Source organism: Gadus morhua, chromosome 14, assembly GCF_902167405.1.
Source record: "Gadus morhua chromosome 14, gadMor3.0, whole genome shotgun sequence".
NCBI classification, from domain to species: Eukaryota; Metazoa; Chordata; class Actinopteri; order Gadiformes; family Gadidae; genus Gadus; species Gadus morhua.
In genome coordinates, this window is record NC_044061.1 from 27,360,145 (window position 1) to 27,430,444 (window position 70,300).

General features: G+C 46.7%; 5 protein-coding genes across 6 annotated transcripts; 3 read left to right on the forward strand and 2 right to left on the reverse strand.

Annotated features, from left to right (window-relative positions):
* The first annotated feature begins 16,253 nt into the window (after positions 1 to 16,253).
* LOC115558616 (low choriolytic enzyme) lies at positions 16,254 to 19,072 on the forward strand. Of its 2 annotated transcripts, none has more exons than XM_030376880.1 (10): positions 16,254 to 16,423; positions 16,518 to 16,548; positions 16,638 to 16,703; positions 16,923 to 17,075; positions 17,326 to 17,443; positions 17,585 to 17,763; positions 18,058 to 18,139; positions 18,314 to 18,438; positions 18,771 to 18,808; positions 18,993 to 19,072. In XM_030376880.1, exons 1-9 carry the CDS (start codon positions 16,355 to 16,357, stop codon positions 18,788 to 18,790), a joined length of 843 nt encoding a protein of 280 aa, XP_030232740.1. In that variant the 5' UTR covers positions 16,254 to 16,354; the 3' UTR covers positions 18,791 to 18,808; positions 18,993 to 19,072. The 2 variants fall into 2 exon arrangements, with proteins under 2 accessions (XP_030232740.1, XP_030232741.1); XM_030376881.1 differs by having other exon boundaries at positions 18,997 to 19,072.
* Positions 19,073 to 27,529: 8,457 nt separating this feature from the next.
* LOC115558965 (zinc metalloproteinase nas-9) lies at positions 27,530 to 37,748 on the forward strand. The gene is made up of 18 exons (XM_030377531.1): positions 27,530 to 27,682; positions 27,919 to 28,000; positions 28,316 to 28,387; positions 28,673 to 28,828; positions 29,460 to 29,580; positions 29,961 to 30,139; positions 30,566 to 30,647; positions 31,134 to 31,258; positions 32,885 to 32,937; positions 33,244 to 33,330; positions 33,362 to 33,365; positions 34,115 to 34,192; positions 34,651 to 34,806; positions 35,241 to 35,361; positions 36,596 to 36,774; positions 36,975 to 37,056; positions 37,169 to 37,293; positions 37,659 to 37,748. Coding segments are annotated over exons 2-18 (1,686 nt in total). The 5' UTR covers positions 27,530 to 27,682; positions 27,919 to 27,936; the 3' UTR covers positions 37,661 to 37,748.
* Positions 37,749 to 38,341: 593 nt separating this feature from the next.
* Positions 38,342 to 39,394, reverse strand: fadd (Fas (tnfrsf6)-associated via death domain). Its single transcript, XM_030376882.1, has 2 exons — positions 39,052 to 39,394; positions 38,342 to 38,763 (listed from the first exon to the last, which is right to left on the reverse strand). Exons 1-2 carry the CDS (start codon positions 39,347 to 39,349, stop codon positions 38,480 to 38,482), a joined length of 582 nt encoding a protein of 193 aa, XP_030232742.1. The 5' UTR covers positions 39,350 to 39,394; the 3' UTR covers positions 38,342 to 38,479.
* Positions 39,395 to 50,553: 11,159 nt separating this feature from the next.
* On the reverse strand, positions 50,554 to 54,516 carry tex9 (testis expressed 9). The gene is made up of 12 exons (XM_030377758.1): positions 54,266 to 54,516; positions 53,994 to 54,096; positions 53,820 to 53,883; positions 53,548 to 53,618; positions 53,343 to 53,388; positions 53,172 to 53,248; positions 52,935 to 53,083; positions 52,479 to 52,561; positions 51,766 to 51,939; positions 51,533 to 51,667; positions 50,900 to 51,034; positions 50,554 to 50,816 (listed from the first exon to the last, which is right to left on the reverse strand). Exons 2-12 carry the CDS (start codon positions 54,092 to 54,094, stop codon positions 50,739 to 50,741), a joined length of 1,113 nt encoding a protein of 370 aa, XP_030233618.1. The 5' UTR covers positions 54,095 to 54,096; positions 54,266 to 54,516; the 3' UTR covers positions 50,554 to 50,738.
* A 625-nt stretch (positions 54,517 to 55,141) lies between these two features.
* LOC115559091 (DNA-binding protein RFX7) lies at positions 55,142 to 69,908 on the forward strand. The gene is made up of 9 exons (XM_030377757.1): positions 55,142 to 55,693; positions 58,063 to 58,096; positions 60,422 to 60,507; positions 60,843 to 60,965; positions 62,259 to 62,375; positions 62,927 to 63,011; positions 63,149 to 63,356; positions 63,847 to 64,148; positions 64,450 to 69,908. The coding sequence occupies exons 1-9, from the start codon at positions 55,461 to 55,463 to the stop codon at positions 67,627 to 67,629; spliced, it is 4,368 nt and encodes a 1,455-aa protein (XP_030233617.1). The 5' UTR covers positions 55,142 to 55,460; the 3' UTR covers positions 67,630 to 69,908.
* Positions 69,909 to 70,300: the final 392 nt, after the last annotated feature.

Below are 70,300 nucleotides of genomic sequence, written 5' to 3' on the forward strand. Positions count from 1 at the left end.
TAGTGGGAGTGATGTCAGTGCAGCAGATTAAATCCAGAATGTGACCTTTGTTATGGGTTGGGAGGTTGACATGTTGTGTGATGCCAAGACAGTCCAGAAGTGATGTGAAGTCATTAGCAAAAGTACAGGATGGGTTGTCAATGTGGATGTTGAAATCACCAAGGAGGATAACAGTGGGGGACATTGCACATACAGATGTAAGTAGTGATGAGAATTCATTGAGGAAAACGACGGAGGGTTTTGGTGGTCTGTCAATGGTGACAATGATAGTGGGTTTGGGGCCTGAGAGTTTTACAGCTAGACATTCAAAGGAGGAATGAAGGGGGACTGTGACAGTGGTGACTTTGATGTTATCACGATGGAGGAGAGCAAGGCCACCCCCCCTCCCATTAACCCGGGGTTTACTAATAAACGAAAAACCTGGTATATATGGTAAATATATATATATATATATATATATATATATATATATATATATATATATATATATATATATATATATATATATATATATATATATATACCAGAGACGGATAATAACTAAATTATAGGTCATCATGACTAGGCTACACCATACGGTTCTGCCATTGCACACTTCCTAGTGGCGAATTGAAATATTGGCGGTGCCTCTCAGGATCTGCATGGAGCTCCTGGACCAGATACCCCCTGTTCTTGTCTCCGTTCATTGATGGGGTGCACCCAAACCCTTCGTCTTCTCCTTGCCCGCCTACGGTGCAGCAGAAGAAGGGCAGCCACCCTCTGTCAAAGAAAACTCAACTTGGTCCCAATGGGGACTAACAAAGCCATCCAGTAGCTCAATACAATAAATACACAAAAATAACAATTGGCCTTAAAAGTTGACTGCACTATATACTAGAAAGCCTTAATAGAAGTTCCTGCACTTATGGAGATTGTTGATGTAGTAGATGAATAATTGCACAATATAAAATAAATAAGAAATGACAGTAAATAAAACGATAAAGCGCCCTACAAACTAAGTTGGTAGATCTGCTGCTTGAAAACATAGGTTACTTTCACTGCTCAGATTATATATTTTTCACATTATTCAGCCAAAGAAGATGGAAAATAAATAAACTAGGCTACAATAGGCTACTCGCCCATGGCGTTTCCCCTCTTTGTTGCGGTTGATCGACAGGTGACTTCCTGATGTTACACTGCAGCGCGACCGTCGTGCCGCTTCCTGTTGGTGCTAGGGGCGGCTTTTGACGCGCGTGAAATGCGCGTCGGCGGCGGCTTGTGAATGCCTTTATTGTTCCTTTATTGTTTCCCGAGTCTTCATTTGCAGGGTCCTGACGCTACGGCTGATGCTGATAGCTAGCCTTTAAATGCATAATGGTCGCTCAGGCAGCCTCAGATCCGCCCCGCAATCGAGCCTATTGTTGTCACCTTGTGACTGAAACTAGCATCAACGACCTCTTACTAACGGCAGGGTTAAAGTTAGTGCAACCAATTGCAATGCTAAACACTAGAGTTCTTAGTTTCAAGACACACCTACAGCAAGATATGTAGTGTTGGGAAGGTTACTTTTAAAATGTATCAAGTTACAGAATAAAGAATACATGCCCAAAAATGTAATATGTAACGTATTCCGTTTCATCACTCAATCTGAGTATTGTATTCTGAATACTTGGATTACTTCCACATTGAATTATATTTTGTAAGTGTAAGGAATGTAGCATCAAATCCTGCTTATTAAACAGGCCTATTCTGGTGTGTTCTTCTTCTGTGTTAGGCCCAAGTCTCCCTGAAAAACTATTTTATATAATTTGCTGTAGTGGAACAAAGACTATAAGGGTATGTTCATGAGAAAGATATTTGCTATTACATTTAACATTTTTTTCATGGAGCTAAATGCATAGTTGTAAAATCGCCTTAAAGGGACACTGTAAAAATGTGTCCCATCTAGTGGTACAATTGTATATTGCATTCAAACTAATAGTGCTTGCTTGTTCAAAAACAACGGTGGGCAGTATGTGCCAAGAAGCTGTGTCATGACATCCAATACTACCTCATCGAGTCAGTCGAGTGATGATGAGGTGCGTTATTTCAAACAAATTTTGAACTGCATTGAATCATTAGTGTAAGCTAATGATGTGTGAGTAGTAATTACTCCTCGAGCCAGATAGTGAATTATTTCAGTCATCATTCATGCTGGCTCAGAGTGAAAACGCGTTTGCATTTCCTGTACCACGTACACCTTTTTGTCCCTCTCAGCAGTTCATAGACCAGAAGAACATGGAAGCCTCCATGAAGCTTACCCGTCCTATGTAACTACATATTAATTATTCTTCGCTCAAGAGGATAAGTGCGATTTTTGGCAGAGATAATTTTACACCAATGAGGACTTATTTATGAATGAATACGTTGATTTGAGGTAATGATGAAATAGAGAGAGAGAGAGAGAGAGAGAGAGAGAGAGAGAGAGAGAGAGAGAGAGAGAGAGAGAGAGAGAAAGAGAGAGAGAGAGAGAGAGAGAGAGAGAGAGAGAGAGAGAGAGAGAGAGAGAAAAGATTGTTCAATCATCTGAGATCGCGGGTACAAGCGGCCGAGATGAGTTTTCTCAGAAGGGTGGCTGGCGTCTCCCTTAGGGATAGGGTGAGAAGCTCAGCCATCCGTGAGGAACTCGGATTAGAGCCGCTGCTCCTTTACTTAGAAAGGAGTCAGCTGAGGTGGTTCGGGCATCTGGTAAGGATGCCCACTGGGCGCCTTCCTTGGGAGGTGTTTCAGGCACGTCCAGTGGGGAGGAGACCTCGGGGAAGACCCAGGACTAGGTGGAGAGATTATATCTCAACACTGGCCTGGGAACGCCTCGGGATCCCCCCGTCAGAGTTGGTCAATGTGGCCCGGGAAAGGGAAGTCTGGGGCCCCCTGCTTGAGCTGCTCCCCCCGCGACCCGACCCTGGATAAGCGGACGAAAATGAGATGAGATGAGATCTTCATTTTTATGTGTGTTTTATGACGGTCCAACAATTTGCTGCTAGTCTTGGAGTTACCGCTAATCAAACAATAATTCCAAAAATGCGCGCAGCTGAGCGGGTGCCTATTACGTCCAAAGAGGCATATGCTTTTTAGAACTGGATCGGACCGAGGTACGTTCACTTACACATATCAAGCGAACCGTGCCAGGGTTCGTTTGGAAGCGAACCGAGACCAGCTGCTCAGGGAGGTCTTGGTCGGCTGATTTGGTTCACATCGAACTGAGGTGGTTGCATTCACACCAACGCAAAAGTACCAAACCAAGGGGACCAAACTCGTTTACTGTGCACTAAATGCTGTTGGTGTGAAAGCACGAAAAAACTGCTGAAACAGAAGTATCGTCATGTAATCCATTGATTTCAACAATGTAACTGTATTCTAAATACCAACTATTTAAATTGTAACTGTAACAGAATAGTTAGCTATAATATGTATTCTGAATACGTAATGCCGTTACATGTATTCCGTTACACACACACACACACACACACACACACACACACACACACACACACACACACACACACACACACACACACACACACACACACACACACACACACACACACACACACACACACACACACACACACACACACACACACACACACACACGGCCCCCACAACTCACGGTTCTAGACCGGAAAGGGAAGTCCTCTCAACTCCTCCAAATGGGGTATAGTTATCTACTACTTTCTATATAATATGAACACTAACCAGCCCCTCCAGAAAAATGTGGCGTTTTTTTGTTATTTATGCGATGAAATTGTGGGAACTTGTGAAAAAATTCGGGAACTTGCGAAAAATTTGGGAACTTGCGAAACATGCGGGAACTTGCGAAAATTGCGGTTTGATGAAAAAGAGGGGAAAAAAGTGATTCCCCCAACACCCTGTTCTCACTAGGCTACTCCCTTAATGTAAAGAGTCATTTATTATTACTTTCTATGAGAAACAAGCATACTACATCACATAAAGTGCTGGGAATATTTAAGTTCTCATCTTGTTTTATTTGAGACCTTAAAACATGGCTCAAACTTACAAAACATTGAGTACAACTTCTGGAGCTTTACAAAAAGAATCTGCTCCAACTTCTGTAAAAATGAATAAATAAAATATGCAAAAAAATATTTTCCTGTTTTACAGAGGTAGCTTTTCAAAAGAGAAACAAAAAAGTGCAATCTTACAACTGTAAAGTTGCATCAACTCATTGAATGAAACTACAACAGTCCACTGTGAAAATGAAAACTAACTGCGTAGCCTCTAACGTTAGCCAATCATTCCTCATCCTCCATCCCCTCTCCCTCATGGTCCATCTCCTCCATCTCCTCCTCCATCTCCTCCCCCTCCACCATCTCCTCCCTCTCAAATGCTCCACTGCGGACTCGTTGCTTGTGGTAAAGGAAGACCAAGGCTTTGAGGTTTTGGTTGGTAGTTGATCTTCTTTGGTTAGACAACACCAGTTTGTAGATGCTGTTACTGCGTTCAGCATCAGCTGAGTTTGAGACAGCATCTTTGTACCGTTTTGCCAAGGAACTCAGCCCAGGAAGTCTCTCCTGCACGCCATCCCAAAACACATCCAAATCCACCACGCCGGATGGTGCCGCTCTGAGTACTGCTGGACCATGAGTTTTGAAGCTGGAATCAAATTCATCACTCTGCACTCTGCACTTGAAACCTGGAAAGGCCGAGGCGAGGGTCAAACACCCTGAACTCCTGGAGAAACTCAATGGCCGGTTGCCCATGTGACATCTACTTGGTGACCTTTTCTTCAGCGTTTTCATATGCCTGACCAACTGTGCTGAGGATCTGTGTCTTCGTGGTGTGTGGTAAGTCAAACCCTTGAAAGTATTTGGCCCACGCCTCATACTGCACACACACACACACACGCACGCACACAGTCCAGTGTAACCTACAGAAAACTGCAGTTTAAAACGGAATCATTTACAGTAAACCTTTCACAGAAAATAAGTGTTTCTGAAAATAAAACATAATTATTTCATGGCAAAATCAATCATCTTTCATTCTGTTTTCAATTTAACTATTAACTATTCACCTTTTCAAGCTTTAATCTTGTAGGCTACTGACCTTGATTCTTTAAGCCCTAGTAACTGTTTTGGAAGTTGACGCCTCGGTGTAGGTGAGCTGCTTCTTGGCTGCATCCGCTGCTGCTTTAACCATCCTTGCATGTTTGGCGGCGGCAAAGTGGTTTTCCAGCGTCGACCTCCGCCTGTGGTCCAACATGCAGTTGCACGGAGTGCAAAATAATTTGCCCCCACTGTCGTGTAACAATCCGGGAAACTGCTCTGCACGGTCTTTTGCACTTATCTTTGTTGGCAAATTAGACTTCATCTTGCCTTCGTCGCGGGGTTTGTGATGACGTTCACGTCGCATAATTACTGTTTAAGATGTTTTCAATAATAGTCCTTTGTATCTTTCAGGATGTTTGTTTAACATTCACAGGGTTCATCAACTTAACAGGCATGTGTTGGATGGCCACAAACTATATTTCCGCCACGTCCGTACCAGCACGCATGCAAACATACCTTCTCGCTTGGTACGGTGGCTCACCTGTGACAATGCGTATGAGCATTGCATATCGTTCTACATCCTCGCTCTTTAGTTTCTATGCCCATAGAACAACTTAAATAATAAAACACAGAGGTAGTGTCCTGGACTCTTGGCAAGGCACAATTGGTGGGGACAACAAACCCTGCCTGTTAATGAGTCAACAATATACATATGCAGGTAGATACAGCATGCAGTGCAATACCTGCACTGCATGCTGTACAAGTGTGTCCTTCCTTTCCTTTTTTCCTTTCCAGAAACAAAAAAAAACGAGAACATCTTAAGAACGATAAAAAGCAGTCCAACAGCTGGCCCTATGCAAAATAAAAAAGAAAAACACTTTAACAGTCAATAGGAAAATAGTAATCCGGTGGAAAGCCACTTTAACAGTCCATAGAAAATAAAAAACAGCCCATAGGCCTTGCAGTGCTTATTGCAGGTACTTGCGGTTGGGCTTGCGTACGCGTCCCGCTCGTGTGACGTATAGATTTCCGGCATGCTGCTGGAGGGGTGGCGCCGCCCTTGCACCATCTCGCCATCGCTGATGACGTCTCGGGCTCTGACAGGAGATGTGACGCCTCACCGGTCAGCCGCGTGACTGCAGCCTGGTCGCCGTTGTCCACCCGATGTGCTGGCGGCGGCGGTGTCTCCAGGACAGGCAGGAGGTGCCTCCGGTTCCTCCTGTAGTCGCCTGATTCCAAAATGTAGGACCTCGGTTCCTTGCAGATCCGATTCACTGTCACCAGACAGTCTTGTCCACGCTGAGTCTGCATCCGTACGACTTGACCTTCAGATAGTGGGCGTATAGGGTTGTCTTGTCGTACCGCACCTTCCTATACTGCCGCTTTTTGGTGAGTTGTGCTTTGACAGCATCACCGCTTTTGACAGCGGGAGCGAGGAGTGTCCTGCTGAGTGGAAGCGTGGTCCGCGTTTTCCTTTACATCAGTCTATCGGCTGGCTAGCCAAGTGTCGCGCCACGCGGAATGTTCCGGATGTTGAGCAGGTTCTGAAAAGCGTCCGTTCCATCACTTCTGGACTTTTCTAGTAGCTTCTTTGTGCTGCTGACAGCCTTCTCTGCCAGGCCATTAGACTGCTGGAATTCTGGGCTGCTGGTGCGGTGGACAAAGTCCCATGTGGAAGCAATGTTCTTAAACCGCTGGCTCATGTACTGAGCACCGTTGTCCGAAAGAAGCAGGTGGGGGTATCCGTGAACTGAGAAATGCCACTTTAACTTTGTTATGACAGTGGTGGAAGTCATGTCCATCCTGAATAAACTTCCAGTGGTGGAAGTCATGTTCACTGAGAAATGCCACTTTAACTTTGTTATGACAGTGGTGGAAGTCATGTCCATCCTGAATATGAATCTACCAGCACTAAGTAGTGCTGGCCATTCCATTCGAAAATGTCTGTGGCCACTGTCGACCATGGCAGATCCGGGATGGGGTGAAGTTTGAGTGGTTCCTTCCGTTGATGTGGTTTTGTGCTGTTGCAGACGGAGCACGATAGAGTCTCTCTCTCAATGTTCTGGCCCATGGAGGGCCAGAACACAATGTCTCTAGCCCTGCGTTTTGTTGCTTCTGTGCTGGGGTGGCCTCTGTGCAGAATTGCAATGTACTCACGCTGTAGGGTTTGTGGTATGACCGCCTTGGGTCCCTTCATGATGACACCATCTTCAATCGTGAAAAAAAAAAGTACTCACATATCACGTATGCAAAGTACTGGCGTACGCTTGTTGGCAGGTTGGCTTGTGCCTGCAGGTCTTTGTCCTCTGCTGTGTGTTCTCTGAGCTCCTCGAGACGTGAGGAGGAGATGTGTTGGATAGTCATCACCTCAAAATTTGCCTCCTCATTGCTGTGCTGTTCCGTTGTTTTCATTGGAGCACGAGACAACGTGTCTGCCAGGTACATATGCTTTCCCTTCTTGTAGATCAGCTGAAAGGTGTATCTTTATAGTCCCAGCATCATGCGCTCTAGCCTTGCCGGGGCCGTGTGTAGGGGTTTCGACAAAATAGTGACCAACGGTTGGTGGTCAGTCTCAATCTGGATGTGCTTGCCATAGATGTAGTCGTTGGAACATGCAAACAGAACAGCGAGAAGTTCCTTTTCAATTTGAGTGTAGCGCATCTCGGTCGGGGTCAAGGAGCGGGAAGCATAGGCGATGGGGCTTCCATCCTGTAGACATGCCGCCTCAAGGCCATACTGGGAAGCATCACAGGTGAGCGTCTCTGGCTTTTTCACGTCGTCGTATCTCAGCATTGGTGAGCTGATAAAAGACCTCTTTAGCGTGCCGAAAGCATTCTGGTGTTGTTCATACCAGCACCAATCGCAGTCCTTGTGCGTCAGCTGATTCAAGGGAGCAGAGCCCACACTGATGTTCGGGATGAAACGGGCCATGTAATTGATGATGCCGAGCAAGCGCCGTCAACGCTGCGACATTGTTTGGTGCTGGCATTTCCGCAATTGCTCTTGTTTTGGACGGGTCAGGCTTGAGCCCGTCGCTTGTGAATATGTGGCGGATGTAGCTGATCTCCCTCTGCCTGAATTTGCCCTTAAGCAGATTAAGTCTCAGGTTAACTTCCCGTGCTCGATCGAGGATCTTCTTCAGGTTCTCATCATGTTCTTCTCCGCCATTTCCCCCGACAATGATGTCATTAACTATTACTGCACACGGGTAGTGTTACGTATTTTAAGAATCTAAGCTACCCACACATAGACCAAAATGAAGCAGGACCAAACATATAAGCCGTAAATACTATACATAGCCACAAGGGGAGCAAGACCTTATTAGAGGCTGCTCCAGCCACAGATGGCAGCGCCTTTTAAATATATGAAGAAGCCGAAGCCATTACGGCACCCCGGCCACGCCCACTAGGCCACGCCCACTTGGCGGTCTCTACCTGAGGACACGAGGTGGGGATCGCCAGAGAGAGAGAGATTTTCAGCTACACCCGCGAAGGGTCACGGGCCTCTGCCCGTGGCCCATAGAATCCCAGAGATCAATAGGTAGACGGCGCAGCAAGCCACCCGGGCCTTAGCCCGGGGGGCTTGAAGTAGATCACGGTATTTTCCTCTCACTCGAGTTAGAAACAATTCCCTCCGTATAGCTTCAGTTACCATACCGAAACATGCCGACGACTTTATAATAAATGAAGTGAGTTAAAGCAACCCGGGATTGGACAACTTTCTTCGAGAATATGCAACAGTAGCCAGCAAAGATCTGCTCCATCGTGTGTTGAAACACTTCGCTGGTGGAGCTGATGCCAAATGGCATTCTCAGGAACGTGAACCTCCCAAATGGTGTACTGAATGTCGTCAGCTTGGAGGAGTCCTTGTGCAGGGGAATCTGCCAGGATGAGCTCTTAGCGTCTAATGTAGAAAACACTGTGGAGTGGGGCATTTGCGCAGCTATGTCCTCCACAGTGCGCATGGGGTAATGAGGGCGTTTGAGCACTTTGTTTAAGTCTCGTGGGTCGATGCAGAGTCTTATGTCATCAGAGTTCTTCTTGTGGGTCGCCACCATGACTGAGACCCATTCACTTGGTTCCGAAACTTAAGTTATGACGCTTAAGCTTATCATCCTGTCCATTTCTGCCTTGACCTTTTCACGCATTGCGAATGGTAAGCGACGTGCCGGCCTGACCACCGGTTGTGCCTCAGGGTCAAGTGTCATTTTGTAGGTAATAGGGAGCGTGCCCACATCATCTATGAAGAGGTCAGCATAGTCCTTGAACACCTTGTGTGAAAAACGAGGCTCTTCCTTCAAACGAAGTTGGTGTACTTCCCTACTTAAATTGACTAGGCCCATGCGAACGCTGTCTCGCATGCCAAGCAGTGGCTGCACATCTCGCTCCACTACCTGGAAGCCTAAGTCATATGGCTGACATGCTGACAGGCAGGATAGATATACTGAGCCGGCTGAAGGGATATCATCTCCTCCATATGCGACAAGCCTCGTCCTCCTTGAGGTGTCCTATCTCTCTTTGTGTCTCACATAGTATGACTCGTCACTGCTGCTTGAGCCTTGGGCAGTATCAACCACATTGACTGCTCTCCCTTGCCTGTACTTGTGGGAGCTCTGTGTTGATCTGCAACATTGTTTGAAATGGTTCCACTTGTTGCACTTGTGGCACTGCTGGCCAAATGCAGGGCACTTTCTCTTGTCTGGGTCATATTTATTTCCACAGTTGCGGCAGGTGACGTTTGGCTGTGAGCTTTCACTTTCAATGTATGTCTTTTGTTTAGATGGGCGTTGCTGTGACTGCTTTGTCTTGAAACGTACGGTGTCCACATTCGTCGTGTTTTGTTTTGGTGCAGCAAGAGTCTTGGTGCGCTGTTCTGTTATTTCTTGAATTTGACAAATTTCAATTGCTTTTATTAGAGTTAGCTCGCTGTTGCAGAGTAAGATCTTCCTTACACTGTCATTGTGTACGCCTGTGACAAGTCTGTCCTTAACCAGCTCGTCTTGTAGATTTCCAAATCTGCATGTCTATTCCTTAAATCACTCACATAGGATTCCACAGTCTCACCTTGTCTTTGGTTCCTGGTGAAGAACATGTGTCTTTCCATAGTGACGTTGGTTTGCGGGTTGCAAAGCTCGCAGAATTTTTTATTCAGGCACTCGGGGTCCTCTCTCGATTCGGCAGGAGTAGTCTCCACTCCGTCATCATCCACAACAGCGGGAGCATATACAAAATAATGTTCGCATTCTATGGCTTCTGAGCCCGCCAGGTTCAGCAGGATAAAGGCTTGTGTACGTGGAGGCTTGTCTGTACATGCTGCCGCAACAAATATGTCGTATTCCTGTTCAAATATCCTCCAGTTTTCTGCGACGTTGCCGTCAAACCCCAGTGGGTCTAGTTTGCGGAATCCCTCTGCCATTCTGCTGCAAACGTTAGCACTCACTCAGTCACCGTAGCTGAAACACAAGGTCCACTTGTATTAAAGCTCCTCCGTCTTTGGATGCGGTAGGTCCGATACGTCTGACACCATGTTTTAAGATGTGTTCAATAATATTCCTTTGTATCTTTCAGGATGTTTATTTAACATTCACAGGGTTCATCAACTTAACAGGCATCTGTTGGATGGCCACAAACTATATTTACCCCATGTCCTTACCAGCACGCATGCGCACATACCTTCTCGCTTGGTACGGTGGCTCACCTGTGACAATGCGTATGAGTGTTGCATATCGTTCTACAATTACGTCACTCCATAACGTTCCCATGGCAACAGGGGGAAATGGCTGCTTTTTTCGCGGAAATCTGCAATTTATACGGTGAAAGTGCGGCATATTTGAAAAAATGCGCCCCCCGCATGAATATGCGGACTGATTATGCGTTGAATTAAGCGATTGCATAATCGCGTTTTTCTGGAGGGACTGTATATTGTGCCCATCGAAAAATCTAAATTTTGAGGGGATGTTAGCCCTCCCCTTACACCTTACCCTACCTTAAAGATGAGCTGAACTGAAATTTGAAGTTTAGTTGATATGACAGATGTATTGTCTGCCTTCTCATTGGTACAATAACAAAAAGTGGCTGAACTTGCTAAAAGGGATTAATTTGTACGGTGAAAGTGTTACTGGGCGCTGCCATGTTGGAGTTCAACAATCAGCTACGTCACTGGCATGGTAACCTACTCCTACTCTGTGGCTCAAGCAGCCATAGCTGGTAATGAGTCAGACTCTGAGGCTCGCTGAAATGGCTACGGAAAAACAAACAACCAGGTCTACAGGAGGATCATCTTATTGCATTGCCCCTAGCTGCACTAATGAATTATATAGGGCCAAGGCAGCTGGGGTAATCATACATTTCCACAGGCTATCCTTGAATAGGAAACCGGCAGCCTTAAAACGGACTAACCCTCCGATAGCCCCGGTCATGTCAATCTCCACAAGCTAGCACTCAGACCATAAAGTGTAGGCCTATAAACTATTACTCTGACGATATCACAGAACTATGTTTCCAAGCTGCTAATTAAACCATGGCGGGTCTGTAAACAGAAGTTCAACAAATATCCCTTTCTACTCACCCTGATGTTCGCCGACTAGCCAATTGCTGATGCAGAGGAAGTTAAACTCGAAGAAGTAGTTTCATAGTAAGATGTATCTGTGCAATATCCATCAACATCCTGCAGAAAGTAAACCTCCAACATCCATCTCATCTCATCTCATCTAATTTTCGTCCGCTTATCCAGGGTCGGGTCGCGGGGGGAGCAGCTCAAGCAGGGGGCCCCAGACTTCCCTTTCCCAGGCCACATTAACCAACTCTGACGGGGGGATCCCGAGGCGTTCCCAGGCCAGTGTTGAGATATAATCTCTCCACCTAGTCCTGGGTCTTCCCCGAGGCCTCCTCCCCACTGGACGTGCCTGAAACACCTCCCAAGGAAGGCGCCCAGTGGGCATCCTTACCAGATGCCCGAACCACCTCAGCTGACTCCTTTCTAAGTAAAGGAGCAGCGGCTCTAATCCGAGTTCCTCACGGATGGCTGAGCTTCTCACCCTATCCCTAAGGGAGACGCCAGCCACCCTTCTGAGAAAACTCATCTCGGCCGCTTGTACCCGCGATCTCGTCCTTTCGGTCATCACCCAACCCTCATGACCATAGGTGAGGATAGGAACGAAGATCGACCGGTAGATCGAGAGCTTTGCCTTGCGGCTCAGCTCTCTTTTCGTTACAACGGTGCGGTAAAGCGAACGCAATACCGCCCCCGCTGCTCCGATTCTCCGGCCAATCTCACGCTCCATAGTACCCTCACTCGCGAACAAGACCCCGAGGTACTTAAACTCCTTCACTTGGGCTAAGGACTCGTTTCCTACCCGGAGTAAGCAATCCATCGGTTTCCTGCTAAGAGTCATGGCCTCAGATTTAGCTGTGCTGATCCTCATCCCAGCCGCTTCACACTCGGCCGCCAGCCGATCCAGTGAGTGCTGAAGGTCACAGGCCGATGATCCCATGAGGACCACATCATCTGCAAAAAGCAGTGACGAGATCCTCAGACCACCGAACTGCAACCCCTCCCCACCACGACTACGCCTCGATATCCTGTCCATGTATATCACAAACAGGATTGGTGACAAGGCGCAGCCCTGGCGGAGACCAGCACCCACTGAGAACGAAACTGACTGGCTGCCGAGGACACGAACACCGCTCTCACTTTGGAAGTACAGGGATTGGATGGCCCTGAGGATAGACCCCCTTACCCCATACTCCCGCAGCACCTCCCACAGTTTCTCCCGGGGGACCCGGTCATACGCCTTCTCCAGATCCACAAAACACATGTAGACCGGATGGGCATACTCCCAGGCCCCCTCCAGGATCCTTGCGAGAGTGAAGAGCTGGTCCGTAGTTCCACGTCCGGGGCGAAAGCCGCATTGTTCCTCTTCAATCTGAGGTTCGACGATCGGCCGAACCCTCCTTTCCAGCACCTTGGAGTAGACTTTACCAGGGAGGCTGAGAAGTGTGATACCCCGGTAATTGGCACACACTCTCTGGTCCCCCTTTTTGAACAGGGGAACCACCACCCCGGTTTGCCACTCCTTTGGCACTGTACCCGACTCCCACGCGATGTTGAATAGGCGTGTCAACCATGTCAGCCCCTCAACACCCAGAGCCTTTAGCATTTCTGGCTGGATCTCATCAATCCCTGGGGCTTTGCCACTGCGGAGATGTTTGACTACCTCAGTGACCTCCACCAGGGAAATTGACGACGAAACACCATCAACCTCGAGCTCTGCCTCCAACATAGAGGGCGTGTTATTCGGATTCAGGAGTTCCTCAAAGTGTTCCTTCCAACGTCCGACGACCTCCTCAGTTGAGGTCAACAGAGTCCCAACCTTACTGTACACAGCTTGGATGGTTCCCCGTTTCCCCCTCCTGAGGTGCCGGATAGTCTTCCAGAAACACTTTGGTGCCGACCGAAAGTCCTTCTCCATGGCCTCTCCGAACTTCTCCCACACCCGCTGCTTAGCCTCCGACACGGCAGCAGCTGCAGCCCTTCGGGCCTGTCGGTACCCTGCAACCGAGTCAGGAGTCCTCCAGGATATCATATCCCGGAAGGCCTCCTTCTTCAATCGGACGGCTTCCCTGACCACCGGTGTCCACCACGGTGTCCGAGGGTTACCGCCCCTTGAGGAGCCTAAGACCCTGAGGCCACAGCTAGCCGCCGCAGCTTCAGCAATGGAGGCTTTGAACACCGCCCACTCCGGCTCAATGCCCCCAACCTCCACAGGAATGCCAGAAAAACTCCGCCGGAGGTGTGAGTTGAAGATACCTAGGAGGGGGGCCTCCTCCAGACGTTCCCAGTTCACCCGCACTACTCGTTTGGGCTTACCAGGTCTATCCGGAAATTTCCCCCATTCCCTGATCCAACTCACAACCAGATGGGGGTCGGTTGACAGTTCCGCCCCTCTCTTTACCCGAGTGTCCAAAACATGCGGCCTCAGATCAGATGACACGATCACAAAATCGATCATTGATCTTCGGCCTAGGGTACTCTGGTACCAGGTACACTTATGAGCACCCTTATGTTCGAACATGGTGTTTGTTATGGATAATCCATGACTAGCACAGAAGTCCAATAACAAACGACCGCTCGGGTTTAGATCAGGGAGGCCGTTCCTCCCCACCACGCCTCTCCAGGTGTCTCCATCGTTGCCCACGTGGGCGTTGAAGTCACCCAGCAGAACTACGGAGTCCCCTACTGGAGCCCCATACAGGACTCCATTCAGGGTCCCCAAGAAGGCCGAGTACTCTGAGCTGCTGTTTGGTGCATACGCACAAACAACAGTCAGAGTTTTCCCCCCTACAACCCTTAGGCGCAGGGAGGCGACCCTCTCGTCTACCGGGGTAAACTCCAACACCGCGGCGCTCAGCCGGGGATTTATGAGTATCCCCACACCCGCCCGGCGCCTCACGCCCTTGGCAACTCCGGACAACATCCACCTAAAGTAAATGTGACACTCGTGAATCCGCCTCGCATCTATGCTCATCCGCGGGTGTATCTCCCAAAGTGCATCTAACATGTCTTTCAGGTCCTGTCCACCCTGAGCCGATTTTTTTGTGGAACCATGTCTTTAATAACCATGTTATTAGGCAGATAATAAACCATGTTCTTTAATAGATCCATGGTCCCAGGGTAGTTTCAAATAAAACCGGACTTATGCGGTTTCGTGCTACGACGCGGGATTCATGTGGACGCCTCGTACGCCTCGTGCCCACTACCTCCGTCCGACTGATCCCCATTGACTTTGAATGGGGACAGACGCGCAATGCATTGTGGATCCGTGCGCTGAAGGCTCCGTCAAAAAGTTGAAAAATTGTCAACTTTTTCGGCAGCGACGGATCCGTCAACCAATCAGATCACGTATGCAAATTTAAGCACTGTGACACTACTCGGGCTCTGACGACCCTGGAAACCTCCCCCATCCGTCAGCCCTGAGTCCTTTGACTGACGGTGCAGTGGGCACGAAGCGTAGTGTTGCGTTGAAAGTTACAGGGTTTCTTCTGTATTATTTTTGTAGCTTTAAATAAAATTGACTCTTGGTCAATTTAATTACTAACTGTACATTAAAAAGTATTTCTACTCAACCTAAAAGGTTAAACAACTATCTCCTCCAGCGCCTTGAATATGTAGGTAGCCTACTACAGCGTTTGTACAGCTCGTTGCGTTTCCACAATGAGTCCGTCTTTACGGAGATATTCCTGAAACGCATCAAAGGAAAACGGGGGGGAAAGATCGTTTTCGCCTTGTTACTTGTTTGCTATTTATGGGGCGCTCCAGTGTCTCCGCTCGGACGTCCCTTAGAGAGAGCATGGCCACTTCCAAAACCTCTCTCTCTCCGAAACGCCCTATGCATGGTTATGCAACCTAATCCCACCATTAGATGGTCAAGGTTGACCGGGACCTCACGGCAGCAGACGATTCAATGGCAGTGTCCATGCTCCGGCAGCACCCACACGCACAACAGTCACACCCACACGATCCGAAGGTGGAGCTGGAGCCTGTAAATGATTTTTTTTTAGTGTAATTTTTTTTAGAACGTTATCGATGTTGATTATTTCAGTTCAGTTCATCTTTAAAATGGCTTTTGGGACACGGCTGCACTGCGCGTGAACCCGTAACAGCGCGGGGCAGGCCTGAGATTTTGCTTGGAGCAAAGAAACGGGATTCACCCTAAGTAAATGGTTGAAATAAATAAACTGCAATAGTTTATATCGACACAGTTTGCATTCTTACAATAAATGTTTAGGATTCGTCCAAATTGACTATAGAAGGACATCATAATTGTATCCATGATGTGGCTCACAATCAGATGTCCTAACCAGCTGTTTCAGCAGAGTGTGGGCAAATTACTTGTAAACATGTTGCTGCATTTTAGCCGACATTGGGGAACTTGGCGGGGTGTTGCATCTGCACTTCTTTGTTTGAAGTGTTGGCATGTCGATGTGAGGAAAGCCTCTTCTGCTTGGACATGAGCATGCACTTTATAACGATTATTATTTCTGTTGTTTCATTTTGGTGTCCTTTTCTACTCTCACTACAGAAACGCCTCACATGTCTACCAGACTGACTTGATTCATAATGCATCACCTCTTTCTTCATGAAGCCAGAGTGAGGGTGTCCTTTCATTTCTCCATTTGGCTTTGTTGTCACAATACAAAAACCACAACCTTACCGTCATGTGTTTCTCAGGCATTGTGCCTTATTAGGAGATCAATGCGTGGGCGATCCTATAAATTTCTCCATCCCTGGTGGAGCGTTCAGAGACCATCTCAGCTCACTCCAGCAGCACCATGCACCTCCGTCTCCAGATCGCTCTGCTCGTTGGGACCTTCTGCTCCGTCCAGAGCTTTGTCATAAAGGTGAGCTTCAATGGCGTGAACTGCAATGATTAAGTGTACTATAAGGATACTAGGACTCTACTCTGTGTTTACTCTGCTTTGGGACTTCTTGCAGACTTCAAATAAAAGCAGTGCTGACAATGCAGGTATGTTTGGTGTTTGTTTGAATAGCAATGCGGAACATTACTGCAGTTCCGTGAAGGTTGTTGCATGTAAAACATTTCTTCTTTCTCAGGCGACTTGGTGAAGGATGAAGACTTCTCTGTCTCCTCGCTGCTCGAGAGGGCCAACATTAACGTTGGTATGATAAGGAAGCACTTCATGAGTAGCAGTTTTAGGATTTACTTGACTTATGTGAAAACACATTTAAAGACTCAGGATACCTGTCCTTGAATGTGTTTTTGTCAGGAGCATGTGTTGTGATGAACTTTGACAGGTTGTCTGTTCATTATACTTTAGGGCTTTAATATTTCACAATACAATAGAATGACCTCTCTGTCCTCCACCTCTCTACTGGCAGGGAAGGGCCGGAGCGACCCCCTGGTGATGTTCGGGGACATCGCGGTGGACCCTGAGCTGAAGAACGCGGACCCGTGCACGGCGAGGGGCTGCCTGTGGCCCCGGGCCACCGACGGGAAGGTCTACGTCCCGTTCCGCATCAGTAATCAGTACTGTGAGTCTCCCTGCTGATCCGTCCCTCTGCATCATGGGAAGTTATAGTCAGTGTATTACATGATTTCATATTTTAACGTTTTATTTAGTTATGCTGAAGTTTCCTTTTCCAAATCAAGGCACGGTTGATTGATTTATTCCAAACTGAATTGCAGCGATCGACAAGTGATTTTTTCTGGGTTAGGGTTAAGACAAACTGGACTTTCTGCATTATCTGAACTGTCACTTATCGTGAAATGTTTCCCATCAAGCGGCGAGAGAACGGAACACCATCATGCAAGCGCTTGCGTCGTTCGCCAGTTCCACCTGCATCCGCTTCATCCCCTTAGACCGCCAGAGAGACTTTGTGAACATCCAGTCCCGCTCAGGGTATGGACACAGCTTCATGCATGGATGATGGGATTCAAAGAGTTGATTGTGACACCAGTGATGGCATCAGGTTGTCTGTCCATCTGTCCTGACCTCTATGGTCGTAATGGACGGAGTACAGAACCTCTTCCTTCCTCACAGGTGCTTTTCCTTCGTGGGGCGCCGGGGGCGGGCCCAGGTGGTGTCACTCAGCCGCCAGGGGTGTGTCTTCAATTCCGTCATCCAGCACGAGCTGCTGCACGCCCTGGGCTTCAACCACGAGCAGCAGCGCTCCGACCGCGACAGCAACGTCCGCATCCTTCTGGAGAACGTAGAGCCGGGTGGGAGAAGCGGACGCACACTTCACATTATTGGTTTACAGTTCTATTAGTTTTTTATGTATTATAATTATTTATATTATAAATATTATTATTCAATGTTTGACAGCTCTGAGTAGCAGTAATACAATCGAAATAATAATTAATAACAAGTACAGTGTTTATACGAGGTAGGATTTGGATCTGTTCAAGGTGCAACGCAAGGTGCAACGATGCACCTGTTGAACAGTGAAATCAGTTAAATGAAAGGATTTACATGCATAAATAAACTAAACTTGGCTCATCCTCCTTCTCCAGGACAAGAGTCCAACTTCCGGAAGATCCAGACCATTAATCTGGGGACCCCCTACGACTATAACTCTGTGATGCACTATGGGAGGTGAGCCATTCATTTAATCTACATGATGTTGTTCAAGATGAGACAGATCTCCATGTTAGTGGTGTATGTAGGAGGAATGGAATGCATCAATTATAATCCACACCATGGCGGTTCATCAGCATTAGTAACAGATATCAGATCAGTGGTGTTTCTCACTGTTAGTTTGTGTGGCAGGTTTGCTTTCTCCAGGAACAGGCAGCCCACCATCCTGCCCATCCCAGACAACAACGCTGTCATCGGGAGGGCCACGCAGATGAGCACCCAGGACATCAGCAGGATCAACCTCCTCTACCGCTGCAGTGAGTGCCGCTAGATCTACCTGTTTGTCTCTCTCTCTGTCTCTCTTGCTATCTATCTATCTATCTATCTATCTCTCTCTCTCTCTCTCTCTCTCTCTCTCTCTCTCTCTCTCTCTCTCTCTCTCTCTCTCTCGCTCTCTCTCTCTCTCTCTCTCTCTCTCTCTCTCTCTCTCTCTCTCTCTCTATCTATCTATCTATCCTTTTCATTAATGTATATTAAATATTATATATATACGTATATAAATATATAAAAATGTATCATCTGAAACATAATAGTTTTGTCAATATCTGTCCCTCTTTAACAACATACATTATATTCTTTATCTCTTCAGACAGCACAATCTACAAATAGATTTGAACACACCATATGGTAAGTGTGTGTGTGTGTGTGTGTGTGTGTGTGTGTGTGTGTGTGTGTGTGTGTGTGTGTGTCTGTGCTTGAGTGCGTGTGCATGTGTGTTTGTGTTTGTGTGTGGGTGCACATGCGTGCGTGTGTGTGTCTGTGTATATGTGTGTGTTTGATTTATGTAATGCTCTTCTTTTCTTTTCAACAGGTAGACATGGCAGAAAAACTATCATTGTCATCAAAAATCAACATTGTAATCCACCATTATTAAACATATATCAAACAAAATGACTTGTGTTATTGAAGATCTGAGGATATCTCATGTTAAGATGACTTGAGAATCTATTTTGCATTCGATCAGCTGACTGAAATTGCAGTGTTCCTTAATCCCTCAATCAACGGTCACCTCAATAATCCAGCGTGACCTTCATGTATATCATGCTGAGCACCGACCCAGCGGTGAAACCACCCAGCTGATCAAATAGAGCAGGCAGGAAACTGGCTCAGAGCAGGTCAGACCGGCAGGCCGAAGACCTGACTCAGCGCTGCGTCCTGGGAACGACCACGTGGGCGCGGCCCGTCCCGTTTCAGACTAATGCTCCCAGGAGGACCCTGATTGGCATTCCTGTATAAACACACAGGACCTTAGGTCATGTGACCAGGCGTACGCTCGCTTCTGAGAATTAAATTCAATACAATTCGATTTTATTTGTATAACCAACAGTATATTATGTATGTTAGTATATTAATAACGTTTGCAGTCTCAAAGGGCTTCGCAGGCCATATGTTTATGACCCCCCCCTGCCCCGAGCCCCAAGATGTCAGGACAGACAACTTGTTGGACCGTAGAGTGGTCCAACAAGTATTGAATATAACCGAGCAAAATTAAAAGTCAAGAACACATTAATGGAAGATATATAAATAGGACAAATATTTATGAAGGAAAGATGTTGATGAAGATGTTCCACTGAATGCAATACTGTGCCTCGGCCTCCAGGAGAGCTGCCATGGGCGAATGTCATGTTCAGCATGCTATAATCTGGATTCGAACTCTTAACCTAAGGATCACCTGTACAAGGCATTATCCCATTGAGCCACTGATAAACCTAAACTTAAGCCTCATTCACATGGTCAAAATTACTATTGATAAGCATACTACATCCAGAAACATCCAAGCACACAATTCTCAAGTGAATCGGGAATCGAACTCTCAACCTAAGGAACACCTGTACAAGTAATTATCCCAATGAACCACTGATAAACCTGAACTTCAGCCTCATTCACATGGTCAAAATGTCTTTTGATAAGCATACATCCAGAAATCACCAGGCACACATTTCTCAAGTGAATAAGGGGCTTTCTTAGAAGCACCTGAAAAATCTTGGAAATTTTGGGGAAATTAAACATTTGTAGTCAAGAACACTAACGGAAGAAATATAAATATGACAGTTAATTATGAAGGAAAAATGGTTAACGAAGAAGTTCCCCTAATGCCCTTCTGTGTCTTGGCAGTCAGATTTTTGGAATGAGTCAGAATGTTGATTGCCTGATGAATTTCAGGTGCTGTTCAATGCTATGTTTCTTAAATTAGTGGGAAAGACAGATTGTCATGTTCAGCTTGTTCATAATACTCTAATCAGGATTCAAATTCTCAACCTAAGGATCACCAATACAAGGCATTATCCCGTTGAGCCACTGACATTCCTGAACTGCATGAAGCCTCGCTCATACAGATGGTGAAAATGTCTTTTGATAAGCACACAACATTAAGGAAACTCCAAGCAAACATTTCACAAGAGAATTAAGGGCTTTCTTAAAAGAGCACAGATCTGAAGATTTGCACTGTTAATGGTATCCACCTAATGATAGCCGTATGGTAGTTATACAATAACAAAATGGTCATATAGGCAAAATGGTTTGAGACTGTGGAAGTTTGGCTCTTCTATGAAATTGTGGGAAAATTAAACATTTATAGAGCAGAAGACCGGGGTTTAAAAGATGCATCCGATTTTAGAGATTAACCTGATGAATGAACTTTGAGTCCAGGTCAATCTGGTAAGGAGAAATAAGGCTAGTTCATGTATATATATTTTTTTAAATAGCGCCACCTTTGGGTGCAGTACCACAATTTGGGTTCATGGGTAGTGGGGGGGATTGGTGTCCACCTAATAATAGTCGTATGTTTTTTAATACAATAACAAAATGATCATATAAGAAAAATGTGCTAACTGCTCCAACTTTATTGGCAAATATTTCTCAAATGGAACTAAATAAAACAAATTCTGTTCGATGATTTTTAAGAGGCTTTGTCTAAAGATTTTTTGTGGCGATTTTGGTGAATTTTTGATTATTTTTGTAGACTGAATATTTTTATCATGATGACATTTAATATGAAATTGTGGGAAAAGTAAACATTTTTAGGGCATAGGGTTTTATAAATGCATCTTATTCTAGAGATTAATATTCTGAAAGAATTTTGAGTCCAGAGCCCTGTTTCAGGTAGCTGGTTTTGAGGCAACCCCGAGTTTGTTCGCTCTGAGTTAGTGGAAACTCTGGGTTTTCCGTTTCAGGTAGCAGGTTCAGCGCAACCGAGAGTTAGTTAGTTGCTGCGGCAACATACGCCGTGGGTCTAACCTGCTCGGGAGGTGGTTAGACCTACTCTGAGTTTGTTGTCTATAAGGCTGAAGGCAGCTCTCCGACAGAAGGAAGTGTTAGAAATGGCATGTCCTTTTCTACGAGAGCCTGTGGACGTAGAGGCTGCGATCCTCAGAAGGAATCTCCGTGAGGAACGATTATTAAAGGCCCACTATGCAACTTTTTTAGCCAAAATTACATTAAGTATGCAGGTTGAGAGTTATGCTGATGGTTCTGCATCCATTTCTGGGTCGATTGGTGGGTGTGTCATTTACCCATGTCGCCTCTCCAGTGAAAAAGCGCATATGCAACTTGATCTGTTCGGACCGACACAATCCGGATGTGACGCAGCAGAAGTATCCTCGAAAATGTAGTCAGATTGTAGTTTCGAAAATGCTTTACGGCACAGACACACACCCAAACATGGCACCGGCTAGATATAAACAGCCAGTTGCGAGGCAATTGTTGCATTCATCATGGATCAATCGACTAATGGTACGGCCACACCAACCGCGTTACTCGCGTTGGATAACGCGAGTAACGCGCCTAACCTGACGCTTGATCATTGTGTGTCACAAAAATGGTTCAACGCGCCTGTGGCTGCGCTAGAGTCCGAGGTAGGAAACCCAAACGCCGCCGTGTTTGGGTGCATGATAGAGTTTAGATCGGGTTAGATTAAATAATCTCGGATATAAATAACGATCTCATCTCATCTCATCGTCATCCGTTTATCCGGGGTCGGGTCGCGGGGGGAGCAGCTCAAGCAGGGGGCTCCATACTTCCCTTTCCCGGGCCACATTGACCAGCTCTGACGGGGGGATCCCGGGGCGTTCCCAGGCCAGTGTTGAGATATAATCTCTCCACCTAGTCCTGGGTCTTCCCCGAGGTCTCCTCCCCAATGGACGTGCCTGAAACACCTCCAAAGGGAGGCGCCCAGTGGGCATCCTTGCCAGATGCCCGAACCACCTCAGCTGACTCCTTTCTAAGTAAAAGAGCAGCGGCTCTAATCCGAGTTCCTCACGGATGACTGAGCTTCTCACCCTATCCCGCGACGCCAGCCACCCTTCTGAGAAAACTCATCTCGGCCGCTTTTACCCGCGATCTCGTCCTTTCGGTCATCACCCAACCCTCATGACCATAGGTGAGGATAGGAACGAAGATCGACCGGTAGATCGAGAGCTTTGCCTTGCGGCTCAGCTCTCTTTTCGTAACAACGGTGCGGTAAAGCGAACGCAATACCGCCCCCGCTGCTCTGATTCTCCGGCCAATCTCACGCTCCATAGTACCCTCACTCGCGAACAAGACCCCGAGGTACTTCAACTCCTTCACTTGGGCTAAGGACTCATAAATAACGATAATCGGGTTAAATAACTTCACATGGTGTGTCTGGTGTGTTTCCAGCATTCGTAGTGTTGATCAGGAGAGAAATAGTCCGCCAAGACGTTGAGGTTGCTTAGCAACCAGAGACTCTGTCCATGCAAGTGAACGGAGCGTTCACTCTTCGTCATAACTATCAAACCGAACATCCTTCACATTCACCGAGCGAACATTATGAAAGTAAAATGCACATTCCTCGCTAAAAATGTTTCCATAAACGCATTTAATGGCGTAACTATGTTACTATTTCCACCCAGAATAAAGAAAGATGTCGGCCGTATGCTTCTGTGCAAGGGTCACTACCTATGGTCACTACAGTAACGAATTGCTTTACGGCACAGACCCCCAAACACGGAACCGGCTCGATATAAACACAAGTAACTAAGGGATTATTATATTCATCATAGATCAGCCGACTAAAAAGAGACAGAGAAACCCAATGTCGGAGGAACAGAAGAAGAGAAAAGGGAGACTGACCGACAGAGAGGCCAGACACACACACACAGGAATAGCGTGAACTGAAAGAAAAAGAAGACTGCAAATCAGACGCCGACTCGGCCGTGTTGCTTTTGAAATTGAAAGTACCTTTGGGTGAACTTTGTCTTCGTGGTATTCTTGATTCTGATAGTCTCTGTACAAATGTGTTTGCTCAACCATTTAGTTGTGAGCCCTGTAAAAATTGTTTTCTCGACCGTTTTGTTGTGAGCCCTGTATGTTTCTAGCTTGCTTGCAACCATATAAAGACCTTTGTTTCCATGGGTGTTTTGCTGTTCGTCTGTCCCCCAGATACAGACTGAATCCCCGAATCCAGGTTCTTGTTTATTTCGATTATTATGTTGGCCAAACCTCTTACACTGATTGTTCTGTTCAACCTAAGATAAAACAATTATAACCTAGGGTATAAATTCTCCCGGTGAACTATAAAAAAGGATGGATTTATGTTTATTGCAATGCAAATACACCCTTTTAAAAATGTATAACCTTGCCTACACTTTATGAACATCTACTTGGGACATGGCTCCACGCATTCGCCGGCTTCTTTGAAAACAAATGCACATGGCTCGCGTAGAAGTGCATGGGGAAGGGACGTCAACGAGTTGTTACGACAGTGTTGTGAAATATCTACTACGAAGCTGTAGGGGGCGCTGTGTAGAGTAATGTGCGTGCCAAAACCAAGAAAACAGCGAAGATATTCCCGAAGTTGCATAGTGGGCCTTTAAGACCCCGGTTGGACTTTATTTTCCTGATAATTTTCTTCACGAGCGCTATCGTTTTTCAGCGCAATCTATAATTTATTTAGACCACCTTCTCAGCCCCCATGTTAACTGTCAAACGCATCGTTTGACAGTTATTTATTTATTTTTTTTATCGCAATTAACGCGAATGATCCGCCCCGTGCATCCCACCCGCTCTGTACTACAGACAGGGGCGGACTGGCCATCGGGAGGTTCGGGAGATTTCCCTAACGGCCGGACGATTTCAGTCCGAGCCGGCCAGCCGTATTCTTTTAGTTTTTTTTTTTTAGTTTTTTTTATTATAAATTTATATATATTTTTTTGTTGTAAAAGATGTAAAAAAAAATGAAAAAGTTAAGTAAGCCGTGATTTGGGGTGGCCTGCTGCCGGATATTGTTACTTACAGCGCGAAACGGAGCTCGTCAGGCAACGGTGAAACGGGGCCGATGTATTACTGTCAATTTAGAGGGGGGAGCCCCCCCACAGTGTATTGGGGCAAAGCGAGCGGCCAAAGCAGCAGAGCAGCCGAACGGCCCCTCCCAACTTGGACTGCTCCGCGGTCTGTCATTTCTGATTGGCTCAGCCTGACACACGGCCGGGTCACTTACCCGGTACTTCTCGTTGATCTCACTGAAGTTACACAGAAATACGAAAATGTCAAAAAGGAAAAAAGGTGGTGAAGAGGCAAAAGAATTGGGTGGCGCTCAGAAGTTGAGGTTGAAAAGGAAAAAAATGTTAGAGCAAGACGCAGCCAAATGTGCTAAATTAACCGACCTTTTCCGTGGAAAAGCCAAGGTTGACGGCGACGCCCCTGTCAGCGAGACCAATGGTTCGGCGGGAACAGGACACAGCAGTATAGCTATGACAGGTGCACTAGCGAGCATGTTTGGCAATATAAAAATTACTTGAACTAATTATGGAAGTACCAGAGACGTCGGAGAACAATTCATAATATTGTAATGCCCACGGAAGAGGCAGTGAAGGAAGTATTGATTAGAGAGCGATTTATTAGATACCACCGCTAATAAACCATTGGAACACTTCAACACCAGTAACCACAGCAACGCACAACAAACCCCGGCCCGCCCCCATCTCCCAAACCCTGTGTATGTGTATGACAATTTTTTTCCACTAAAATAATTGTATCTTACACTATTTAGATCATTTTCAGCCTTGATTTACCTTTCTAGGCACATGCAATTTCTAATATTTTGTACATGGACAAGATTGCTTATAAAATATTTCCCAGTGATCTTCACAATATTCTAAACACATGCACATCCCAACATTGACATGCCGTTGCAATTATGCACATATCCACGGATAAGGACTAGTTTTTATTATTTTACACCGTGGCAAAATTCTACGCGCGCTATTCCCGCGGTCTCATAAAAGGCCTCTCCATCCAAAAGTCCCGGGCCAAATTTTTGGGCCAGTCCATCCCTGACTACAGTCACTTCAACGTTGTGGCTTTCCCATGATCAGAGTAGCTGACTAACCACGGATCTATAACTGCTGCAAGTCAAGAAACTCTCAACAAAATAACTTGTCCCACCACAGCCCGTGTTCTAATAAAGACAAACTACTTATTATGAGGATTTTTTTATTTCCTGAGAGCAAAAAAAAAAAAAAAGTCATTTATATTGGGTATGTTTTTAGAGCAGGGAACAGTAGCCTATCCCAGTTTGCACCTCACCCACCTATAACATATGTTCCAAAATTTGGATCTCCAAAGCATCCTTTTGCATCTTTTGAATTGTTACAATTGCATGGAGGTTGGTGAGGGCATCTGGTTCATCAGTAACTGGAAGAAGATGATTAGACAGTGCAATTATTACTTGAGCCAGAATATTGCCCCATCTAATTTGCAACGCGCTGGGTTGCGTGTACATATTTAATTATTTTGAATAACCAACCTCTTATACTGTAAAGGCACTTCTATCCTGGGGGGTGGGGGGGATCAGAGGAGCTCCCCCCAGGGATGCCCTCAGCCACAGGACGCATACTCTGTTGGCTGAGGGCCATCTCCTCAGCCTCTGTGAGGGCTGCAGGTGGTGGACCCCCTCCAGTCTGCCGGGCCTCTGCATTTTTTTGATTTGCTAACATGGAGGAAAATGTTACCCTAATATTCAGTAAGCGCTATTTTGAAGACACATATATATTTATAATGCATTTTGCCTAGGTGTAGCCTTCTAATATATCTAACTCCTATTAAATATTGGCAGTGTTGGGGTGGCTGGGAAATGTACTACTTACATTTACTGCTTAAATATAGTATACAAATATATAATACATGTTGAACATAGCTGTTAAATTAGGTAGAGCAGGCAAAACAGCACAATTGATTTGATTTCAATTAAACATTAGTTTACCTGTTTAAACTATATTTTTGTACTTCATTTGCTGCCAAGTCCTCGTGGGGCAACTCGGGGTTGCGTAAATTGACACACACACACACACACACACACACACACACACACACACACACACACACACACACACACACACACACACACACACACACACACACACGTTCATTAGAATTTCCAATTCCGTGGGGGAAAAGTAAGTGGATCTACGCTTTTGGTCCATGTTTGATCATGTTATCAGAGATCCATTGATGATGGCTCTTCATAGTCAACAGGCACGCCCTCAACCCAGAGTGAACATACTCAGAGTTGATTAACCCAACGCTGATCACCTGTTCTGAAACCGAAAACCCAGAGTTGCTTTTCAACCCTGAACTCTGAGTCAACCAACTCAGAGCGCAGGATTAAACTCAGAGTATGTTAAACCAGCTACCTGAAACAGGCCTCAGAGGCCTGTCTGGTGAGGAGAAATAAGCCTAATTCATGATTTCTTACAATAGCGCCACCTTTGGGTGCAGTACCACAATTTGGGTTTATGGGTAGTGGGGGTTATTGGTAACCATACCTGAAATTTTCAAGAGTTTCGACTTACAGTAGAGGCTGCAGTATGACTTTTACAGAATTTGAGGGGAAAAAAACACGTTACAGAAACAATAGGGGACCAAGCGGCTTCGATGCTCGGACCCCTAAATGGTTTCTATAGTGATGGGGGGCTGGCCGGTGAAGTCAGTCAGTCACTATTTCAGTCAGAGTCAGACCTATTACCTGTTGACCATGGGTCTTCTGGTTTCTGGTTGCTGTGTCTCAGGTGTGATGTAACCACCTTGTATTGATATATTCTGCTGTTACATTATTCCCATGCTGGCCTAGTCAGAGTACATTGAGAGCCGTGTGTAGGGTTAGACATGAGGTCCAACATGGTAGCTAAAAAATAAGCACTAGATTATCCAGATGTAGCAGGAGTAATAGATGACAAGCTCCCCACTGGTTCTAATTACAACTGTTCAAGGTCTCCATTACTCCCATGGAATTGATGACCAGTCACTTCTAATACCAAACCTTCCAACATACGGCAGTCTTCCCACATAGGCACAGAGAACCTTTACTATATGTTCATGTAGTAATATAAGATAAGCACAGCCAATCCAGCTGACTCAGGGATGCAGATGTCCTGTACACAGCCCTGGTTCCTGTAGTGATGCATTAACACCTCCAGTATATAAACTCCTTCCCCTCGCATCTGAGCACCTTCACATCTGTGCCCTGCCCTGTTCTCTACTAAGGTAAGAGGATTCACATTTGTTTGCTTCAAGCGTTGCCATCTATGTGTTCTGTTCACCATGTACCTTGATATTCACTATTTAGTGAATTAGGTTAGTGTCGTTGATGAGCAAGTACCTTTTGTACTCGTGCCCCACACTCCTCACTGTTCAGGTGGAGCGGAGGTATTAAATATAACCTTGTTTGAACTCTTTTCTCTCTCTCTCTCCCCCCCCCCCCCCCCCACACTCTTTGGCAGGACTCCCAGAGAGACAATATGCTTAAGTTCAGTGTTGTGACGTTGCTGTTGCTTTCACCGTGCTGCTGGGCTGATGAGGAGGTAAGGGTGGAGTTGATCCATGATAATCCAAACTACATTCTATGATGAAAAAAAAGACTTCTAGTGATCTTTTGGTAATGTTAAGTGTGAATGAAGTCTATATTGCCTACACCTTTTGCACTTGTATTTCATTCCATCCGTATGACCTGTGTTCTTGTTATTCTCTTTGATTCTATTGCCGACTGACCCTGCAGGCAGGTGGGTGTCTTCTATATACTCTAGATCTATAGAACTATATACTCTGTCTAACTCGCCCAGAGTTCAGACCGGAACAGGCAGCGAGGAACTCAATAGTCTGTGGTTCTTTTCCTCCATACAGCAGTGGAGGACGGCCGGCTGGGAGATCTTCCCGTCTCTGAGCTTCTGGAGAGAGCCAACAGCAACCTGGGTACGACACAGCACGTCAATCACGGGTTGTGGTCCCCTCCCTGTTGTAGTCCTCTCCGCTCCGTGTTGTAGTCCGCTCCGTGTTGTAGTCCGATCCCTGTTTTAGTCCGCTCCGTGTTGCAGTCCGCTCCGTTCCTTGTTGTAGTCCGCTCCCTGTTGTAGTCCGCTCCCTGTTGTAGTCCACTCCGTGTTCTAGTCCGCTCCATGTTGTAGTCCGCTCCGTCTTGTAGTCTGCTCCGTTCCGTGTTGCAGTCCTCTCCCTTACGGCCCTATCCCCTTCTTGCAGTCCGCTCCGCTGGGGGTCCTGTCCTGACGGAGGGAGACATCGTCGTTGACGAGGAGGCCGAGAGGAACGCCGACCCGTGCACGTCCAGTGGCTGCATGTGGCGCCCGTGGACGGACGGCATGGTCTACATCCCATACTACATCAACAACCAGTACTGTGAGTCCAAGACCTGGTCTACTGTGAGTCTCAGACGGGTACTACATCAGCAACCATTGCTGTGAGTCCTAGACCAGTACCACATCAGCACCCAGTACTGTGAGTCCCAGACCCAGTCTACTGAGAGTCTCAGACCAGTACTACATCAGCACCCAGTACTGTGAGTCCAAACCCGGTCTACTATGAGTCCCAGACCAGTACTACATCAGCACCTAGTACTGTGAATCGCAGACCAGGTCTACTGTGAGCCCCAGACCCGGTCACTGGATTCCAACCACAAGTGTTTCCAAATCCAGCCTTCGAGCCTCCTAGCTTCCAAAGACCGCCTCCATTTGGAAGCATAGGGGCGTGCTTGTGTTATTGTGTTGGTAGGAATGTCTTTAGGGGCATTGTTAAGTGTTTAGTTATGATATAATTCGTCATTACTGGAGAAGTTGTGTTTCAAACTGCTGCAACGTCTCTCACGTGAGACGTTCGGCTAGCCAAGCCTAAAGGATATTAACGTTGAGTTTACCAAACTACAACTCTCCCGAGTCCTCTGAAAATGACAAGTCTTTCTGGGAGGACTGTAAGAGGAGAATGGAGCAGCTCTGTACGGTGAAATGTAAGATGTCATTGGTTTTCCCTCCAGCTTCTCGTGAGAAGGCCATCATCACCCGCGGCCTGGAGTCCTTCTCCTCGTTCTCCTGTATCAGGTTCAGACCCAGCCGCAGCTCAGACCGGGACTGGATCAGCATCGAGTCCAAGGGCGGGTAGGTAGGAGCCCCGAACCAGTGTGGGTCATTGATTGGTTTCCATTAAAACACAAAATAAAAGCAGTTTTCTTTGGCCTTGACGCAAAAATTGATGAAATAACGTTGTTCAGAAGTAAAACAACATCTTCCTATTCATATACCTGCAATTATTATGCATCAAAACATTGTGAGTGCGGGGGGGAGGGTGTGTGTGTGTGTGTGTGTGTGTGTGTGTGTGTGTGCGTGTGTGTGTGTGTGTGTGTGTGTGTGTGTGTGTGTGTGTGTGTGTGGTGTGTGTGTGTGTGTGTGTGTGTGTGTGTGTGTGTGTGTGTGTGTGTGTGTGTGTGTGTGAGAGAGAAGGTTCCACCGACTCACTGTCGTCCGTGTTGTGGCTCCAGGTGTTTCTCCTCCATCGGTCGTCGTGGGGGGGGCCAGGTGGTGTCCCTGGCCCGGCAGGGCTGCCTCTACCACGGGACGGTCCAGCACGAGCTGCTGCACGCCCTGGGCTTCAACCACGAGCAGACGCGCTCCGACCGTGACCAGTACATCAGGGTGGTGCTGCAGAACGTCCAGTCAGGTTGGTTGGCTTCAGCTAGCCTTCAGTTAGCCTAAGTTAGCCTTCAGTTAACCTTCAGCAAATCTCAGTTAGCCTTGAGCTACTAACTAACCCTAAACTTCAGTAAACCTTCAGGTGGCCTCATTTAGCCTTCAGTTAGCCTTAAGCTAGCCTTTAGTGAGCCTTAGTTGGCCTTCAGTTAACCTCAGTTAGCCTTCAGTTAGCCTTCAGCTAGCCTTCAGTTAGCCTCAGTTAACCTTAGTTAGCCTTCATTTAGCCTTCAGTTAGCCTACAGTTGACCTCAGTGAGCCCTCATTTAGCCTACAGTTAGCCTCAGTTAGCCTTCAGCTAGCCTTCAGTTAGCCTCAGTTAGCCTCGGCTAGCCTCAGTTAGCCTTGGGGTTGTGTGATTGTGTTTCTTTAATGTCATGATTTCTATCGGTTGAAGGGATGGAGCACAACTTCAGGAAGAAGAACACCTTGAACCAGGGCACGTCCTACGACTACAACTCAGTGATGCAGTACCACAGGTGAGAGGACCCCCACGCATACACGCACACGCACGTACACACACACACGCACGCACGCACATACTTAGGCACACATGCAGACAGAAAACCAGATACTCACAAACACACACACACACACATGCCCTCCCCCTACACACACACACACACACACACACACACACACACACACACACACACACACACACACACACACACACACACAGACAAGCAAACAGACCCCCCCCACCACCACTCACACACACACACACACACACACACACACACACACACACACACACACACACACACACACACACACACACACACACACACACACACACACACACAAACACACAATCATCCCTCAGCAGGATGGCTGGTCCCAGTCTGTGAGTCTAACTGGTGTGCCTCCAGTACAGTGAGTCTAACTGGTGTGACCCTCCAGTACAGTGAGTCTAACTGGTGTGACCCTCCAGTACAGTGAGTCTAACAGGTGTGACTCTCCAGGTATGCCTTCTCTAAGAACAACCAGCCGACCATGGTGCCAATCCCTGACGCCAACGTCTCCTTCGGGAAGGCCACGCAGATGAGCCGCAACGACATCGCCCGCCTCAACACCCTCTACAAGTGCTGTGAGTGCAGGCCTCACCAAGCAAACACACACAAACACGCACACAAACGCACATGGGTGCACACAAACACACATGCACTCACACAAACGCACAAACGCAAGCACACAAACACACACAAACACTCAAACCCCCAAAAGCTCACTCACACTCAAACACACACGCACACACACACTAACACACAGACGGGCATGCACACACACACACACACACACTCAGGTTATCTCCCATGCTGAATCTGACCACTGACTCTCTGCTTCGTACAGAGGACTGGCTGGACGAATGGACGGGGGTTGAAAGGGCTCCTCACCGAACACCAGGAAGGTCTCCTCAGCGGCCTCCAGAACGGGCCTCTCACCAGCCCCCAGGAGGGTCCCCCCACGGCCCCCAGGAGCTCCCATTAGACCGCCCTCATCATGATAAACAACATTAAACCAACATTCTGTCTCTGTTTCTGCGTGGCTTAATGGCTCTCATAAGTATTTTTTAAAATATATATAAATTTGGTCTTTAGCTCTGAGTAAAGAGCAGTAGGCTGCCCCACCCCCCCCCCCCAATGTTTGCTGCTGGTTAGACACTGCTGCCAGACAATACATCTAAAGTAGGGATGTCCGATATTGGCTTTTTTGCCGATATCCGATATGCGATATTGTCCAACTCTAAATTTTCGATTCCGATATCAGCCGATACCGATGTCGATATTTGGGTTATTTTTCCTCAAACCTAATTTAGGTAACAATACATATCTCCTGTTGTGGAATTAACACAACATGCTTAATGTTATTGTGATGCCCACTGGATGCATTATTGAATGCAACAAGGCTTTCCAAATGTTAACATTGTCTGTGCAAAATAAGAAAAATACTTCAACTTAATTTAAGGGAAAAGTGCCATGTTTATTTTTATGACAACAGTTTGGATTACAGACAACAGTTTGGATTACACTCTCCCTGAGATAATCTTGACAATGCCCACAACAAATAGGGCAAACTTGACTTCACAAATGATAAAACATTGTACCTGAACAACTATGTGCAACATAGCAGTATGTTTCTTTAACTAAAACTCAATGACCTTAATTTAATAAATGCACAAATATGAGTCAATTACAATGTGCACTGTACTGCACAATTTTGAAAACATTTATTTGAGCTATAAATAAAAAAAAAATATATATATATATATCGGTTTTAAGGCAAAAAAAATCCGATACCGATATTGACAGATATTAACTTTTTATGCTTATATCGGGCCGATAATATCGGTGGGCCGATAATATCGGACATCTCTAATCTAAAGGTATTCAAACGTGTTAAATACTCCTAATATAACATGAAGAGGATGGCGTATTATGTTTATTGTTTTAATGTTGTGACTTTTTCTGACCTTGATGGAAATGAGAGCCCTCCTGTAGTTGGGAAACGTAAGAATAGTATCTCAGCACATTAAACCCAAAATCAAGGGCATGACACACATGACCAGGGTGCCCATCCAGTGTGTACACACACATGGGCCCCGACCCAGACATACATGTGTGGTGTTTCACACGGGCTGCAAGGATTCTCAGAAACAATCTAAAAGTCTATTTTTGGAGGCTCTCCCAGATGTCCACATCACACATGTGACCATATAAAACACAGTCCAGTGGCTCAGAACTCACAAACCGTGTTTCTGAACTCAAGGTAAGGCCTACTCCCTGCTCTGCTCTACAGTCGGAGAACACTTGTCCATACTGGTATCTTAAGGCCGTAACAGAAATGTGTTTTGTTTTTACTGAGAGAGGGCAAATGATATTGCTTTGCGCTGCTGCACAGCATGACTTCAGTACCAGCATGAGTCTGCCAACCGTCTCTCTCTCTCTCTCTCTCTCTCTCTCTCTCTCTCTCTCTCTCTCTCTCTCTCTCTCTCTCTCTCTCTCTCTCTCTCTCTCTCTCTCTCTCTCTCTTTCTCCCTCTCTCCCTCTCTCTCCCTATCTCTCTCTCCACCAGAAACCTGTTGCTATGATGGTGAAGATGTTTTTGGCTGTGTTTGCTCTGCTGCTGGCATCAGCTGCTCTGGTCCAGGGGCAGACTGAGGTAGGGCACCCAGTCTTCATGTGTATTGAAGGAAGGTTGGCGTGTTTACGCTGAAACAAACACTACAGAGACAACACAGACACAAATAAAGAGTAATGGATGATGGATGGATTTATATAGCGCTTTTCTAGACACTCAAAGACGCTTTACAGTGAAGGGGGGACCTCACTAACCAACCACCACCAGTGTGTACCACCCACTTGGGTGATGCACGGCAGCCAATCTGCGTCAGAACGCTCACCACACACCAGCTTCAGGTGGACAGGAGGATGATTAGGGGACCAGATTGAATGAGCCTGGTTGGGCCAAGAAGAGTAGAGGAGTAACTGCTATGTTGTTCATTTAATGAATGTTTTCATGCTCTTTCTTTTCATATCTCTCGTGGATACGTCCAGGAAGGTAAGGAAGACCCTTGGTTTACCAGCTCCCTCAAACAGAACTCAGTGTGTTCCAGTGATTTCATCTAGCATGAGAGTAGAATCAAAGTATTCGATGACATTATGACGTTATTTGTGGTTATGAGGCCCACTTCAGTAGGAGTTAAGGTCCTCAGATTCTGTCGTAAATTCATAGGCCATATAAATAAATAAGTAAATACATCAGCCATATAAATAAATAAGTAAATAAATAAGCCTTATTCTTGTAATACGTTGAGGAAAATGACCAAACAATAAACCCACACATTTGACATATGTAGTGAATTGAGTCTTTAGACGACATTGAGATGCTGATGTGGTTCACGTCCCCGGGTTGAGACCCCATGTGCTGTGTTTGCTTTGCGCAGAGGGGGTCCGCCGCGAGAAAGTCCCTTCCCTTGGGATGTCCGTGGGAGAGCTTCTGGAGAAAGCCAACCGAGGCCGCAGTAAGATGAAAGAGAAGCCCTCACTGAGCCCGGCTGGTTGGTTGAGGCAGCCTCACCTGCCCGAGTCAGACTGATTGGATGTTGGGGCTGCACACTTGTTGACCAATGAGAAATCAATACGCAACAGGTTAAACCGGCCATCACCACACACACTCAGGGAGAGACCTCCTGCATGGCAGCATGGGGCACCAGGTCATGGATCGTTGCAAACTTTGACAATAAACCGGGTTCCCAACACCCCCACCCCTGGTCTGGGGTGGGGGTGAGCCCAGCCCCCCAGGGGTTGTGCAGAATCTGTCCTTCTTAAACTAATCTTTCTAACATTGACATAATACATTATCGGCCATGACTTCAACATGCAACCAAAATCCCACTGCTCCATGAGTGGCGTTGCAGCCCCCCGAGCACCCCAGTATCCTGAGAGGTCCCTAACCCCCGTTGTCTGCGGACCCCCACAGCTCTCCGCCCTAATGAGCCTGTGGTGGTGGAGGGAGACATCGCCATCAAGACTGTGTCCGGGAGGAACGCCGACCCCTGCACCGCGCAGGGCTGCCTGTGGAGGAAGTGGACAGACGGCCTCGTCTACATCCCCTACTACATCGCCAACCAGTACTGTGAGTGGCTGCCGCTTCTGGGATCCACTGGGATCCTTTCAGATCATCTCAGATCCTTCTGGGATCCTTTTGCTTCATCTCTCCTTGGATGTTATTTCAGGAGCCATGCTGCTTTCGGATGCACAGTAAACTTGTTGTCTGAGGTGGCTTAGGGTTAGGGTTAGGGTTAGGGTTCCTGGTCGTTACAATAGCAAAGAAAGATTGTGTTTGTTCATCATACAGAATTGTCAGAGGCAAAGTAAGAGAATTCAAATATCAATGTAGAAATCTTCAATAGGATAAAAAATGGGCTGAGCCCATTCAAGCCTTTATCTGCCTCAGAACTCGCTTCAAGACTTTTTGCAGAAACTGGTCCAAGACGTTCTGCAGTACAGGATCTCTCATAACTTCCCTCCTGGACTGATGAGGTTCTTCTCCCCCTGTGTGTGCGCCAGCGCCCCGGGAGAAGGCTATCATAATCCGGGGCCTGGAGTCCTTCTCCGCCGTGTCCTGCATACGCTTCCGGCCCACCATCCAGAACGACGTGGAGTGGCTCAACATCGAGTCTGAGAGCGGGTGAGAGACCAGTCGAACACAAACACTTCGCTCAGTAAACCACCTTCAACCGATTGGAACAATTCCTCTGTTAGAGGAGCCACACATAAACATGATGTCATCTTAGTGATGGACGCCTGCAGAGGAGATCCTAGCAGCTAGTTCACTATTTGAGAGCAGACACTTAAAGGTCCCATGACATGAAAATCTCACTTTATGAGGTTTTCTAACATAAATATGAGTTCCCCTAGCCTGCCTATGGTCCCCCAGTGGCTAAAACGTGTGTTTGTTTGGTGTAAAACGAGCACTAGCTGTTCTTCTCGCCTTTGAAAAAACAGAGGCTCAAGTGCGCTGATTTGGAATGTCTGTGTTTAGGACGTCATCAAGCATCTAAGCTCCTCCCCTTACTCTGCCTGGCCCGCCCAGAGACCTTGGCCCGCCAATGAGACTCGACCGTGCGAGCGGTCGAGACCGTGTGTGGTTCAAGAACATGAACCACGACATGGAGGAGAAAGGGAATGTTGGCGGCGAATGTCTCCCACTTGAGCCCCGCTGAGGGACCACCGCCGGAGGCGGATGTGCCTAAGCGCTGCCCGGCAACAATCCCTTTCTCCTCCTTGTCGCGGTTCAGTCTACTTCACATTGATGTGGACATTGAAGAACCAGGAACGTCGGAGAACCCAACACGGTCGTTTGAGATTCATAATATCGGCTCACACAGCTTTTGGCCGTGATAATATAAATTATATGATGTAGATATCTATGTAGGCTATATGATAATATTTAGATATAGAGCTCCAGGACTCCCGTGTGTTCTAGAATATTTACAGAACACGGCTAAAGGCTGTGTGCACCTCGCCATTGCGATACATTGGCTGTAAACAGAGCGCATGGTACCGTGGCTGCAAGCTGCTCAGGGCCACACCCCCACCCTCCTCCTTGACCCGCCTCGCTCCTCCTCATTTGCATTATAGCTACAGACACCAAAACAGCGCATTTGGGGAAAGCTCAATGTGCGACTGGCTCGGAGTGGCTGTAACTCTGCACCATGGCTGAATTTCGGGAACGTCTTTGAATACTGTGTTAGTTGCCCACTAATACCTATATTAGAGAATACATAAAATAGCATGTCATGGGACCTTTAAAAACATGCAGGATGTTAGCAGGATTGAAAATGGAAAGTCCAGCGGAAACCCACCTTGTGACCTCTGACCCTGTGACCTCTAACCCCTTGCCCCCTGTGTGTTCCCTTCAGCTGCTACTCCTGGGTGGGTCGTCAGGGGGGTAAGCAGGTGGTGTCCCTGGCCCGGCAGGGCTGCCTCTACCACGGGACGGTCCAGCACGAGCTGCTGCATGCCCTGGGCTTTAACCACGAGCAGACGCGCTCCGACCGCGACAAGTACATCAAGGTGGCCTGGGAGAACATCATCGATGGTGAGGACCCAGTGTGTCACGCTCTCCTCCTCCTCCGAGGGGCCCTTCACGCTCTCCTCCTCTTCCTCCTTCTCCTCTTCTTCCTAGTGTCCCGTCACGCTCTCCTCCTCCTCCCAGTGTCTCCTCATCCTCCTCGGTTCTGTAGGGATGTTTTACTGCGTCTGTTTCCTTGAGTTTTGAATCTGCGCTCTCCTCCTAAGATCAGAAATACAACTTTAACAAGCTCAACACGCTGAACCAGGGCACGCCGTACGACTACAGCTCCGTGATGCAGTACGAGAGGTCAGCCTGCCTCCGGTGCCACGGCGCGATTCGCATCAAGTACCGTTTATAAACCAGACGGTGATTAACAACCAAAACAAACCATTCGACTCCTCCTTCTCCCGCCGTGCAGGTACGCCTTCTCCAAGAACAACAAGCCCACCATGATCCCCATCCCCAACCCCAACGTGGCCTTCGGCGAGTCCCAGGAGATGAGCAAGAACGACATCATCAGGATCAACAACCTCTACAAGTGCTGTGAGTCCCCCTGTCACTCAAGTATCAGAGCAGTGCAGGAACCCAACAGGGAGTAACTAAGGAAGGTAGAGCAGTTTGACTTGTTACCACCGGAAGGTTGCTAGTTCGATCCCCACGCACGTAGTGTCGAGGGGTCCCTGAGCGAGACGCCTCACCCTGACTGCTCCTGACGAGCTGGCTGTCTCCTTCCATGGCTGACACCACCGTCGGTGTGTGAATGTGTGTTTGGCCATAAATGTAAAATGTAAATGTACGCATGAGCAAAGGAACACTCAACATCGAGCTTCAAAGATGCTTTTTTATCAAAGTTGAAAAAACACTGCCATCACGCGTCCATTCAGAGGTTTCTCTTCATGTCTCCACAGGAACGAGGCTGTGGACATGAACTGCAGCTGAGAGCAGATCCACTCAACGTTGAGATCAAGTTGTAGGAACAATAAAGATTCTTTTTCTCAGACGTGTTCATTTATTTCACAGTAGAGGCCACATGCCCCTTGCTGGGTTCATAGCAGGGCATGATCAGGGGCAAACGGATCGTGTCGTTTTGTGATTGAGGGAATATTACAAATATTACAGATATTAAATGTAGGCTAATGCAACAAAACAAAACTAAAATGTTTATTGCTATTATAACGACTAGTACTTAGCAAATTTCAACTGATTTTACTCATAATACAAAAAGCCTTGCCAGGATTTGGACAACTTGTTTTTGTGTCTATGCTGATTTCAGACATTCACTAAAAAATATGACCGTGGTTCAAGCAATTCATAACATTCCAACCATAAGGAATATTATGAGTGTGTGTGTGTGTGTGTGTGTGTGTATTTATGTATGTATTTATGTCTGTCTGTCTGTGTGTGTGGTCCTACAGAATAAAAGCCTCCTGTATGTTTTGTAAAGAACATACATTAATTAGTTTTCAACAGATTCATGTCGTAGTTAATTGTCTTAAGTGATTCTAGTATATATGGAATTATTATCCTATTTTATACATTTAAACCTAAGTGATAAAGGAGATGTTCGAATAGATAGAGATCCATCATGAGGAAACCTTTAAAGCAGACGTTTATTGCATCATTTACCGTCTGCCCTCCTCCAAACCAGTCAGTCGCTCCACCATCACATCTCCAAAAATAAAACACAGTTTGCTTTCACTGCATAAACAATCTTTTGGACGTTGCTCCATCACTGCTCACTAGCCTCCCGTAGCCTCTCCTCCACCTTCTCTGCGGTGAGGTTCATCTCACATGCTCTGAGGGCGACCAGGAGGTGCTCCGCCTTGGCCTCCCCCCGCCGGGTGCTCCTCCACTCCCGGACCATCTCCATCGCCACCTCCTCCAGGTCCATCTGCTGGCCCCTCCGCTCAATGTTCTTGATCTTCACCTCCGATAGGCCCAGCTTGCGCGCCAGTTTGCGCCAGTTTCTCCCTAGATGTTCAGCGATCACCTCCGCGGCCAAATTAATGTTCACTGCAGGAAGGTGAGATAAAGCGTTGCGATGAATGTACAAACAACAACTGTCTAGAATCACTTAAGATAATTAACCAAGACATGAATCTGTTGAAAACAAAAGTGAAGTAAAAGTTGAGCTCTTTACAAAACCTACAGGAGGCTTTGATTCTGTAGGAGTAGGAACACACACACACACACACACACACACACACACACACACACACACACACACACACACACACACACACACACACACACACACACACACACACACACACACACACACACACACAGGGTGTATCATACCTCCTTCTGCGTCCCTAGGGTCATTCGGACCCCCAGTAGGACCAAGGTTCCCAGTAGTGAACAGGTCCGACAGGTCGCTTCGACCGACTTGAGTCAGGAGATCACTCAGGAACACCGCGTCGTCGTGTTGGATTTTCTTCCGTTCGATAAGGACCTCAAATAGTTCGTATCCTTGGGTAATCTTCTCCAGACGGGCCTTCCCGATGAACCCGCAGAGGAAAGTCAAATCCTTCAGCTGAGACTCGGTGAGCTGGTTAGACACCTGTAAGAGTTTTTGTTTGAAAAGGTCCGCCGACATCTCGACTCTTCAGCCGGAAGTTGTTAATCTGAACTTTCTGTTTATTTCCTCAACTGTAGGTGTCGCTGTTCACTCCTTATTTATGCACGCGCTTAAAGCGCGGGCACGAGGCCGAGCAACCGCTTACGTCCCGATCAAGCCCCTAAGAACAGTGCATTGCTCCTATAATGTCTCGTCGTTGCGACTTGTAGGACATGGACATCCAACGTCCAAGTGCTGTCACGTGATATACGGTTATCTTCCACAGCATGACATAACACATCTCAGGACGTGGTAGTGCTCAACTTTGTTGGAGAATCTCCATACTGAAGGGTATAGTTCTTCTGCAGCAGATGTGCTGTGAATTCCAATATTAACACAACCTTAACAATGACCTGCAAAAACTATTTGTGTGTGTGTGTGTGTGTGTGTGTGTGTGTGTGTGTGTGTGTGTGTGTGTGTGTGTGTGTGTGTGTGTGTGTGTGTGTGTGTGCAGTCATTGCAGACGGATTGCTCATTTTACGGAGGAGGGCAGAGAGATGGCAAGAGGAACTCTACCACCTATCTTCAGTATCCCGAGGAAGCGCAAAGTGTCCGAAATGAAGGAGACATAATATTTGTCTTTTCTTTATTTCTTTATTTTTTATTGGTTTGTTTGAAGAGAAAAGCAGAAAATAAAATTGATAATAATGGATACCAATTCCAAGAAACATGTTATTTGAATCGAAATGAAATCATATATTGCTGGTTTTAAGCACACAATATACACCGTAAGAAAAAAAAATGCAGACTTCACATTTAAGAAAGACTACTGGGGGAAGTTAATTTCAAAATCGACATAAGTTGAGCCTCTTTTCTCACATGTGAATTGTGTTACGTATTTTAAGAACAAATGCTGCTCCCACATAGCCTATAGGAAGCAGATTCAAACACACAAGCTGTATTACCCTCACATAACCACTAGGAAGCAGGACCGAACATATAAGCCGTAAATACTGTACATAGCCACAAGGGGAGCAGGACCTCCCCCCTATACGTCACATAGGACACGCCCACTTCACATAGGCCACGCCCACTTGACCCGATCAATCTCGACAGAGAGGTTGGAGGTGAGAAACTCTTGGTAGCTCAGGCCCCGTTCACACGAAGCCGATTTCATGGCGAAACCGCAAAGGTCTTGTACGGTTCGGCCTTCCGTACACACGAAGCCGGCGAATCCGCTGACCGAAACCGCAAACTTCTGAAACCACCCTCGGAGGTGGTTTCAAATCTACCCGGTTTCGTTTTGGATTCGTGTGTACGGCTGAAACCGACTGAAACCGCAAACCATGACGTCATCGCCCCACCCCTCGACCTCCTAGCCAATGGCTCTTAAGCCCGCGGAGTCTCAGAAATCACATGCGAGCATGCGCATGAGGGCAGCCTTTATGCGCATGCTCGCCTCTTCTTCTTATCTAATTTCTTCTGGATTTCTGTACCAGAAGCAGCGCCCCTTATGGGCCTGGAATGTGTACTACAGCATTTCTACAGATGTACCCGGTTTCGCTTGGCTTCGTCTTTACGGAGATACTCCGAAACCGGATAGATCGAAACCGTACCGGTTTCGCCCGTTTCGGCTTCGTGTGAACGGGGCCTCAGACTGGCGGGTTAGAGTTTTGATCAGCTGGGAGTCGCTCAGCACGTGTTCGACACACTTCCCCTCTTTTTGCTCCGTAGTTACCATACTGAAATACTTTGACAAATAAAGTGAGTTAAAAGCGATCCGGATTGGACTACTTTCTTCGAAGAATGCTGCAATTGGGATTCTCACTGTTGGCCCAACCTCATTGAAATCAATACGTCAAGAACGCATTGGAGCGCTTATGGTTGGGGATACTAAATCATCAAAATCGTATAAACATTTGTTTTGTACTCCAGGGTGACAACGAAGTGCAAAACAATGTGCCATTTCCTATTTATTTGATCAGTTTCAGTGTGGAGAAACTGTTCCCAAGAGGCTGAGCTTACAGGAAGAGTTACAGCAAACTTGCACAGTCTAAAGAGCGCAAAGGAAAATTCCCTGTTCTACTGTTCTTTCCTCATTTCATGACAGCTGCTATAAGAACAGCAAGTCACTTAAGAAATTAAATCATTTTACTTAGCTTCGACTCTTGCAACAGGAGAAATCGTGGCTCTTTCTCCAAGAGTAGTGTCACGCTCTACTGAAGAGACTGGCAGATTTGAACCTAAAAGCACGACTCAGAGACAAGCAAATACAATGATGTTCAGTTTTTACTTCGTCAAGCAAAACAACGGGGACAGGGCGGAGAACGTAGTCGGGGACAGGCAGGATCGGGAAACCGGGACAGGAGACAGGCGAATGAGGATACAGAGGGACGAGGCGGGGAACGTAGTCGGGGACAGGCAGGATCGTGAAACCGGGACGGAAGACAGGCGAACGAGGATCCAGAGGGACAAGGCGGGGAACGTAGTCGGGGACAGGCAGGATCGGGAAACCGGGTCAGAAGACAGGCGAACAAGGATCCAGAAGGACGAGGCGGGGAACGTAGTCGGGGACATGCAGGATCGGGAAACCGGGAACAGGAGACAGGCGAATTGTTGGCGAGACTTGCATGAACCAAACAGCGAAGACAATCTGGCACCAGGTGAACAGTGTTCAGCTAACTTATAGGCTCTGTCACGCCAAATTTGTACCGGGTGCCAAATTTGTACCGGGCACGTCATCCATACGTAATCCATTCCAAACCTGCCTGGCAACAGATGATCGCGTCATCCGTTGCCTGGCAACAGACGATCGCGTTGAATGACGTGAAAGGTTCACGAACATTCGCGAACCTTCTATCTAGCGATCCGTTATCTGTATTGTGCTATTTCGTCCTTGACCTGCTTTAAACACTCAGTTTACTTGCTAAATTTGATTAAACAATTAAATACAATACAAATATAAAGTAAAAACAAGTGTTATCTAGCGATCCGTTTTCTGTATTATGTTATTTCGTCTTTGGCAACATGAGCGCGAATGTTTTTTGAAACCCGCTTTAAACACTCAGTTTACAAGCTAAATTTGATTAAACAATTAAATACAATACAAATATAAAGTAAAAACAAGTGTTATCTAGCGATCCGTTAACTGTATTATGTTATTTCGTCTTTGGCAACATGAGCGTGAGTGTTTTTTGAAACCTGCCCGGCAACGGACAACCCTTACGTAATCAGCTGTCCGTTGCCTGGTAACGGACAGCTGATGACGTGCCCGGTACAAATTTGGCACCCGGTACAAATTTGGCGTGACAGCTCCACTAATCACCTGATGCAGCCCAGCTGCGAGGATGAAAGAGGCGTGGCAGACAGACCGTGACAAGTAGTCGCTGAGCTCTCATTTACCGAGAAGCAGCAGCACAGTGTTTGGGTTAGCCGCTCTAAGTTACCCGTGTAGAACGTTGCGTCAAATTAGTTCCGTAAAATCGGTAAAATCATAGTTATTTTATTTGGTCATCACGGGGGGGCCACAGGGGGGGCCAGGGACATGTCTAAAGGGGCACTGGCCCCTGTAGGCCCCTGTGTAGTATCGCCATTGATGGCCGGTGTTGTAGCAATGTTCACTACCATGATAAAAGCACCCTGCAAATTCGTAGGCTGTGTGTGTCCTCGGGGCATATCCGTCTAGGATGAATGGTCCATATTGAACCTCACCATGATTGAGAGCATGGTGAATCTCCACAATCCAAACCAAAACTCCAGGCAGGTTGTCAGCCCGACATCTAACCGGAGTACCCTCCATTTAAATAAATGAATTAGAATCAGTTAAGTTACTATCTATTGCTTAATAAGGGAACAAAATGGTGATTTAGCTTATGGCGCACTTATGAAAGCCCTTGCGCAATAATATGAATTTTAAGAAATGGTTTTTGGTGGTTCCCCACATGCGTAAGGTAATGTAATAATTGCAAAGCAATCGATTTCTGTTCCCTCTTTCTTCATTTGTCACATGAAGTTGTTCCCCATTTTGTTATACTTTTCCATCATTGCCAGTACGTTTTTTTTTTTAAATGATATCAATATTCATTTAAAAAAAATAAAATAAATATACTCTCGACAGTCGACTCTCTCTAGCTTTCAATTAAATCCTGTTATTTGTTAGTTTTAATCCGACTGCACATTACTTTGAAAGGATGAACCTCAGTTTTGTGATTTAGACCTCACTTGACCTCACAGAGGTCCACGGTGCAATGTTTTTTTTCACCACTGGGATGCTGACGGCGTTACCCGCCTACATTTTTTCCTTTGGCGGCCCTCAGTCAAATTTTGGGTTCCTAAATAGGCCCTCAGCTCCCAAAACTTTGAGAACCCCTGTTGTAGACCAACTTTCATGTGGCAGTTAATGAACTTCCGAATTCAAGCTTTGTTTGACGAAAGTTGGAGGCTACTGTTTGTTTGTTTTTATCCCCACGTCGCCCGGAAGTGACGATTCTGTCGACCAATCAACGGAGGGGGTGTGTAGCTCAAATTTTCCGGCACCCATTCAGGTGTCTCAGTACCCCAACGGAGGAGTACTGAAGACGAGGGCAAAACGAGTACGGCTCAGTCCGGGTCACGCCCACTTTTGGCGCTGGAAACGCAATCCGTACCGCACCTTTGCAGTCAAACCGTACCGCACCCTGCAGTGGAAACGCAGCAATAGAGGTTAGAGAAGGCCGGTACGGCCCCCCCCCCCCCCCCCCCCCCCCCCCCCCCCCTCCCCCGTCAACAAGAGAGACCCCCACAAAGATGGAATCATAAGTCGAACCCTGCATGGAAGTATAAGTTAACTTCATAAATATGAAAGATTGCTCCATATAACATATAAGACCAACAACATAGTAAATCTATGTAGGCCTAGAAAAAAATACAGTTCAAGGTTATTGATTAAGAAACAGATTCCTTCCAACTATTTACTAAAAATGCAATTAATAATTTATGTACAAATAAATGGTAACATATCGATCAGCAATGAGGTTGGAGTAGCCTACCCACATAAATAATTGTAATACACCAACATTGTTAACTGCCATACACAGCTAAATAATGATAACGTAATGCACCCGTTCTTTGTCTTTGGATCTTTTGAATAAATGTATCAATAAATGGTGAATCGCAATGATCTAAAAATCCTGTTATCAATAAAACTTTTTAGTGATAAAAAGTCACCACAGTGCCTTAAAACCATCAACGTCATTCATGTTAAAGGTCCCATGGCATGAAAATCTCACTTTATGAGGTTTTCTAGCATAAATATGATTTCCCCTAGCCTGCCTATGGTCCCCCAGTGGCTAAAACGTGCGTTCGGTGTAAAACGAGCACTAGGTGTTCTACTTGCCTTTGAAAAAATGGAGGCTCAAGCTTGCGGGCTGATTTGGAATGTGCTCTCATATGTCGTCATAAAGGATCTAAGCTCCGCCCCTTTCTCTGCCTGGCCCGCCCAGAGAATTTGGCCCGCCAATGAGACACGCCCGTGTGTGTGTGTGTGTGTGTGTGTGTGTGTGTGTGTGTGTGTGTGTGTGTGTGTGTGTGTGTGTGTGTGTGTGTGTGTGTGTGTGTGTGTGTGTGTGTGTGTGTGTGTGTGTGTGTGTGTGTGTTTACACACAGTGTTTGCTGTTGATGTTATGGTGCATAACACGTCGGTTCTTTGACGTCCCTTGTATTTCCACAACGAAACTGTAGTTGCGGTTATCTCAGCCATGGTTGAGAAGGAATTGAGGGAAAGGAACTTTGGCTTTGACTTCCTGATGCTGCCTGCCGCCGGTTGCCGCGAGGCACCACTGCCGCAAAGCACCACCGCCCGGCAGTGGGCAGCCGGCAGCAGGCAGCCGGCATCAGGCAGCGAGCGGTTCAGTCTACTTCAGAGGGGTGTTCCACGAACGGAGGTTTAACAAACACTGAGTTAACGCTTGTTACGTATTTTAAGAATCTAAGCTACCCACACATAGACCCAATGATGCAGGACCAAACATATAAGCTGCGTTACCCTCACATAGCCACAAGGGGAGCATGATGTTATTGAAGGCTGCTCCCTCTTCACCTTTAATTAAGTGAAGAAGCCGAAGCCATAACGTCACCCCGGCCACGCCCACTAGGCAACGCCCACTGCATAGGCCACACCCACTTGACGTCCTGTACGGAGGACGTCGAGTGAACAGGCCAGAGTTCAATAGGTAGACGGCGCAGCAAGCCACCCGGGCCTTAGCCCGGGGGGCTTGAAGTAGATCACGGTATTTTCCTCTCACTCGCGTTAGAAACAATTCCCTCCGTATAGCTTCAGTTACCATACCGAAACATGCCGACGACTTTATAATAAATGAAGTGAGTTAAAGCAACCCGGGATTGGACAACTTTCTTCAAGAATATGCAACACGCTGAACTCGGTTGATTGACCCTGTGCCGACCAACCCAGAGTTTTCGGTTCCACAGCAGCGGTTATGCATTAGTTCAATCAACTCGGAGTTGGTTAACACAGGGTTGTGCGCGTCCACGCCAAACTTAAAAAGACGTGATGTATGGATCATGGAAACCCTGATCGATATGGCGAAACGGGCCGCTTATTTCAATGAAATGGAACTCCAGGTTCTCCTGGAGAGCTATGACGAGGAGAAGGACATTATCACAAGAAAAGGGAAAGCTAAAACCTCTGGAACCCGGAGAACCAAAGCCTGGCAGCGGATCGCTGACCGCGTAAATGCGTTAGTTACACGTCAAAAGCATGATCCTTAATATTTGAGCCATGAGTATATAAATATCCCAGTTAAGCATTCTTAAAGATCCTACCACATAACCCCTTTCTTCTAACACAATGTACTCCGATTGCTTCCAAGCGGTCAGAGGATCACGTATAAAAATGAAGTATAAAAAACATACAAACTGGTAAGCTTTTCCCACCATCGTATTGGTATAAATTTAAATAAGCCCTTTTTTTAAGCCAATCGTGAAAAGGCCGACAGTCGGCAGACTGGATCTGGCCCTCAAATTGTCTTGACCCCGGTGGAGGAGCTGTTAATAAACATAAATTCAGGGCGCCCTGGCATGGAGGGGGTACCTGGAGGTACCTACCACCTCAGAGAGTCATGGGCTATACCCCACACTGGTTGAAGTAGGTTTTTGTGTTTTCTTGTATTTTAGATTTTTTTTGCCTTCGAAGTAACACATGCAAACCGTGTGCTTGCCAAAGCGCATACTATTCCAAATGTTTCTTTTTTTGGTAACTGGGTAGAAAACCTAAAAGTGACAATTCATCAACTTCACATATCAAGATGGATCAGTGCTTGTAATGAAGCCGCCGGCTACGATCGAACATTCTCCAGTGGATGCAAGTCCGTTAGGACTATTTTATACTTTATGTTTTAAATGCGTCTCGGCATAGTACTCAGACAATATTTCTCTTTGTATGATAGGAGTCCGATACAAGTCTTGGATGGGTCATCTGAAACGACTGTGATGTGCTCAGCATCTCCAGCATTATAGCCTATATAAAACTACCATGGGAAAAAAACGGAGGGCTACGCAAATAGTCTGGAGTGAACTGAGGCCAGGTCCTCGATTGGTAGTGTTGGCTATGTGAGGCTATTTAAATATATTAAAGATTTGCGCGAGAATCTATATCTCTCCACTCCAGCAAAAAGTCATCCAATATGCCAAGATGTCGAGCCGTGGTCTTATCAATCGCTCCCGGTGGATTGCACGTATAATTTGCGCTCTGATATCAGCAGTTCTCTCATCAAAAGGGCATGCCATTGTGAACACATGAAATCTGCGGTGAACGCCGGTTGAAATACCCAAAACCGGGTTATGTTTCAAACTTAACCTGCGCAAAACCTGGTCCGACCAGTGGGGCGTTCCACAAAGCCGGTTTTATCACATAACCGGTTAAGTTAACCCAGGGTTTGCTGTAACCCTAGGTCAGGGGTCGGCAACCTGCGGCTCCGGAGCCGCATGCGGCTCTTTAGCCCCTCAGCCGTGGCTCCCTGCAGTTTTCTTAAAAAAAAAAAAAAAAAAAAAAAAAAAATTATATATATATTTTGATATATATCGTCAACTAAACGAGAGGTCGCAATGGATGCGCAATTGCGCTACCGTGAGGGGGGGAGTGAATGACAAAGCTTCGTTGATTTGCAGTTGGCTAATCCCAGTAGGAGTTAAATCTTTAACTGGCATCTGGCATCAGGAAGTAGCCTAGATGCTGCCATTGGCAGGAGGCGGGACATGCCAGTGAGCCGCCAATCAGCAGCATCCACCGTTGACAGCCAATTGCACGAACGAATACTGAGCGAGAAGGGTTTACAGCATTAAAGTTCTTGTGTTGAATATTAAAGTTTCAGTACGTTATATTTTGATAATAAAGGTCCTTACAGTTTTTTCATTACTTGACTATTGTATCGCTATGCTATGCTATCTATTCCTTGTTTACATTGCAGGCCATGACCGATCACGTAGAACGTCAACGGTTGACGCTGCTGACTGGCTACTGTAGTCTACTGTACTGTAGGCTACTCCCTGATGCCACATGACAGCTAAAGATTTATGTTATTTTTTTACAGTGTCACAAAAAATGTCTGTGCGGTGCGCAGCGTTAGCGTCTCCGGAGGGGGGAGGGGGTGAATTAAAAAGTTTGCGGCTCCAAAAAAATTTTTTTTGCGGGAGATGGGCCAAAATGGCTCTTTTGATACAAAAGGTTGCAGACCCCTGGTACATGAGGCCCCAGAGACGTCGGAAACCCTACGCGGTCGTTTGAGATTCATAATATCGTCTGGAGGCTCACACAGCTTTTGGCCGTGATAATATATATTATATGATATAGATGTATAATATGATATAATTTAGATATAGAGCTCCAGGACTCCCTTGTGTTCTAGAATATTAACAGAACACGGCTAAAGGCTGTGTGCGCCTCGCCATACACCACTGTAAACAGAGCGCTTGGTACCGTGGCTGCAAGCTGCTCAGGGCCACACCCCCATCCTCCTCCTTGACCCGCCTCTCTCCTCCTAATTTGCATTAAAGCTACAGACACCGAAACGGCGCATTTGGGGAAAGCTCAATGTGTGCCTGGCTCGTAGTAGCTATAAATCTGTACCATCTGTACCTGTACTATAGTGAGGAGCTTACTCAGGAACACCGTGTCGTCGGCTTGGATTTTCTTCCGTTCAATTAGGACTTCAAATAATTAGTATCCTTTGGTTATCTTCTCCTGACGGGCCTTACCGATGAATGGTCCTTCAGCTGAGACTCTGTGAGCTGGTTGGACACCAGAAAGAGTTGGTGATTTAAAGTTTCCACCGACTACGTCTCGACCATTGACATATAAAGACCTCGACTCGAATAGTAATGGTTCGTTCGCGACCAAATCAGTTCGAATGAACGAACCGAACGGATTCTTCTCTCTCGTTCGTCTCGTTCTCTGACTTAACTCCTCCCAGACCCACTAGTCTCTGACTCGCTGTCCGTTCACTGACTGTGAGTGGTGAAGAGGGAAGAGGCTTAGTGAGCGACCGTACGATAATACGATTCAATATCAGTGAAATGGTAAATGCATGCTGTCTTTGTACTTTCTGTGTCATGCAAGTTTAATCAAATATTTGAATGACTCGTCAATCCGTCTCGTTCTTTAATGGTTCGTTCTCCACCCAGGACCCCAACCATCATTGCTAAATCTTTCATGGTATGTCTGTTTCCTTGTCTTGTTTTGGTGTGTTTCCTCTTTTACTTTGGTATTTCTGTCTTGTTTCTCCCCATGTCCGGTCAAGTTTCCCTCCTGTGTGATTACTGCTCCCTCCCCTAATGTGTTTCAGCTGTTACTCGTTGCGTGCCCTGTGTTTAGTATTTAAGCCCTTGTCTTTCCTTTGTTCCTTGTCGGATCATTGTAGTTTGTGGTGAGTTGTGTCCTGTGTGTTACCCGTGTTCCCGGTGTTCCCTGTTATACCCGCGTCATCTGTGTTCTCGGTGTTCCTTGCCTTTTGCGTTAATGAATTATCCTTTACCCGAACTGTCTGCTATTGGGTCCTACCTGCCTGCCTGCCCAACACATTCTCACTCCGAGCGGGTCGATTTTTGACGATCGGTCAGTGACTTTGGCGTCAGCTTCTGACGCAAAAGGGTACCCTTGTGCTTCTTTTTTCGACGCATGGGGTTTGACCCGATGGCTGCACATAGAGACGCTATGAGCATTCATCCCATTGGCTAACGGAGGACCTTGTGCTGCTTTTTTCGACGCAGGTTTTTTTCCACTCATTGCAATGTAATTAGAGATGTCCGATATTATCGGCCCACCGATATTATCGGCCCGATATTAACATAAAAATGAAATATCTGTCAATATCGGTATCGGATTTTTTTTGCCTTAAAACCGATTTTTTTTTTTTATTATTATTTTTTTTTATAGCTCAAATAAATGTTTTCAAAATTGTGCAGTACAGTGCACATTGTAATTGACTCATATTTGTGCATTTATTCAATTAAGGTTATTGAGTTTTAGTTAAAGAAACATACTGCTATGTTGCACATAGTTGTTCAGGTACAATGTTTTATCATTTGTGAAGTCAAGTTTGCCCTATTTGTGGTGGGCATTGTCAAGATTATCTCAGGGAGAGTGTAATCCAAACTGTTGTCTGAGACCATTAAAAAAATAAAAATAAACACGGCACTTTTCCCTTAAATTAAGTTGAAGTATTTTTCTTATTTTGCACAGACAATGTTAACATTTGGAAAGCCTTGTTGCATTCAAGAATGCATCCAGTGGGGCATCACAATAACATTAAGCATGTTGTGTTAATTCCACAACAGGAGAAATGTAATGTTACCTAAATTAGGTTTGAGGAAAAATAACCCAAATATCGACATCGGTATCGGCTGATATCGGAATCGAAAATTTAGAGTTGGACAATATCGCATATTGGATATCGGTAAAAAAGCCAATATCGGACATCCCTAAATGTAATCCCTCCACACTCCGAGACCGGGAATTACGTCAAAAGTGCAACTCGTTAGGCTGGCGTCCGAGGATTCAGGAACACACCATTACGGTGCCCCCAAGAGGCGACGTTGCACGATTGTCCAGGCTTCCCGTTCCAGCTCTTCCTCACGTCACGATGCTCCCGTAAATCCTGCATACACCTTGATGATGTATACTAAATTATAATTTAAAAAAAAGATTAAGAAACTTAAAGTAAATAATCAAATATACTATTCAATAGACAATAGTATGTACATGTGATGGAACATATTTTAATGATTAATAAAAACATAAATTAGACAAAAAAAGTTCCATCATGATAATGATCAATGCAACTTTTAAATGGAACCGTATTGTCCCTTATCAACACATTGGTCTCATCCATAAGAACCGAGGAGAGCCACATGGACTGAATCCGATAAAACAAGGTCTCTACGACTTCCCCCAGTCCAGGGCCTTCATGAACTCCTCTTCAGTGAAGGACAACATCTTGGCGGCTTCAAAGTGCATCTGTTCCAGAAACAAGTCCCCTTCATTATGATCGGGCCGTGACTTTTTATCAAACACGATTATGAGTGATGAGGGACACCTACCTTCTGTCTCTTCAGGATGTCGATCAGCTTCAGTTGCTTCTTGAAGGCCAGAATGAGCTCTTCTCTCTGCTTCTTCAGCACTTTGTTCTCAGCCAGAAGATTCTCTTTGCTCAGGTGCACCTCCTTAGTTCTGTCCTGGTTTGAGGAGAACCAACACAGTCGGGATGAAGAGAAGAGCCATGACCACGTCTACAGTGGAGGACTGAAGCATGCTCTCTTAGGAATAGTGGAACAAACTCCTGATTCTATTGATGAAGGAAACACATCTCTCTTCTAGAAGTGTTGATATAATCAGCAGGCCACAGCAAGCGTACTGCGCTTCCACCACAAGCTTCATGGCCCCAATGCAATAGAAACACATCATCGCAGGTTCACAAGTCCACTGCTAATTCTTCTTCTTCCTTTTCAAATGACTGGATAGTCCTTCTTTACCTCCCTCACCTTACTCAGCTAAGAGATGACTGGATAGTCCTTCTTAACCTCCCTCACCTTACTCAGCTAAGAGATGACTGGATAGTCCTTCTTTAATGCGCTCACCCTACTCAGCTGAGAAATGACTCGCTAGTCCTTCTTTAATGTGCTCACCATACTCGGGTGAGAAATGACTGGAAAGTCCTTCTTTACTGCGCTCACCTTACTCAGCTGTTTCATGTTGTTCAGCTGGGCCTTCAGTCTCTCCACCTCCTCCAGCGCCCGGTTCAGGCGGACCTCCACCGTGTTGTGGTGTCCTGCTGCTTGTTTCTGGGCCCTCTTCGACCCCTCGACCTCCTGCCAGAAGAAGAGAACGCTGCAGCTGGCTGTGATGGCGTCATCTCGTTGGTTTGATGGTTGACATGAGGAGCTTTTGGAACGTCCTTTGGACAAACCTTCTGTAACCCCGCGACCTGCGCCTGCAGAGCGTCACACCTCCTGCCGGACTCCTCAGCCAGAGCGCGGTGCTTCTCCATGTGCGTCTGCTGGAGGTTGGCGGTCTTCTGCAGGCGGGAACGCTCCTCCTCCAGCTCTTTGATTCTGCTGCACAGCTTACCGTTCTCATCGTCCTACCAACAGAATGCAGTCTCAGTCACAATGCTTTATTATTTAAAGATTTATTTTTGCATTTTAATGCTTTATTATAGAGTGAGATAGACAGGGAGGTATGGGAGATAGAGGGGAGGACATGCAGCCAATGAACACTGGCAGGACTCGAACCCGGGTCCCTGCGTTCTAGGACTGAGCCTATATGGTACGCGCTCTACCCGCTGAGCCACCGGGCGCCACACATTGGTTTATTATTATTAATCTGACTAAAAATATATTATTGGAAAATCTCAATTGCTCCAATTGTCTCCAACACTTGAAGACATGTAGGATGGTTCACTAACGACCATCAGACATGAGATTGTGTCCTGTAGAAATCTCTCCCCAGGTGTGGGGGAGAGTTTTTTTGTAATTGTTGGTTCTATGAACATCCTTATTGTACATCCTTACTGTACCGACAGCGATACATTGTTGTTTCTCGTTCTTCTGACAAATTTACATATTGTAAGTCCCTTTGGATAAAAGTGTCTGCTACATGCCCTCAATGTAAATGTGATACCTTTTTGCTGTAATCATGTGAGAGCCGATCCAATTCCTCCTGCATAATTCGTAGTTTGGCCTTCAAAACGCGGATCTGAGCTTCTGGAAACACAACAACAGAGCATCAGTTAGCCTGGCTAATCAGTTAGCCTGGCTCCAAGAATCTTGATCCTCCACCGCCGATGCTGCCGTACACGAAGACGCACACTGCCTACTAGGGGTGTAACGATTCACTGATAGGAATCAGTATCCGGTTGGATTAAAACAGATGCGACTACATCAGAGGTCACCTGGGTGAGTGTGTAGGCAGTGCCTACACACACTCACCCAGGTGACCTCTGACCCCTGAGGCCCTGTCAATCCCCCGGGTGACCTTTGACCCCTGAGGCCCTGTCCCTCCCCCAGACTTGCATCTCATTAGTGTTGGGGTGTGAGTGTCAGACAGGGGTCTGGGCCTTCCTCATGGCGATCCTACCTGATCCTATGCTGTCTTCAGTGGGAAGGGCTTCCTCCACGACCTCCTCCTGACAGAAGCCCTCCAGCTTCTCCTCCAGATGGAGGATGGTCGTCTCCAGGCTGGGGTCTTCAGTGGTCAGGTCCGCAGCGACAGCAGACCTGGGTCTTCTACAGATGAAACCAGATGGAACGTAGAAGCAGCAAGTCTTACGGTCTCAGAGCTGTTTAGGTGAGGAGGAGATCAGAGGAGACTCACGCTGCCCTGAGGTCTTCACCGTCTCTCCATACCTCTGCTGTGTTTGGGGAGGTGGTTGGGACCTTCTTACGCACTGCCTGAGCAAAACAAAATGAAGCGACTATAACTGCATAACTGAACATTATGTTTTAAGTACGATTACAGATTGGGCATCATTACTAAGTGGTTTACCTTCACCCCAGCCTGCTGTAAAAAAGTTTTTTTCGGTGTTGTGATACTGGGGAATTAGATAACGATTATTAGTTTGACAATAATATGGCTTGTGGTTAATATATATATATATATATATATATATATATATATATATATATATATATATATATATATGCATGTTTTCTCAATAAACAACAATGTTAAAAACGTTTTAATACTTTACCTCGAGGGATCCTCGAAATCACAATCCAGATTATTGGGAATTGGTTTAGACAAAATATAATTTTGATCCCTCTGCAATGCAATAGACGAATCGTCAGCAATATCAAATACATTTGTTTTTACTTTTATTAATTTCTAACTTGTTATTTATTAACTCGACTTTATGTTTTCATTTAGGAAAATGATATGGAAATATTCTCATAGAGCCAAACAGTAGTATCAGCCCTTAATGTTTACTTTATTCAATCAACACAACATTTGTAGATAACTTACCATCACTTCCTCCGCCTGTCTGACTACAGCAGCTGTTTTGGCTTCCAACTCTGCATTCATTCGTCTGATTATTAATTATGGGGGGAAAGACGTTTATCTTTAATAAATTATATTTTGGTCACCTTATCAATTCAGTCAATATCAGAGGAGCGGATGATCGTCAATGTCTCTTACAGATACTGCTGCTCCTTCGCCATCAGGCTCAGGGCCGGCTGGTTCAGCGCGCCGCAGGGAGCCGTCCCACTCATCTTCACGACTGCCTTCCTGGAGCCCATATCTAGGATGTAAACAAAACCACAACCTTCATGATCATCCACCTACTGGTTTGTTAAAACCAAAAACCCGCGTTATAAAATGTTAGAGCGGACTAACAGTCAGAAACGGAGTACTGTTTAAAGAAATACGTTGCTATTGTATGAATGTTTCCAGGTTGACTTCGACGTTACCTTGAGACGCGTGGAGGACTTCTCCCTCATCTGTTTGTCTGTCTGTTTGTTTCCTCTTACGCGGTGGACGTTACCTAGCAACCGGAGCCCCGCCCCCATCAGAATAGAAAAGCCGCAGCTTCCGCATTGGTCTCGATCCTACGTCAACGTCGCTGCCATGTTGGAGAGGGAAAGCGAATAAACAAATACGACTACATGTCGGAGATGCACGAAGTAATAGCCATTTAACGTTTAGATTTCTCAAGCGATTTCAATTTTAAGTAGTTGACTTGAAAGTGTGATAAAGTATATATTTATATTAAAAAAAACATATAACATGATTTATGAACATGAATATAAAAACGAATCGATGAAGTTCATTGAGAAATGTCAACGATAAAGGTGTTTTGATCCCGAAAAACAGCAGCTCCCCCGGTGACTTGTATTATTTTACAGGCCAGCCTCTGCCTCTCCAGTATATCCGTCTATTTAGAGCTGAGGGAGCGGCCAGCGCCACCTGGTGTTCCCAGTGAAGCCTTTTAAAGCCTTTTAAATACACTCAGACGCGGTCAGTGTGTAGCTGCAGACCTCGGAGGGAAAACTGAACTAAAAAGAAAAAGGTTCTGGGTACACACCGGTGCGTTACACTACACGACATTTGCTCCAATATTGTAATGGAAATATTTCAATGCAAACTATCGACCAATTAAAACTAAAATACAGTCCCAGTCTTTTTTTCAATACATATTTCCATTGCGGTATAATCGCCTTTATAGAAAGAAGTATGCTTCCATTGTCCAACAATAGCCCAGCTGTTGTTAGTTTCTATCATCAGTGTGTGCCACACTAAGATAAATATATAAAGGTGTATTTCTGTCGGTGTGGGTGGGGGCCAGGCCGAGTGCGCCTGCGCCACAACTCTTGACCGCGCACATGTAACGGAGCCCCAGACCGCGGGGCTGACGGAGGGATACTGCGGACGGGTCGACTCTCGCCTTCCGTTTCTTTTTTACCGTTTATCTGTAGCATGCTCTCGCTCCCGGCTCCGCGTGTGACTAACGGCTTCCCCGGAGCCCCGGTGTCCCAGTGAAGTGTTGGGACTGAGATGATGCGGACCGGGGGGCTGCTGCTGACTCGGGGGGGCACTCCGTCACTCCTGCTCTCTCCCACACGTGTGGCCTGACGCTGCTCCTCCTCCCGTTCAAACCTCACGACGATGGACGAGGACCTGCCTCGAAACGGGCTGCACCACGACCCAGACCCGGGGGTCTCCCTGCCCCCCCTGGACCCGGGGCAGCACCACGACCCGGGGGTCACTCTGCCACCACTGGACCCGGGGGTCACCCTGCCCTCCCTGGGGCATACGGGGATCCCCCTGCCCCCCCTGGTCCCGGGGCTGCAGGGGTGCGAGGCCAGTGCGCTGCAACTCCGGATAAAGAATTCTATCAGGTAGGAGGGAACCGTCGTCATAAACTAGCAGGTGGTTTATTATTATTATTATTATTATTATTATTATTATTATTATTATTATTATTATTATTATTATTATTATTATTATTATTCTGCTGTTATTATGGTGGCAGTGGAGCTCCTGTCCCACAGAGTCGCTCTTAGTCGCCCGCCACCCCGCCCCTCCCGGAGGTAATCCCGCCCCTCCCCGCCCGGAGGTAAACTCCCCCCTCCCCGCCCGCCTCCCGAGGTAGACTAGCCACGGTAAACGGGGCAGGAGGTAAACCCGCCCCTCCCCGCCCGGAGGTAGACCCGCCCCCTGACGACCGGGTAAACAGCGGGGGATTAAGCTGGAGTCGCTGGTCGCCGATGCTGACATCGGAACCTATTTTTAAAAGACGGCTGGGTAGACACATTCACTAAAGTGCTGCGTTATTATTATTATTATTAAACTTCATGTATTTTACAACAACGTTTATTAATAAATGCGAGTATAGAAGCAAGAACGCATATTCCACAATCGCGTCCAATTCCAAGTCATAACCTACAGGCGCGCCTCTCGGCCGCGCGCTTCTCGGCAACGCGCGACCCCCCAGCCCCCCACCACCGTTGTTTAGGTTCTGTCTCCACGAATCTATACTGTAAATAAAGACAATCATACACAATATAAGTACAATACTGTTGAAAAATGCTTCAATATTTATAACATAAGTAATAAGACGTATATCCGTGAAGGTCTACTACTATGAAGTAACCACTAAATAAATATTGTTAGAAGTGAAATGTATGATGTATTACTGGAGTAGACTTGTTCAGCGTGACAGACACTAGGCCTATAGCTTCATGACACTTATTTTTTAGCAAAACTGAGAGTCCAAACTAAACTAGCCAAATGTTTGCCCAGTGAATAAGGTTAACCCCAGTGCATCTCGGTCTCAGAGTCCAGCCGTGAAGTAGGACCTCAGTCCTAAAGAAACCCACAGAGCTTAATGAAGTCTTCTCCAGACAGAACATGGAGACCACAGGCCAGCACCTTTCTGTGGGTTCTCCTCTAGCTGAGGAGACCACAGGCCGGCACCTCTCCGTGGGTCCTTCTCTGGAGCTGAGCAGGTCCAGGGAAAGGAGTTCACTCCTGCCTCAGTCTCAGCCAATTGGCCTGAGTCCGTAATAACTCAATCCCTTTTAAAGAACCTCTTTATGTAAGATACTTATCTTTGTTTTCCTCAGGTCGCTATAAACAAACTGTGATCGTCTCTCTGTGTACCGAGCCGACCCGGCTTAGGAACAGCATAATGACGACGTGTCGAGAGTGAAAGATCACCATAGTAACAGCTCATTAAATGGATCCCTTTGTTGTTGTTATGCTGCCGACCTGTCCCCTAGCTCCTAGGAGATAGTGACCGCCTCACAGGGTGAAGTGCTCTGACCCGTCTCCTCCAGTCTGACCTGTCATTCATCAGATTTGCTGCTTGAAGCAGTTGTTCCAGTGTTAACGTTCTGAGATTATTACTTCATGTTTCGTGCACAGAAACTGACACTCAAAAACCTCTGCACTATGTAATGCACAGTGTACTTATTTTCGGTTGAGGCTTATTTCTTATTAATATTTCCTTATTAGAGATACCTTGTTACATGGCAGAATACCTTCGATAATAAAACAGACTTTACAAAACCGTAAACATACTTTGTAGCTTTACGCGGTGATCAGACAGAAAAGGGAGCGATGTTTTGATTCATGATGATGATTTACGATGCTGTAATCTGCCAACGATGAATCACGTCATGAGAGTCCATTGTGTTGTTATCATGGAATGGCTTGGGATGAGTGGGTATAGTGAGGTCAGAGTGTGAACCATGGGACAGGAGGTAGTATACATTATGAACAGGTAGTATACATAATGAACAGGTAGTATACATAATGAACAGGTAGTATACATTATGAACAGGTAGTATACATAATGAACGGGTAGTATACATAATGAACAGGTAGTATATGTACATAATGAACAGGTAGTATATATGCTGTTCATCATATATACATGAGGAACAGCTAGTATATATACTCAAGGGGTCCTCCAGTTAGAGAAGAGGTCTGGTCACTAGAGGTCTGGTCACCTCCAGTTGAAGTCAACGTGGTTTCCTGTCTTTCTTTGTACACATGACATGTGTTGCCGGCTTACGTGACCTAAGAGGGGTTGTTTCATACCGACCATTCCTTCGCTTTATAAATAAGTTGAGTCTGAGGCGCGGGCTCCCCTTACCCGTGCATCGGTCTCATCACACTATCTCTCTTTTAATCATACTCATCATCAATCACACTGTCTCTGTTCAATCACACATCATTAATCACACTATATCTCTTCTCACAGCAAATCCGTCCAATCCAAGGTGGACACCATGTTGGTGAGTATTCTTTAAGCACCATGATTCTATATTTCAGACTGGTTTCTATGATTCTATATATTCAGACTGGTTTCTATGATTCTATATGTTCAAACTGGTTTCTATGATTCTATATGTTCAAACTGGTTTCTATGATTCTATATATTCAGACTGGTTTCTATGATTCTATATATTCAGACTGGTTTCTATGATTCTATATGTTCAAACTGGTTTCAAACGGGTGGATTCTGAAACGACATATTTTAGGCATTTTGGTGATAAAATGTGTTGACATAAAATCAATTCAGGAATGTATAAATGAAGTGTGTATCAATAGTGCTGAAAGTGCGGGCCTCAGGAGAAATGCACTGAAGTACACTTAACAGCCAAGGCCTACTGTAAATAAAATAATGATGTGTTTTAGTCCCCATTGACCCTGGGGTCAATGGGAGTCAAACCAGTCAAACCATTGACCCAGGGCTCACCATCGTAGTCTGAGGCTGGCATCCACATGTCAGTGGTCAGAGAACCAGAAGCCTGGCCAGACTTGTTCAGAGTGATCTGGATCTCCATCCTGTTCTTTGTAGCCTCCCAGGAGAAGCTGCGTTCAGATCTCTGTTCAGAACTCTGTTCAGAACTGTGTTCAGATCTGTGTTCAGGTCTGTGTTCAGATCTCTGTTCAGATCTGTGTTCTGAACTGAACTGTGTTCAGATCTCTGTTCTGAACTGTGTTCAGACCCTCAGACACTGCACTGCTGATCAATACTTTACTCCCCACAGTGTTGTTCCTCTTGCTTTACAACTTCATTCATAAAACACCTGCCCTCCTCCGTTCACCGGTTTGTAGTGAGGATGTGTTGACTGATCGTCAGACCGAGATGAGGTCATGCTTGGGCCACATCCAGACAAACTCCAAAAGGTCACTTCCTGTAACCATGTTGAGGTCAGCAGGGCCATGCCCCTACGGTGGTGATAACATACTGCAGTGTTTCATCAAAATAATGGAACCTGATAGTGCTGTGAAATGCTCAGCACACCAGTTCTTAGATGTTATATTTTGTCATATCCTTCATTTCTGAAAATTGACGCACCACAGTGTACTTCAGTAATTCCCCGTTCTAGCTCAGATGTCTGAGGGGGGCATTAAGGGTAGACCCCTCCTTTAGACTTGTGGGTTCACTGTGTGCAGCAATATCTCTAGTGTGATTTTTATTCTGAGGAGTGAGGACCTATCCCTTGACCATATTTAAACACAGGGAACCTACATGGTCTCCTTCACTGACAGTGCCTAGAACATGGCTGCCCTCCAGCCAATAGAAGGCCCGCGGTCTGTCTCCTCCCTAATGCGCACGCGGCCGTGGGTCGTGCTGAACAGCGACATGCGGATACCGTTGTAAGGGCACCCAAGAGCACTCCCGTCTGTGTAGATAATTTGCAGGCTTGGCTTTTTATATTGATGATAACTCAATAGTTGTAATCCTGAAATTTGATTACATTACCGCTATCGATCGGCTAAATGGATTTGGCTCCGTACCAGTCACTCAGGCGGAATGGGAAACCCAACAGGCTCGAAGATGATATATGGCCTGTGCTAGCTGTTAGTTGATTGGATGCCATACTTTATCCACATCCAGGCACCACACACTTTGTCAGTGATGCACTCAAAGCCTTATTCAGAAAACCTAAATACTGCAGATGAATAACCACTGTCAGGTTTTATTAGAACTGCACGTTTTATGGCTGTTAGTGTGGGCACTGACAGAGACGGAGGCTCCGTACTGAGCATTTACCTCCCTTAATTCCACCAGTCTGTGTTTGTTTCTTCTCTCTCATAAAGACTAAGATACATATGTGGTATTAGAGTATAACGTTACCGTCTGTAGCTTTACTTTAATGACCTTAAAGGTTGTATCGGCGATTCTAGGCTGAAACATAAATGATCACATTCATCTGATCTTTCCTCACGATCCGCTAGCTTCCCGCCCCATAAGCAGGCCGACGAAAAACTGCGTCTCTGTAGGCAGCGTACGCTCCGAGATCTTACACAAAAACAAATGGCACTACCAACCACTCAAAACCAAAATAAAAAGTATTCCAACAAAACACAGACAAGGGGTGGGGGGTTTTGCGCTGCGTTCATGATAGTTTTTACTGGATGCACGAAACACAGAAGGGTGGGGCGAGCGGGCTCTGTTTGTTTGGGATCTCGCTTCAATTACCAACAGGAGTTATGTCACGCAACATCGCTGATACAACTTTTAATCAACACTTAATGCTAAGATCACACCACAGGAACGGTGAGAGATCAGTGTAACGGTCATCCTCTCCTGATTTCTGTCCGAACAGCAAGACGTGGACAAGTTCACCGACATTGAGAAGTTGTACCTCTATCTCAAGCTGCCAACTGGCTCCAGCGTTACCACGGATAAAAGGTTGGTCCAATCCTCTGTCGATTTCTCTGATGATTATATGTTAAATGGACTGCATTTATACAGCACTTTTTTAACCAGTGGCCACTCACCAATGTGAGTGGCCACTGGTTAAAAAAGTGCTGCATAAATGCAGTCCATTTAACATTTATAATCACATTCACCCATTCATGACAGCCAGCTGTTTCGGAGCAGTCAGGGAGAGGCGTCTCGCTCAGGGAAACCTCAACGGGGAGATGGGGATCAAACTCATTTGAATACCGCACTCTACCTCTTGAATCACATGCCGCCCCTGACCCCTTTATTGAACTCTAATTTGACTCTGTGATGCTCCTCAGCGAGCAGGCCCTGGCCACCTCCAGCCGCACCCAGCAGACGCACGCCTTCCACTGGATCCGCAGCCACCTGGAGGAGCACCCCGAGACCTCCCTCCCCAAGCAGGAGGTGTACGACGAGTACAAGTAGGTGTTTGTAGTCCACATCCTGTTTACCTCCCACCAGGTCATGGTGACCATGCGGTCAGGCTAATAGTTAGCCCTGATGGGGAAATATACTTTCCCTTCCATGGCAGCATGGAGGTAGTCTGACAAGACATTCAAGATCTGAACTTTTCTTCATTGTAGTCTGCTCAGTAAAAGAGACACTTTGAAGGAGCATTGAGCCGTTTTGTATTGATAGGTCAAACAGAAATATATAATAAAACAGTGGTCGGTCTTTCTGGGTGCAAACAGCTCTAGAGCCATTAGCGCTTTCAGTGTATCGCTCCTTTATATTTCCTGACAGCTAAGACAATATAAATAGATGCTAGCTGCTGGAATGGGGCTGCGTGCCATGTGTCGGTAACATTAGAATGGAAAGTCTGAGACAGTGATTGAAATACCTCGGCGCTCTTATGCAACAAGTCCTTTTAACTCGACGAGCAAAAACACAACGGTCAGAAACATGGGCGCCATGGATGACGGAAGGGAAGTAACGTCTGTGTTCATCAACCAGTGACCACTAACTAATTAAAATGATTACCCTTCATGTTTTTATCTGACTAGATCCCCAAAGATCAATTATAAAACGTGTCTTTATGTTGTCGATAACAGCCTGTAGAGATAGAGGGTAAAAGCACAGGATCCATTTTAAAGCGGTATATCCTGCATAAAGCCGGTCTGAATGTACCATGGTCCAGTAGACAGCAGGTCTGTGTAATGTACTATTACATTTCTTTGACTGCCTGACATAGAAAACTAAAATAAGAGACTAAAGGGGCCAAAAATAGCATGATTGAGGCAGCTCTGGTTTCAGGTGGATGTTCCCCTCGTACGTCAGCAGGGCTATGGGTGTGAAGCTAACTGCTAAAGCTATGGGTGTGAAGCTAACTGCTAAAGCTCTTTAGCACACCAAACACAACACGTTTATCTCAGGGATTTACCCTCCATAGGGTCGCTGGTACCGACACTATACTGGACATAACTCAATTAAACCAAGCAGAAAAGTGGTGTTATCAACATACAACATAATCAATCATATCAGTTTTTTTATTTAATTAGATCAGGAAGGAGTTAATTTTGGATATTGATTTAGCAGCATGTGTATTATTGATACTTGGTAGACTGTATTGAAAGAACATCTCCGACGCCACTGTTTTAGAACTTGATTGAATATCACTAAAGGTTTCCCTTCGTTCTCTACGGTCCATATCTACAGTAGACTAGTGGCTCATCTTCATAACCCAGGGGTGAGGTTGTCTTCTCCTCTCTCTCCAGGAGCTACTGTGACAACCTCAACTACCACCCCCTGAGTGCTGCCGACTTCGGGAAGATGATGAAGAACGTGTTCCCCAACATGAAAGCTCGGCGACTAGGCATGAGAGGCAAATCCAAATATCCTTTATGGGAACGAATCCTAACCGTCGGATCTCCAACTGACCTCTGTCTGACCTCTGTTGGAATTCAAGTCACATACGGCAGCTGTTACAGTTCATAAAGAATCTAAAAATAGATGGGAAATGAAATCAAATAAAGTTCCCCCTCTCTGCCATGAGACTGTATTGCAGAACAGAGAAGCCAGGGATTGGCTGTCCCTGACCTTCACAAGGGGGGTTTATTTAGGAAGGGGGGGGGGGAGATAAAGGAGACACTCGTGTTTATTGTCACCAATAACGTACAATCTGGTTGATCGTACGTATCATCCGGGAATGGGTCGTCATCCTTCTGACAGTTGACTGGACGTACATTCAGAACAAAAAACTAAAAGTTTAGACCAGTCCTTAATCCAAGAACATATGTTAAAAGTTAATGTGACAATTCTTCTGAGACAAACACACACTGTATGTGTTGGTCAAAATCATTCTTGTGACCTTCTCCAATATAACCGCCAGAATGTTCATTCCATCTGAAGATTCATCCATATTGCTCCCTTAACCTGTGTGTACGTACTGCTACAGCGGTCTGAGGAAGAGGGCGCTGGTCAGCATGCCCTCACTGCCCACTCTGGACCTACACAAAACAGGGAACTCGGTGAGCAGTTCACATCTGAGTATTAATGCTATATCAGTATTTCATTGTTTTCCGATTCCATCCCTTTCAAACAGTTTGGTAACGCGCCCTGCCAAACACTGTGTGTGACCCAACATCTCTGTGTGGTCTGCCTCCAGTTTGAAGCGCTGGATTCTCCAGGTCCAATCTCCAACATCAAGGAGGAGGTGCGCTATGCCGCCTGTGGCCTGGTGTGTGAGTGGGCCCAGAAAGTTCTCAGCCGTCCGTTCAACGCCGTAGAAGACCTCGCCCGCTTCCTGCTGAACAGCCACTACATCAGCAACAAGTCTGTTGCCGCGCTCAGCATCATGGCCAACACGGCGGCCGGTGAGACAGCTCCCTTCTGCCCTTCCCTCTCTTCCATGTTCCTCGAATGTTGAAGAGTAATTCTGCCCCCTGTTGGTCAATGCTCTGTACTCCTTCAGCTGGAAGAAACCATCTGAATTTTCAATTCAATAAATTTTTTTTTGTATAACCGTTAATCCCATGTACAGTCTCAAAGGGCTTCATAGGCCTTGTGTTTATGAACCCCCCCCTGACCCAAGCCCCCAAGAGGACAAGAAAAAACTCCCTTAATTAGCAAGGAAGAGGGGGGGGATCCCTCCTTCAGAGTGGGGTATCCCTCCTTCAGAGTGGGGGATCCCTCCTTCAGAGTGGGGGATCCCTCCTACAGTGTTGGGGATCCCTCCTCCAGGAGTGATCAGGAGTGCAATGGAGGCCATAATAACACGACTTCACCCCATGTGGTGTAGTTACTGTAAGAGTCCATGTATTGCAGTCGTTGACCTGACCTCCATGTCTCCTCCTCCTCCCCCAGGGGTGAAGTCCCCCCAGTCGGCCTCGGCCTTCGTCCCGACCCCCGAGGCCGGCCCCTACCAGCCTCAGGCCGCCGCCCGCCCCTCCCCCTCCATCGACGCCAAGCAGCAGCTCCAGCGCAAGATCCACATGAAGCAGCAGGAGCAGAGGCTGACCTCCCCCCCGCCTGCGGAGGGGCCGGCCCGACGCACCGAGGAGGGGGCCCCCCCCGCGGGCCGCGCCCTGCTGGGGGCCAGACCCGCCCACCCCTCCCCCCAGCCCCCCCTCGGCCTTGTGGTGGCGACGGTTCAGAGCCCCCTGACGGTACAGAGCCCCGCCCTCTAAAACCACCGCTCAGCCACGCCTTGGCATTGTTTTATGTTTGCAACTTGACCTTTGACCCGAACGTGACCGTTCCCATGACTACCTGGACAATGTGACACTTGCTGTGTGTAGGTTGTGGCTTGTAAGAAAAACTAGAAAGGAAGTACAGATGATTGTTCAATTCCCCGTTTAATAAAAATGTTTTTATTTGTAGGTCGCTGTTTAGAAGCGTGTTTCAGCTGAAGGTGGTCCGTGTGACTCCAGGTGTGGCCTCTGAGCTGACCCTCTCTTCTGTCCTCAGGTACAGAGAGGCCGGTCGCTGTTGTCCCCGAGTCCGGCGGCAGAGAACAAGGTGGGGCCCCTCAGCCTACAGGTGGTGGCCCCGCCGGTCCAGAGTCCCAGGGCTGCCCCCCCCGACCGCGCCGCTCGCCAGCGCTACCCCCAGATCCTGCCCAAACCGTCGGCCACGAGCGCCCTCGCCCTGCACCCCCCCCCAACGGTGCTGCTGGCCGGCAGCGCCCTCCAGGCCGTCCTCCCTGCCTGCCACCTCAGCCCGGGGCCCCTGCTCCAGATGACGGCCGTCCCCCTCCCCCGCGGCGGCGCCCCGCCCCCCCCCACCCCCGCCCCGCAGCATGGTACGGCGGAGGAGAACCAGGGAGCCAGCCCCCAGAACATCAGGGGGTCCGCCGCCCCCCCGACGGCCCCCGCAGTTGGACCCGGACCGGCGGACCAGCCCCCCAGCATCGACGTGGAGATGGAGGTCGAGGTTATCCACCAGAACAGCCAGCACCGGAATGCTAACGGACTAGCTCTGAACCCGGGAACAGTGACCCCTAGAGGTCAGCCCAGGGCTGCCAGTGTGCCCATACCACAAACCAGAGGCTACCTGGGGCTGGAAGAAAGATCCTATCGGAAGACCAGTGTGACGTGCTCACTGGGAACCATAACTGGAACCATTCTAGAAGGAGGCAATAATATTATTAATAACCAAAGCACTTTACACTCAAATGTTTCTACCAGGAACTTAGGAGATGTCTCGGTTCCAAACGCAGACAAGTCACCATCCTTAAGAAGAAGCAGCGATGGATTATTATTCAGTAATAATAACACAACAAGCCCCAGGAAGCGGACCGGCCTGAGCCCAGACCCTCACTACTCCCCCCTGAAGAGGGTGTTTACCTCCAGGCCAGCTGAAGGGTACTCTGACGACTTCAGAGACGAGATCACAGCCATGACCAGCCGGCCGCCGTCCACAGGAGCGCCGCTCCGACCGGAGAGCGCGCCCGTCTTCAGCAGGGGCCTGATGAGAGGGGGCTCTGCCGTATCCCCTCACGGCCCCGCCCTCTCCACAGCGCCCTTCACTACGAGTGGCTTCCAGACGGTCGCCAGAACACAGAGCACGGTGGAACAAAGGAGCAGAAGCACTTGCAGCTTTATGGAGAGCCCTCCCTCGTTCGGTCGTGGTGCACTCATACGAAAACAACAGCAGTACCACATGACCCACGTGGAAGCCATATCCAACAGCCCAGACCTCCACAGACAGACTCTTGTTTCTAACAACAACCCCCTCTGCTCCACTGAGGGGCTGAGCGGGCCGCATATGGAGCAGCCATACTGTCGGATGGACCCACTGTCCGACCACCAGCGGACCTCCACCCCCCTCAGGGACCCCCTGTCGGCCATGGGCCAGCCCCCGGCCTGCGGCCCCGCCGCCATGCAGACGGGGGCGGGCTACTTCCTGGAGGACGACGACGTGACGCAGGACAGCATCGTGGAGGAGCTGGTGCAGATGGAGGAGCAGATGAAGCTCAACCTGCAGCAGTTTGGCCCGTGCGCGTCCTCCCAGCGGCAGCAGACACCGATGCAGGGCAGAGCGGCGTCCTCCAATCAGGTGGTGACGCCGTTCTACCACTCCCGCAACAGCAGCTGCACTCCAGTCCAGACGCCCACCCCCACCCCCACCTCCGAGATGATGGGAGGAGCCAGAGCCCTGATGAGCCCATGCTCCCGCATGGCCCCCACCACCCCGGTGGACGGCGCGCTGGGCGGCGGCTGTCACACCCCCATGGGCACCCCCACCCCCACCTGCAGTAGCGCTGCACAGGCTGGCCTTGTGGAGTGCAGGAACCCCTTCGCCTTTACCCCCATCAACTCCAGTGTCACCGGTTACCATGGCAGCAGCACGGTCTCCTGCAGCCCGGTCAAACCAATGCAGCGGCCGACGGCCACGCACCCGGACAAGGCCAAGCTGGAGTGGATGAACGAGAGCTACAACTGCAGCGCACAGAGCCACAGCGGCCTGGGCCTCATCCCAAGCTACCAGGACCTGGCTGAGGACCACTTCCAGAAGCCTCACGCCTTCGCCATCCCGGGGCAGACCATCCACCCACAGGGCAGACACCACCACGGCCACCTCGGCCGCCTCACCCCCGTCTCCCCCGTGCAGCAGCAGGCGCCCAGCATGGCGAGGAGGGAAGGCTTCGCTGTCCCCGCCCCTCTGGATAACAAAGCCACCGGCGCCCCCGCCGCCAACACTGCCTTCAGGTGCCGCAGCGTGAGCCCCGCGGTGGGCCAGCGGAACACGGGCACCAACGGACCCCCACACATGGCCCGGACACTGGTCTCCCCCCAGTTCCACTCCCCTGTGGCCCCTGAGATGTTGAACATCTTCGCCAACAGCCATCAGAACATGAGTGTGAGCAGCCTGGCCCAGAGGAGCCAGTCGGTGCCGGTCAACGTGATGATGCAGACGGAGGTCCTTCCTCTGCAAGGTCAACACCAGAGCCTCGGGAGCATCCTGCTGGGTAAGATGGAGTTAGACTGTGACACGGGACGCGGCCTGGGCAGGACCCATCTGTCCTCCAGCTACACAGCGTGTATGAACCTCTCCCAGATGGTGGAACCGGCTCCAACCGGTGCCAACCACCAGGCCCTGAGGTCTGCTGACAATCACAGTGACTACCGCTTCCAGAAGCCCACTTACCTCACGCAAGGCCCGACCAATGAACAGATGATGCTGTGTTCAGGGGGCGGGGCCAACCCATCAGGAATCTCCAGGCAGTATCACCAGCAGGCCCCGCCCCCCCACCTTACCGCCGCCCCCCCAGAGCAGCGGCGGCAGCAGCAGGGACAGCTGCTTGACTTCAACACGACGGTTAAGAAGCTCATCAGTGAGAACAGCTGCCTTCACTCTGGGAAAAGGCTCTCGGAGCAAGCATCAGAACACAGTACCGGGGGGCAGGAATACCCCGGGGAGATGGGAACGACGTTGGATCTCTCCAGCACCATCAGTGACCTGAACACTCTGGATACAAATCTCCTGTTTGACCCCAATCAGCAGCAAGGTCAATATCAGGATACCACACCTGAAGACATCATGAATGACCCCTTGTTCCAACAGATCTGCAGCGAGACTGCAAACGCAAGTGGGTTTGACTGGCTGGAGAGCAAGGATCATCCAACAGTTGGGCTGATAGGTTGAGCAATAATACAGTGTTAGCAGTTTGGCGTTCACATAATAATGTGTGATTGTTTGTGTTTTCTTTCGTTAAGGTCAAGGGTTTGTTTTCAGTATTGAGGGCCTCAAATATGTCCTGAACCTTGAGTCCTCAACATGAATTATTTTAGGTTATTTATAGCTCAAACAAAGAATTACATAATTTGCATGTGTTTGCAGATTTGTGTTTTTCGCCTTAGTTTTACTTTTCATTATTTATTAGTTGACACTGAATGACCCCTTTTCAAATAATTTGTGCTACTTCAACTTCATCCAGCTCTTCAATGCTATTGAATGGTCGTATTAGGTCAGCTACAATGGTCGTTAGTCATTGTAGCTGGAGAAATTAATAGAGGTGTTGATTACCTCTCGTTGCTCGTGGTGCTTCTGAAAGCAACGTAGTAATCAGTGATATAACTGCTGGCAGAATCACCTGTAGGATATTTTTTATCAAAATGTGGAATCTCTATGAACAGCATAGGGATGGTGTTTAATGAGGAGAGGGTTTAGCATATTCACACATTAACCACAGATGAAACTATGGCCTCATGCAAGCAGGAGGCCTCCTGTCTCCTTGGTACCCAAAGGCTAAGGTTCCTATTTTAAGGATCACCTGATTGGGACTCATAAAACGGTAGAGTCCCCTTGTCATCGTCTCCAAGGTGCAGCTAGACATCTTTTAAACGACTATGCATTTCTTACACATGTCAAGATGCTACTCACACTGGGAGGTTATCGTACATTTTGAAGTTGCAGACAAAATCTTAACCCTCACCTCAAAATATGCAGTTGCAGCTCACCTGCTCTGGCTGCTAAGAAAATAATATTAAGAAAGTATTTAATTGATTCGAAAGGCAATAGCATGTGATTCATGACAATCATTAACTATAATATATTATACTAATTAATATTTATTAATGATTAGTCTATTTGAGGGGGTGCAAGATGTTCCACACATCAAGGAGAATTACTTGAGTATTTCTGGATCTGGCAGACTGATCATCCCTTTAGTATCATGTGTATTGACTATCGCTGCTGTTTCTGTTGCAACTATGAATTTGAAATGACAATCCACGCTTATATCATGATTTTCGTGTTTCATTGAATCATGCGCTGCAATTTGTTGAAATCATGGATGCTTCCAAACCAAAATAAGATGATGATGGGAACTGGTTAAAGGGCTGACGAACACCGCTGTTTCAGAACCACTCCTATGGCAAGATCTCTACTAGTACTTGAATGGACAATCAATATTTTGCACTCAGTTTATATTATCCCTCACAGTGTCCTGTGTTGTCAAGCTAGAGCATTTGTTGTGGTCAACTTTGAACTTTTTACTTCTACCCAACCAATGTGTTCTGCTTCATTTTTTTTTTGTGTAAATTCATACATTTTGGTGCAAATAGTATTTTGTATTTTTGTGACTTTTTTAAAATAAGTTAAAACAATGCAGTAAATTGAATAGTAAGAAATGTAATCACGGGGAAAAAAACGCTGGAAAGTTTTTTTCTGTTTTTGAAGCTTTATTAAAATGTATCTTGTTATCTTAGTCGGAGAAAAGTTATGCAAACATATTCATTTAATAACAGGGCTTTAAAAGTTTAAATGCAAATGGTAAAATACTCATTGGGATAATTTGTGGCATCATATTTATTGGTCATGGGTGCGTTTTGTATTCTCTAACATCGCGTGTGACTAACCAATTGCGGGGAGATAAAAGGCGAAATGGTAGTATTTTGCAATGTGTCTACGTGAGAGCATGTGTTTTTCATACTTTCTTTGGATAAGCTAGGGTAGGCAATTTATATTAGGGGAATTTCTTGTCATATTTTTGGAAATTCTCTCGATATCTCATCAGCAATAAATCAAATGCTCTGAAAATGATGAAAGTTCCTGGGAGCTGTTGCTGTTGATGGTAATACACCTGTCCAGTCATTTCATTCTGCCTAACTGAAATGTTTTTTTGTTGGATACTTTTAATATCTAGCTCACTCTAGATCTGGCTAGTTGCATACCCTAGCTTTAAAAAATATGCATCTGGACAATTATGGGAGTTATGTTTGAAGCACTGATTTTTGTAATCAAATAAGGATATTACTATGAGTTTCTATGCAAACCGGTGCTATCAGACTGTAGGCTTAGATCTGATGTGATGTTTCAGTGTACAGGATTAGTTTGTTTTCTCAGCTTCAGTGGATGTGCTTATTAATACGGATTTCTACTGTGGTTTGTAAAAGTAATAAGTAATAAACTTTTTGAACAAAGGAAGTCCTTGAAATGAATCTTTGCTGCATCATATGTTTAATAAACATTAAGAGACAAAATGGGAAAGTTATTACTAGTCAAAAAACATAATATACAGTAATACATCTCACCACTGCTGGTCAGTCATATGATGCAAAATTATAATTAGTTGATAATAAAGTTATATAGAGCATAACAATGTACGCATTAATGGGAGCATAACATTAAAGTGTGCATAAATGTGTATAGTTTGTATTTTTGTCAATGATATTGTTATTTTGTGTGACATTAGCAGAGTTTTTTTATGAAACCTAAACATGAATAATTTAACCGGCTGTGATGGACGTCCCAGCCGATGATAGCATCATGATGTCAGAAAGAGCTGAGCAATGTATGCGATACTCATATATCA

Bases quoted from the DNA above. Each gene is read 5' to 3' on its own strand.
- tex9 (XM_030377758.1), bottom strand. From the start codon at position 54,094: ATGGGCTCCAGGAAGGCAGTCGTGAAGATGAGTGGGACGGCTCCCTGC. The intron at 53,619-53,819 runs GTAAGTTATCTA...ATTGCATTGCAG, and splicing joins GACAGGCGGAGGAAGTGATG to AGGGATCAAAATTATATTTT. The intron at 52,562-52,934 runs GTAGGATCGCCA...TTGTGTTTCCAG, and splicing joins TGAAGACAGCATAGGATCAG to AAGCTCAGATCCGCGTTTTG.
- LOC115559091 (XM_030377757.1), top strand. From the start codon at position 55,461: ATGGACGAGGACCTGCCTCGAAACGGGCTGCACCACGACCCAGACCCG. The intron at 60,508-60,842 runs GTTGGTCCAATC...GATGCTCCTCAG, and splicing joins AGCGTTACCACGGATAAAAG to CGAGCAGGCCCTGGCCACCT. The intron at 63,357-63,846 runs GTGAGACAGCTC...CTCCTCCCCCAG, and splicing joins CATGGCCAACACGGCGGCCG to GGGTGAAGTCCCCCCAGTCG.
- LOC115558616 (XM_030376880.1), top strand. From the start codon at position 16,355: ATGCACCTCCGTCTCCAGATCGCTCTGCTCGTTGGGACCTTCTGCTCC. The intron at 16,424-16,517 runs GTGAGCTTCAAT...GACTTCTTGCAG, and splicing joins TCCAGAGCTTTGTCATAAAG to ACTTCAAATAAAAGCAGTGC. The intron at 17,444-17,584 runs GTATGGACACAG...CCTTCCTCACAG, and splicing joins AACATCCAGTCCCGCTCAGG to GTGCTTTTCCTTCGTGGGGC.
- LOC115558965 (XM_030377531.1), top strand. From the start codon at position 27,937: ATGCTTAAGTTCAGTGTTGTGACGTTGCTGTTGCTTTCACCGTGCTGC. The intron at 30,140-30,565 runs GTTGGTTGGCTT...TATCGGTTGAAG, and splicing joins GCTGCAGAACGTCCAGTCAG to GGATGGAGCACAACTTCAGG. The intron at 35,362-36,595 runs GTGAGAGACCAG...TGTTCCCTTCAG, and splicing joins AACATCGAGTCTGAGAGCGG to CTGCTACTCCTGGGTGGGTC.
- fadd (XM_030376882.1), bottom strand. From the start codon at position 39,349: ATGTCGGCGGACCTTTTCAAACAAAAACTCTTACAGGTGTCTAACCAG. The intron at 38,764-39,051 runs GTATGATACACC...ACCTTCCTGCAG, and splicing joins CCCTAGGGACGCAGAAGGAG to TGAACATTAATTTGGCCGCG.